We start from the raw sequence: 72,089 nt of genomic DNA, 5'->3' as shown, positions 1-72,089 counted from the left end.
CTGATTTTTATACTAAGTCTTCCTGAAAGATACATATTTAATATTTAGGCTTCAGAATTAGAACATGTTTATCTTTTATTCATGGAGACCAATTTTACTTTGAGAAACACACAAAAGGACCAAATAATGGAAAAGTCCCGCAGGTATTTTATTCAGTAAAGGAAGGTGCATTAATCAAGAATCTCAGCATCACTAAAGATACATCTTCAGTACCTCCTTTGTAACTGCCAGTCTTCATTTTAGACTCCTGAAGCTGTCAGAGGAGTTCAAGAGCTTCCAAAAACTCAAAAAGTCTGGTGGAAAGAACTTGGTTCCTTACATACCCATAAAAAAGGATTGATAGAGAAAATGGCCACGGACATGTGAGATGTAGCATTTCCCTCTCCTTACTTTCGACAAAGTAAACTCTGCTGTTCTTCATAGGTGCATAGACCCGAGGCCCCAGTGGGGACCATTCTCGTCAGGGGGAGGAGCCAGATTTCACTGCATGGATTTAGGATTAGCATGATCCATTGCAAATACAGAAATTGATAGGACATATGACGTAAAATGACACCTTTCCCTGAGACCCAGATAGAAGAAATGTCTCATCAGAGGGCTCTGGCCATAAGACATTGTAATGAAGGAAATATGGGCTGTCACTTCTCTTTGCTAACATTGGCTAAGTTGCGGTCAGAAGTTAATGTATTTGGTACCATTGCCCCTGTGGTAAGTAGGCAATGATTTCTGCCCTATGCCTAGCTGTTAGAGTATTCAGTTCTGCATGAAAGCAATAATGTGCAGTAGCTACTGTCAGAGACCTTAAGAAAACACCAGACATCCATCCACTTATTGATAGTTTAAAGACAGTTATTGATTGCTTTTCTTGAAGGCAACTAGAATTCTTAGCTCTTCTAGCACTGGGAAGACCATAATTATATGACTCCCGTCTTGAGTCACTTCCCTGGACCTTCTTTGATGTGATGAACCCTACATGATTTATACCTAATGAACTGACCTTGACCTTCTGCATCGGCAGCATAGCTCAGACCTACCATTTTCCTAACGAAACTTCTATTTGTTTCACTGCAGATCCTGATAAGCAGTTCTTTACTCTACAACTCAAGTTTCTGTCATTGCTCTGTATTTATATAATAATATAGTTTAAGTAACAAGGATTTGAGAATAAACACAACCTTGATACGTTTTCTTTTTACTTAGTTCTGTTAGGTGAGACAAGTATAAATTTTATTTAATTAGTCTGCTATAATATCAAGACATCCAATTCCATTTTAGATATGAAACATTTGGGAAAATTAAAATAAATCTTCTACCTATCTACTTCTTTACTGGAAAAAGAACAAATATAATTGGATTTTCCTCTCTTATCCATAGGTAAGTTTCCTAAACTTTGCAGTTTACCTCATTCGCTGGGGCTTAGGACATTGAAGGAAAGAGTAAAATTCAGTAAAAATTGAGTTTAAGAAGAAATATATATGCCAGCTGTCTGGATATAGAAGTACCTAGTGTTGAGAATTACAAAGCCCTTTGTTAGCACGTCTTTATAATCATAGCCATAATCACACTTTGTAATTGTTTACTGGTTTAGAGTTTACCAAGAGTTCTTATATTCTATACTCCTCTACTCCATTCAGAAAAGGAATGGATGCAGTCCTGTGTGTTTTTTTTTTTCTGTTTTTGGTCATAATATAAAATGGTTAAAAATAGCAATACAGAGTAAAAATATATTAACATATGGAAAATGGGTAGGTTTGTTTGTTTTGTTTCCTTAAATTACAGTTTACAAGCATTTCAGATTCATCACACATACACTCACATTTGTTAGCTGTTATTACTGTAGCTATTATGCTAATGGATAAACAGATGGGAACATAACACAGGGCTTCCTAAAACCTGCTATCTTTGGTTGTTCCTTCTGTGGTTCTAGCTGTGCTGAGTTGAAGCAGTTAGAATCTTAGACAACTATTTATTTCACTGCTATTGGAAGAGGTAACTAATATTTATAGAGTGTCTATTTTGTAGCAAACATTCTGGGAAAATTTTTCATTTGCTCTCTGATTAAATCTTCACAGCGATATTGAGAGGTAAGACATTATCTCTATGTTATCCCCAAGGAAACTGAGTCACAGCTGGCTTAGCAAAGGCTGCCCAGCTATTCTTAGTGATACCAGGCCCCATGCTCTTTCTACTGCTTGCTCAACATTATTATTTTTTTTAATAACATATCCCTAAAGGCAGAGGAGAATGAATATACACCCCCTAGGGAGTCTGGGGGTGTAGTTCAAAGGGAATCACAGCAAGTGTGAAATTTCTTTGAAGTTTCATCTTTTATCTTTAACATGCATACAGTCTACTCCGTAATATATCTATATTTGTTTTAATAAAAAATGTTTGTTTTCCCAAATCTTCAAGTGAAACCCAAGCACCAGAAATATGTATTGTGTTTATTCTGTGGCTTCTGGATCCCCCATGGGTATCCTGGTATAAGAAGCACGGCCGTTTACAATGCGGCCTCTAAAAAACGAAGCATACAATTCTAGCCCTATTGATTTTAATGTGAAATCTCAATTTCCCACAGTTGTTCTACAGAGGAAGCCACCTTTTTTTTTTTTAAAGCACCTCTTCTGTGCTTCCACGGCACCCTGTACATTCTCTTTGTAGCATTCACTGCATTTATAATTTCTTGTTCAGTATCAGTCTGTTCCTTGAGACTGCAAATTCCAGGAAGGAGGAATTCTGTGTGTTGGCTAGCTTTGTGTCCCTAGCACCTGCCCCAGAACTAGGAAACAGTAACACCACATGCAGTTTTATTGAATAAATAATTGATGTATTTCATTTGCAAAATATTTTCATATGGTCAGAGTAAGAGAAGAGAAGGTGAGACTTACCTATCATTATAGAGCTTATGTAGATTTAATATTAAGGTATGTTAATGTTTGAGGTTTGAGTTGTAACTTCTAAGGGCTCCACAGAACTGACTTTATCAGTGATTCTAGATAGAGGAAATAGTGAAAAATAATAACAGAACATGGTTTTCACATCCTCATCTGGAATGTATATATGACCAGATGTCAGGGTTTCAGAAGCACAGGTGCTCACCCCTTGGTGTGCCAGAAGGCCCATGTTTGGATAGGTAGGTGCTGGCTTACCACAAAACACACTTTCAAGAAGTTAAAACTGGCATATACCATACTGGTTTAGCAAACAACTTGTAGACTCAGGAAATAATAGTCAGATGAGATTATTTTGATTTTGCTTTTCTGCAGTGGCAAGCAGAATACCTGTGTGGCGATTTTGGAGCAGTTGAGGGTGGACCTTGTTAATAAGAAGTTTCCTGAGAGTCCAGAAGCATGTGACCTTGATATTGTACCATATTATCGGGTGGGAAATTTTCTCTGGGAAATCTTCCTACCTTTTCCTGGTGAATTAGGAACACCTTTCTCTATGCTCCATTAGGAATTTGTACAGAACTGTGTATTCATTTATTTTTAATTCTCTAAGACTCTGTTTATCCCCCTTATAATTATTTTAGTGAATATCTCTTTCAAAACAAGTACTTAATCTTAGTTACTTGTTTCTGTAGCCTAGAGACTGGCACATGGAAATTGTTCAATTAATGTTTTTTAACTACATGAATATATGAGGTGTGTCACCACTTTCTAGGACTTTCTCGTTCTCAGATAGTTTGTGGAGACTGGATATAAATGTTCAGTTGTATTAATTAATTACACAATGAATAAACTGACTAAACAATAATATCCCAGGTGGTTCCAGCCACCAGAAAGAGCTCAATGCTTTCTTTAATAACAGGAATATCAGAGCTTATGAGTTCTGTGGGATTGGTAGCACTTTACAGTTTTATTGAACATAGATTTTTTTTCCTTCTTACAAAAAAAGTCATCTCTCTGCTAAAACTCAGAGATAAAACTCTGCTAAAACTCAGAGATTGGACCCAAGATTATGTAGAGAAAATGAAATGAAAATGGTGAGCTAGCTTGAGCTTCTGCTGAATCTTCCTAAAAGCGAGCTCTGAAATTTGCTTGAGTTGGTGTTTTCTGATGATCTAGATTGAAGAGGAAGGACATTGATTGGGGTAGAGAAGGAGAAGGCTGTTGTGGGCTGTAGGCAGACCTCTTGTTGGATGATCTGCTCTTGCTTCTTGGCATCTGGTACATGGTTCTTGGAACAGTTATTAATTATCCCATAACCTTAGATACACATGGGCCATTCTGCTACTGATGGTGTCCATGTGGTAACATGCAGGCAACTAAAGCACTTCTGAGACAAGGAGTTGATAAAACAATTGCAGAATAAACAACTTCTCCAAGCATTCCCACCTCCACTCCCTCACTCCATACCTCTCAGACCGATGAGTTATAACCTAGTGCCATTTCATCTTCCCATGCTGCTTTTCCTACAGTGTTCAGGGATAAAGTTGGGACCAGAGGATTTCCCTGGGGAGCAGGTCTGCAGTGCTAGAGGGTCTCTGCAGTTGGGCTTCACCCTTACTTATCTCTCTAAACCCACTGCCGCCATCACAGACAAAGGCCTGCCATAAGTCCCTTCCCAAAACATAGGATCCAAAAACAAAACTAAATATGAGGTCATAAGACAAAATAAATTGAGTCTTGAGGAATGATATTATTATAAAAGAAGGGCAAAAACTGAGCAACATATAATATTTATACTATTTAGAGTAGAACTGGCATACATTCTGAAGCAGAGCCATTAGAACAGATGGACCCAAAATTAAAAATAGTTATGACAAATATATTAAAGAATATATGGGATAATATTAACAGTACCCAACAAATGCAAAAAATAAGTGAATAAAAAAGAAGCAAGGGTGAATATTAGGCATGAGTACTGTGGTAGTTTGAAACAGAGAAACTCATAGATGAGATTTTTAAATGGAGCTAACTTGAGAAGGACATGGTAAGTTGGAAGATCAGATCAGAGAAGGGTCCTCAGGAAAGTATAGATGAAAATTAATAGATATGTAGGGTAGGAGTAATAGGATTTTAAGGAGAGAAAAAAAATATGACAAGGAAATATTTGGAGAAATGCTGGAGGTAAATCCAGAATTAATGACTTAAAACATGGGGCTGAAAGTTCCTGGAGTGCTGAGTAAGAAGGAAAAAAAAAAAAAAAAGTCTATGTCCAAACACAAGAGAGTGACAGTGAAGGTCAAAGTGCCAAAGAAAAACCTAACAGTTTTCAGAGAGGAAAAGCACATTATCTATGGAAAGATAAAAATTAGATTCAGTCTTACTTATCAGCAGAAACAATGAAACATAAACAATAATGGAGCAACAAGTTTTACTTTTTTTTTTTTTTGGTTTTTGTTTTGTTTTTTTAAGTTTTAAGTTTGAAGGAAAAGAAGTCATGAACCAAATTTGTAACCAACACAATGGACATTCCAAAGTAAAGGCAGGATAGAAATATTCTGAGGCATAGATCTCATAGGATTTGCCAAAGACACAAATTGAAACACTTTTTAGGAACATTCTCATAATGAAAACAGTCCAGATGTTGCCATAGAAGCATGCAAGGTTGAGGTAGTGCAGTTTAATTCTAGATTATATCTATATAATACTCTCCAAATTCTAGATAATGTAATAGTAAACAAGAGCCCTAAATGAGATAATAGGATGCTGAAATACTTGCCTTGTTAAAGGCAAAATGTAGACAGTAGCAAGTTTAAGAGATAAATAGGGTTAAACAATTATAAGATTTAAAAAAAAGTGTATAATTTTTAAGCAAGCAGAAGGGTACTAAAGCTATTCAATCAAAAACCAGAAGTGGGGGGAGGGGAGAGAAACAGAAAATACCAAACATGAATAATACAGGGACACCTGGGTGGCTCAGTTGGTTAAGTGTCCACCTTTGGCTCAGATCATGATCTCAGGGTACCTGGATCAAATCCCGCATCACGCTCTCAGCTCAGCATGGAGTCTGCTTCTTCCTCAATGCTCTCCCTCCTTCTCTCTCTCTCTCTCGCAAATAAATAAGTAAAATCTTTTAAAAAATGAATAATACAAAATATAGTAGAAATAATTTGATATAACTATAGATATAAATTTAAATTTGTGGAAATTACTTCTTAATGACAGAGACTACCAAATTGGGTCTAAAAAACAGCCAGGAATGTGCATATAAAAAAATACAAACTCTTAACAAAAATCACAGAGAGCTCTATATATTCATTTTCCTTGGCATCATAACAAATTACCTCAAACTTAGTGGCTTAAAACATCACAGCATCTATTATCTCAGAGTTTCTGTTGGTCAGGAGTCTGGGCGTGGTGTCACTGGGTCTACTGACCAGAGTTTCACAAGCCTGTCTGGAAGCATACCAGGGAAGAATCCACTTACAAGCTCATTTAAAGTGGCAGGATTCATTTCCTTGTGGCCATGTGGCTGAGGGTGCTGGCTTCTTATTGGCTGTGGCTGGGGGCTACCCTTAGGTTTTAGGGGTCATCCATAATTCCATGCCATGTGGACCTCTCCATAGGCACTTCACAACATGTCTGCTGTTTTTTTCAAGGCCAGCAGGAGTCTGCACCAAATAACATGACTTAATCACAGGAGTGACATTCTGTCACCTTTGCTATCTTCATGGATAGAAGCAATCACAAATCTCATCTGCACCCAAGGGGAGAGGTTCACACCAGTGTGTGGATCATTGGGAGCCACTCCGGCATGTCTCTGCCACACTTGGAAATAAAATAAAAATGCATGATGTCACAAGAAGTACATGCAGATCCAAGGAGGCCATACTCAGGGAAATTCATAACTTATCAGAGAGCATACAGATGGAAAACAAACCCGAGGACTATACCTGATGAAGGTGTAGTATTTAGTTAAACCTTTGTACAATATGCAAAGTGATAAGAATTATCCAAAGCCAGTGAAAGAAAAAAGCAGACAAATAGAGAAAAGAAAGTAACTATTATAAAAAGTGAGCATTCTAATTCATAAGGTAAGGGGAATAAATACAAAAAACAAAGAGTATGTAGTGCCTCCAAATATATAGAATACAGATTTTAATAGAGCCAGAGCAAAAATACTTCCTTACCTTAAATGGCTAGGGAGTCAAAATATGATTTTATTCTATAAGAGGGATTGAAATTCAAAACCAAACCCCAAAATATGTCATTTTCTGTCAGCCAAATAGATAATCAAGCTTCAGAGGGTTTAGTAAACTGTACATCATTTATGTTTCAAAATATGGGCTTGTTCGGTTGTTTTCAGTTAACCTTTTTGTTTTTATTACAGTCAGACACATCCCAAGTGGTGTTGGACATAAATGTAAATTGACACTTGCAGGGCAGAGTGTGGATTTTAGAGCAGGCCTGTGCTTTGGGGGCCTATTTCTATCTGGAACTGCCTCCATATCATATAGCTCACCCTTGTGTTTCTTCATAGCAAAGTTCGCTGAAGGCTTACCTACATGCTCTCTCTCCACAGCTTATCCTCTTCTTTTTTGAACCCACTTCAACCCCACAGGCACCTCTACTCTACAGCTGTAGGCAAACTGCTCTGGGCGAGTTTGCTAATAATAACCTCTACTTTGCTAAGTTAATGTCAGTCCTCAGTGTGCATCTTACTAGACCTACTGATAGGATAGCATTTAATACCCTTGACCACTCCCTTCTCCTGGAAACTTAGACTTCACTTGGTATCCAGGACACATCCTCTGGTGGATTTCCTGTCCCCTAAATCACTGGTCACTCCTTCACAGTGTCCTTGGCTAGACCTTTCACTTCTCAGACAACTTGACCTGCTGATGTGCCATCTAGGGCTTAATCATTAGATCTTTCCTTTATCTATACTCACTACTTTTGTGATCTCATTTAATCTAACATTCTGGTGACTATTGAATTTAGATCTCCAGACTCCAGTAGTGGCCTCACTTTCTGATTCACATTTCATACACCACCAATACTCATTATTCAGTTTCCTGCTCCTAAATGTACTTACACCTTCTGCTCTCCCTGGAAGGTCCTAACCATTTTCCTAATGTATAGGACTGCTCCCCAGCTGCTGTTTCTCTGTGACATCTGTCAACCTTTCTCTGACTTAGATGCCTTGTTATGGACTGAGTTGTGTGGCTCCAAAATTCATCTGTTGAAACCCTAACCCCAATGTTATCATATGTGGAGATAAGAGATAAGGAGGTTATAAAGTTAACTAAGATCATAAGGGTGGGGCCCTAATATGATAAGAGTGGCATTTTTATTTTAAATTCAGTTAACAACTTATAGTACATCATTAGTTTCAGATGTACTATTCAATAATTTATTTGAACAAATAAATTTGAACAAATAAATTATTTGTTCAATAATTTAATTTATTTTGTATAACACCCAATGGTCTTCACATCATGTGTCCTCCTTAATGCCCATAACCCAGTTACCCCATTCCCCCCACCACCCCTCCAGCATCCCTCAGTTTGTTTCCTATAGTTAAGAGTCTCTCATGGTTTTTCTCCCTTTTTGATGACTTCCCATTCTATTTTCCCTCCCTTCCCCATGGTCTTCTCCCCTGTTTCTTATATTCCACATATGAATGAAACCACATGATAACTGTCTTCGTCTGATTGACTTATCCCTCAGCATAATGCCCTCCAGTTCCATCCACGTCTATGTAAATGGTAAGTATTCATCCTTTCTTGATGGCTGAGTAATATTCCATGTATATATACAACACATCTTCTTTATTCATTCATCTGTTGATAAACATCTTGGCTCCTGCCACAGTTTGGCTATTGTGGACATTACTGCTATGAACATTGGGTATAGATGCCCCTTCAGATCACTACATTTGTATCTTTGGGGTAAATCACTAGTAGTACAGTTGTTGGGCCATAGGGTAGCTCAATTTTTAACTTCTTAAGGACCTCCATACCATTTTCCAGAGTGGCTGTACCTACTCTGTACCTAGTTTGCATTCCCACCAACAGTGTAAGAGAGCTCCCCTTTCTCCACATCCTCGCCAACATTTTTTGTTTCCTGTCTTGTTAATTTTAGTCATTCTGACCAGTATGATGTGGTATCTCATTGTGGTTTTGATTTGTATTTCCCTGATGGCAAGTGATGGTGGGGCATTTTTTCATGTGTCTGTTGGCCATTTGTATTTCTTCTTTGGAGAAATGTCTGTTCATGTCTTCTGCCCATTTCTTGACTGGATTATTTGTTTTTGGGGTGTTGAGTTTCAAAAGTTCTTTAGAGATCTTGGAGTAGCATCCTTACAAGGACACTCTGAGAGACCAGGGCTTGTTCTCACTGCCACATGAGGACACAGTCAGGAAGAGAGCCTCATCAGACACTAACCTCTACCAGAACCTTGAACTTAGATTTTCCAGCCTCCAAATCTGCGAGAAAATAAGTTTCTGTTGTTGAATCCATCAGTCTATGGTATTTTGTCGTGGCAACTCAAGCTGACTAATGCATGCCTCTCCAGGGCTTTGATGGCATTCTTTGTTTTACTCTATTATAGTCCTTAGTATGGTACATTATAATTATTTGTTTATTTCTCTTTCTCCCCAACTAAATTGTGAAATATTTGAGTGCAGGCCTCATTTTATTCATTTTGTTTTCCAATAAACAGAGTAATCAGTGCATAGTAGAGATAAAGAAATAACTTTAAAATTGAATGGTATTAAATCCTAGGTTTTTTGTTTTGTTTTGTTTTTGTGAAAGCTTAGATCTGACTTCATTCTTTTCCTAACAGAAAGTGAGGTAATTCTACAAAGAAGTGAAACCAATGAGCAGGACATTTCCCTCACGTGTCTGTGTGTGTGTGTGTGTGTGTGTGTGAGAAAGAGAGAGAGAGAGAGAGTTGATCAATTCAGTGAACTCTTAATCAAGACCCTAGGGATCTTGGGCTGAAAAGAATGGAAAGGCAGTTTTATCTGGAAAAGGCAAAGGGCAACTCTTACCAATTAATTAGTCCCTATGAACAATCTTTATTTTGAATATATATGTATCCTGATGGGCCCTTCCAGAGTAAGGGTTTTAAAATCTACTCTCACATAGCACAATTCAGGCATTAATTTATTCTGCCATTCATTAATTTAACAGATGGGTACCATGTCCTAGACAATGAACTAAATTTTGAGAATATAATATTGAATAAAATGGACATGGCACCTGCTCTCATGGAACTCAAGATATTTGATCTAAGTATCTTCTCATCTTTTATTTTCTTCATATAAATGTTGGAGAATACTCAACAAGTATGATTCTTATTTGTTAGCACAAATGCTGTAAAAATTACTTTGTTAGCACAATTGCTGTAGAAATTCCATTCTGACAATAGTTAGCCAGCAGGTTTAGCTTTTCCTTAAAACCTGTTTAAGATAATAAACCATCACAAGTCCCAGGATGAAGGCACATCTGCTGCATTCCTTCGTCAAGTCATGTCTTTTGATCTTTGTATTGCCACTGCATATCACAGTGGCTGGCATGTAGGCAATGTTAAATATGTTTGTTGAAATGAACTGTCATCCTATTATAGGTAGAGAATACACATTCAATTTATGGAACAGTGTTGGCAATTTATTTATATATAAATTGGAAAGAAACAAGTTTCAGACACAACAGATTTTAAATCTCGGAAAAAGCACCGATGAAAACATGTTTTAGATTTCAGTTAAAACTTTCTCAGAGAAGTCAGTGACTTCATGTGACTCCTTCACAACCATTTTAACTGGAGTTCATAAGGGCTATCATGGTCTTGTTCAGACTTGACAGTCATCAACAATGATAACTATTTGTGGATTGATGAGTGATTTTAGCAAGGTGACTTTTCAGTCTCATAGCTATTTAACAAAAGTCTTTGGCACTCAGCAGTTTTCATGCTCTTTCTGATATATCAAGACTGAAAGTGTCTTGACTATTTCTTGAATTCATTCTCTTTTTCAAAGCACCTCTAACCTGCTCTAAAGCACCACCTCTCTGCCACAGATGAATGAGGTAACCTCTTCTCTTTCCATCCTAACCGTCTTCAACAGTGTGGCCGAAGTGAGATTCTAAACAAGCAAATATAATCTGGATATCCATCTAGGTAAAATCTTCATGAATTTCCATTGAATAAAAGACAAAATCCTAAATTCCTAATGTTGTCTATGAGATACTCGGGGTTGACCTCAATCTGCTCTACAACCTCATGTGTACTCCTCTTTTCCCCACTTTTTACCCTATACCATTTTTTCCCCTTTCCTTTAAGTTTGCAATCTTTTTATTTCTCCAGAACTTTGCAAATTTTTTGTGGAAACACTGTATCTCTCAGTGTTTGCCCAGCCAACCTAGGTTAGGCCTTTATTTTAAGCTCAAATATCATTTCATCCAAGGTGCCTTTTCTCACTGTTTGCCACGTCTAATCTAAATTGGTTCTTCTTACCATACATAAGATTATGTATTTCACAGCACCTTTATATTACCTTCATAAACTTACCTCAGATTGTAATTATACAAATGTTAACGTATTTAATTTACCTGCCCTTCTGAATAGCTAGTTTCTAGTATAAAATTATCTTATAGAGAAATTCAGGTATATTTGGTGCATAAATGGAACAGCAAGAATTGTTCACACAGAAAATAATAGTCACATTCATGAAGTGGAGGAGCACCTCTAGAATATGACAATTGCAAAGACAAATGAGGATGCCAACTTGTGTTTGCTAACCAAAGCAAAAAGCAAATAAAAATTGGCATGAAGAAAAAATGCATTCATTAGCCAGATGAATCTTAGTAGTTCAACTTTAAATTTGTATATGATAAAACCTTTAAAATAACAAGGCTGTCTGAATACAGAAAATGCATAATCACAGAGAGTATTTATCAAGTTCCTGCTGTACTGAGTCCTTGACATTCATTATAGCAGACAGTCCTTTCACTGTGCCTGTGAGATGGGTCCTATCTGACACATGAATGTAATAAAGAGCTGTAAGTGGTAGAGCTGGAAACTGAAAAGCTTGGGGGCTTAAGTCCAAAGTAGGTATAGCCACCATGCCATTGTGCTAATCAAACAGACAGAAAACCACAATTTAAATCCCCCACAATTTATTAATTGAACAAATATGTATAAAGGATCTGTTACATACAAGGCACTTGCTAGATCCTGAAGAGTCAGTAGTGATCAAAGGAGACACATTTACTTCTCTCATGATGGTCATTTTCTGGTAGGGACTATAAATTCACAAATGAATAAGTAAGATATTTTTAAATAGTGATCCTTCTAACTAAAATGTAGCAGAGTTTTTTTGGTGTATGGTGACTGGAGTGGGAAACTGAGTTTATGTTGGAAGATCAAGATAGGGATCTATGAGGAAAGGCCTTGAGCTGAACCCTAAACGATAGGAAGGGTTCAAGTAAAGGTCTGAGGAGAGGTGGGCCTTGCAAGAGGAGCTCTGGTGAAGGCAGAAAGGGAAGTTCAGAGTCATGAAGAATTCCAGGATAGCTAGATTAGAACATCCAAGAAGATGCATAAGACACCTGGTCATCGAGCTAGGCGAGGATGAACCTACAGAGGGTCTTAAAGATTCTGGGAATAAGTACAGCTCATACCTTGCATTTGATAGGAACATAATCCAGTTTAAGACAGAGAGGTCACAGGATTGGATTTCAGTTTTAACTTCACTATCTAGTGATATAGTCTCCACTGATAAAATTGTATTGTGTTATAACTTAAAAAATATTGAATACAATTTTATCAGTCTTCTCGAAGAGAGTAAAATTGGCTATGGGTTAGTAGTTTCTAGAGTTGTCAGTCATTCATGCCTGGAGTTATTTTTCCTGGAAGAAACATGTTCATGGAAACCTGAAGATATCTTGAGGAATGGGTCAAAAAATGGTAATAATAAACAATGTTGCAAATAGTGTGGAAAATACATGAGCACTAAAATCTAAGTAAATAATAAAATGATAAACTCCATTTTAAACAAAATCATTTCCATTCTACGTGTGATAATTCTGTGTTGGTAAAAGTCTGGTGACTGTCCCAGGCACTCAGCTATATTTTCTGCTGAGTTTTTATACTAAACTATATTTGCTCTCCTGTTAAAGAAACTGCCATTATTAGAGACATTATGGTAGACTTCATAATGAAAGATAAATGTTCTACCAGGGAAGGAAAATACTCTTTAATTTAGAAATATAGAAAAAAAGTATTCTCTAGATTTCTTATTTTACATTTTCTTTCAGTTAATGAAAAAAAAAATGACAAATGCCCCCATGAAGTTATGAAACAGCTAAAAGTAGAAAGCAACATTAGCTAATGCAATAAAATATAATCTGTGATTAATTATTGAGCACACATTCCTGAATTAGGCCCTACTAGAGGTTAGGGACATGAGCAAATTCACTGAGGGAGAAAATTGAATTTACCAGGCATAAGCTCCTTCCGGTGTCATGACTCTAACTTGACTATAATAATAATATAATAGCCATCATTTATTAAGTGCATACTATGTGTCTAGCACTGTGAAGTGATTTACATATATTATAACATTTGCTCTTGGTAAGACGCTTTGAAGGAGATACCATTACCTTCATTTTGTAAATGACAAAACTGGAGCTCACCCAGGGCAGGTCACTTGCTCATGTCCTCAGCCCTGGTGAGTAGCCAAGTTGATTTCAAACCACTGTGTGGGTTACTTACGTGATCATTGCACCAATTACTTCCTTTCTGTCATCATTGAGTTTCTCTCTCTTCCTAATGCAACTTTTCCCTCGTCCCTAGCCATTACTGATTCTACATATTCCTGAATTTCTGTATTTTTACCTGTTTCTAGAAGAAATTCAAGCAAGCTTGGCCCTTTACAGAATGATTTTTAATTATCAGTATGTCATTTATTTCAAAACTGAACTTCTTGGTTTCGAATACCAGTTTTACTGATCATTTTTTCTATAACCTTAGGCAAATTAGTTTGCTCACCCCTCTCATCTTCAAAAGTGGAGAGAATATGGGATCTATATTGTAGGGTTGTTGTGAAATAAAAGAATATATTTCATTGAAAGCCCTTATAGTCATTCCTGATACACAGTAAACTTCTATAAATGTTAGCTATTTAACTTTATTAATGATCTAAAATCTAGATACTAATAAAATATTTCAAAAATTTTATATGAAAATACTAGTGCTTCAGTAGATAGATCACTAAGGAATAAAAAACCCCTTCATTTGTACTACTGTATGCTTTAGGTTTTTTAAAAATGTTTATTTTTTCTATTTTTAAATTCTTTCTACTTTCTCCATTGTATTCCTCTGAATTTAGCCTCTAGATGTTTCAACAGGCTGACTTGAAAAAAAAATTAAATGGAATAGGTATAATATTAAAGTCTTGCCCTTAAGACAAGGCATTCTCTCTCTAGTTCCTGAGTTGCAAATGTGAAAAATAATTAAGGATTGTATATGTCCACCTGCTCAAAACAAGTTACCAGACTGATCCTCTTGTCATAAAGATAATCTATTTTTGTCTGTGTTAATAGGATGATATTCAGCAACTCAAGGTGATAACCTTTGTCTGCTTTCTGCTGGTCAATATTATCTTGTAAGATATTATATCAAAAACATGGGCAAACTGGAGTGCCTCAGAGGAGAATTATCTGCTTATGCCTGCGAGAGGGAGACTTGAAATCATGTCGTATGAGAAACAGAGAATCTTGGAGGTTTAGTATTAAAAAATATTTTGAATGTTTGTAGAGCTGTCACATGGAGTAAGGATCAATTAGAACTTCTGAGGTGGCTTTGCAGGGCAAACTGAGGACAAAGGCGTGAAGGGTGCAAGGAAAGCTTATGTCATACCAACATAGCACACATTTTCTAGCATGAAGTGAGCTTTACTATACATGGAATGGACTGTTTTGTGAGCAAGTGACTTTATGGAAATATTCAGGGAAGCACTGCATCTCTCTGTGGACTCTTACCAGTATATCTTAAACTCTAATTTGGGACTAATGCCACGTGCACAGAAAATGGGAACTAGAGGAGCAACACATTTAATTTTATATAAGTAATTTTTTAAAAGAATATTCTATACTCATTCTAAGGTTATGTTCTTCTTTCTTTTTTAATAGTAGAGTATTACTGTCACATGGTGATGAAATTTGTGATATAAATGTGCCCTGGTCAAATCCTGGCCAGTGTCCTAGCACCTATGAAATCTTGGGCAATAATATGTCTTTCTGAACCTCAGTTTTTCCAGCTGTAAAATGAGGATAATAGTCTTAACCATACAAGTTGTTTTAAGGATCGAAAGAGATGATGCCCAGAAGGTGCTCTGTGGCTGTTTGGTATGTAGTACATGCTCATTAAATGCCTGCTTCTCCAGTAAAAATATTTACTCTAGGAAATGATAATGTTAGTAAAAAGAACTTTACACAGTTTATTTATTCATTTAACTACTGAATAGTTTATACATCCATATGGCCCATGATTCAGAAAGCTCCAAGAGTCCTATCTCTGACACCAGCTGTCACCAATTTCTTTTCCCTGGAAGCACCTATTGTTATGTTTTTCTCATATCGTTTCAGATGTATTTCATGCAAGTGTAAGCTAATACATATAGGTAGATATATATTCTGCATTGCTTTCTGCACGACTGACTGCATTCAATGTCCACTGTTCTGTAATTTCTTTTTAAAATAATATATCTTGTTTATAATTTTATTAACAGTATGTGAAGAGGTTCATCATTGTGTTTATGTATTCTGTTATATTCTATGTCTTGCAGTCTATTGATATCAAATTATATTAACTGATTAGTCCTTTGGGCCTTTAGGTTATTACTTTCATTATTTTACTACAAAAATCTACCATAACCTTCTTGTATATAGATCATTTCATATGCATGTGTTATCTGTAGGAAATATTTCTAGAAGTAGAATTTTTACATAAACATCTACTGATGTTTATAATTTTGATGGATTTTGCCATGTTACTTTTATAGATGTTCTAACAGTTAAAACTCATCCTAGCAATATATCCAAGTTCCTGTTACCTCTCTCTTTCATCAATATGGTTTGACACCCTTTGATCTTTTTCTATGTAGTAGTGAAAAATGGTATCTCAATGTATGCTTAATTTATATTTCCCTTATGAGTGAAATTGAGTGAGTTTTTTTTTTTCATGTCTATGTGGTAGGCAGAATTCGAAGGATGTCCCCCTAAAATTCTCATTCCTGCCATAAAAATAATCTAATCAAATACTGATTTAGGCATTGCTGCGAAAGGGCTTGGCAGATGTAATTAAAGTTAATTATCAGGTGACCTTAAAAAAAGGAGATTATCCTAGATTATCTTAGTGGGCCCAATTTAGTCACAGAGGTCCTTGAAAAAAGAAGAGGAAAGTGGAAGAGAGATGCAACAAAAGAGGAAGGCAGGACAGACAAGGCAGAAGGGGAGCTCAGGGAGCTTCGAAGCATGAAAAGGACTCCATCCACCATTGCTGGCTTTGAAGATGGAGGAGCAGGGCATTAACCAAAGGATATAGATAGCCTCTAGGATCTGAGAACAACTACCAGCTCACAGCCAGCAAAGAAATGGGGACCTCAGTTCTCTAAACAAATGGAGCTGAATTCTGACAACAACCTGAATGTATTCGGAAGCTTCGGAGCCATACACTAAAGAGGATGAATTTGGTGAATTTTAATGTATGTAAATTTTACCTCAATAAAAACAAAACAGGGACACAACAAAATATATTTTTGAGTTAGTAAGTGATGGAATATTTTTTATAACACTCCAGGAAGGAAATATGAGACATGGATTTTTATATCTTTCAAATTCAAAGCCATTGACAGCCAATCAAATGAAGTTATGAACAAGCTAGCATCTGGGAGTGTCATTCCCATGAGCACTTCCTGAGAAATCTATTAGCAAATGAGCATCTGCCACTACAAAATGACTAGAACTATTTCATCATAAGGTTTGTGGGGGTGTGGAGTGAATATATTTAATTGTAGAACCAAGAGAAGATAAAGATGAATCATGACAGAGTAGTGTGTAAATATAATATGCTCAGTTGGTTGAGCAGCAGCCTCCTGATTTTGGCTCAGGTCATGATCTCAGGGTCCTGGGATCAGCCCTGCACTGAGCTCCATGCTCAGCAGGGAGTCTGCTTGAGGATTTTCTTCCTGCTTGCGTACAAGCTCTCTCTCTCTAAAATAAGTAAATAAATCTTTAAAAAAGAGAGAGAGAGAGAGAAAAGGGAGAGGACTAATGGAAAGTAGAACTAGCTCTCTGATATTTTCATAGATATTAGTAGGTAGTATAATAGCATAACCTGAGAGTCACAATCAAGTATAAATTTGATATGCTTAGGAATAAAAGCATAAAAACTAAAATTATATCCAGTGATTAAAATTGGAAAATGAGAGGAAAGAAGAAAGAGAAGTGAAGAAAGGAGCAGGTATTGCCCAATCTCAACATTATTCGTACTAAAAGCTAAATTTCCAAAAGAAGGGTTGAATTAAGGTTGGGTATAGAATTGAATTATTAACACAAAAGTAATCGGACTCAAGTCAGGATCCCAGGATCTTGAGATCATGCCCCACAGTTGGACTCTGTGCTCAGTGGGGAGTCTGCTTGGGATTTTCTCTCCCTCTCCCTCTTTTCCTCCCCCCACCACATGAGTGTGTGCACGCGCGGGTGCGCACGCCTGTGCTCTCTCAGTCCCCAACATAAATAAATGTCTTTGAAAAAATACACAGAGGTAATCATAGAGCAAAAATATATTCGTTCTAAATATCACATAGAATAACAAAACCATAGAGACATGAAACCACAAAGTAAAAGACATGAAAAAATAACATGAAGCAATACTGTAGAATGAGGACAAAATGTATTAGTCATATCAATAATGTGAGTTTATGGCACATATCAAAAGAAATTTTTTTCAGGTTGGCTAACAGCAAAATCTGACCCATGGCTCCCTGAAGTGACACATTTAAAGAAATGTAGAAGGATAAATGGAAAGGATTAGTAAAGAAATAATAGGCAAATCTAAGTATAATGAAAACATAAGTCCTGATATTAATAACCGATAAAATAGAATTCAGGCCAAAAAAAGCAGTTTTCTTTGGAGCATTATGCCAATTCTATATGTAAAATGAAACCTCTTATTTCAGAATTTTTAACTATTTGAGAAGAATTCAGGTCACTATGAAGAAACCAGAATGACTGAATTGACATGCAGCCATCACTCAGCTTTGGAAATGATCAACAACAAAAATTTGATCACTAACAATCAAAATTCCTTCACTTTTATTTTACCTGCACTTCCACCCACTCTGGAGCTCCTTCCTGATTTTTCATTATTATGGGTTGTCTTTTTTAAAAACCAATATACATACAGTTAAATTCACAAATCTTGACCATATAATTTTGAAAAATTGATACACTTATTGAACCCACATTCCATCAAGATACAGAATATTTCCATCGCTCCAGAAAATTCTCTTTCTCTCTCTTTTTTTTTTCACTTTCCCTTTTCCACTCCCCCAGCGGCAACCTATATTTGAGGTTCATTTTTGTCTTTGTTTTAACATAATTACATTTGTGAACATAAGAATGAACGTCACATAAATCACGAAATATATGGTATTTTACATTTACTTTTTCTTCTCTCAACATATTTCTGTGGTATTTCATTTCTGATACTGGGCATGTGAATAATTGATTCCTTTTGATGGCTCAGTATCTGTCATTCCACAGAATAAGTATTCTTTGTATATCCTTTCTTCTGTTGATGCATTATTTGGGTTGTTTCCAGATTTTGGTTATTATGAATAAAGCCGGCATAAATATTTTTTTATAGAAAACATGAGTTTAATGGATATTTGTTTTCCTTTCTCTTGGATAAACATCGAGAAATAGAATCTCTGTGTCTAAGATACCTATGTTTACCTTTTAAAAAGAAAAACAGAAAAAACTACCAAACCTTTTCCCAAAGTGACCGGCAATGAATGAGACTTAGAATGCTCCCCATCCCCCAATATGTGGACTTGTCAGTCTTTTCATTTTGGCCATCCTACTGTGTGTGTAGTGGTATCTGATAGAAAATTTAACTTTTATTTTCCTGATAACTAATAATACTGAGCACTTTTTCATGTGGAATTAGACATTATTTTTACATATGTGTTCTGCATACAACTATATTTTTTCTGCAGTGCTCCAATCATGTGTATATTGGATCTTCCAGATTCACCTCTATTTCTTTCTTTTTTTTTTTCCTGAAGATCTGCTAACTTCTATTTTACATTTTCCTCTTTTATTGGCATATTCTCCTTAAGCTATTCCCTCTCCTCTTTGCATGACTTTGCAAAGAGAATTACTTCAGGATCTATTTTTTTTTAATTTTATTTATTTATTTATTTATTTGATATAGAGCAAGAGAAAGAGCACAGCAGGGCAGAGGGGCAGAGGGAAAGGGAGAAATAGGCTCCCTGCTAAGTAGGAAGCCCTATGTGGGACTTGATCCCAGGACCCTGGGATCATGACCTGAGTCCAAGGCAGACACTTAAACAACTGAGCCACCCAGGCACTGCGAGGATCTTTTTTTAATGATGAAGAAATACCTGGTCTTAGTATTAATATACTCCATGAAAACAATTTTCTTGTGAGTTTAATCTGTTTAATCTGTTTTTCTGTTACTTTCTTTTGATTCTTATAGCGTATTTTTATCAATCACTTTTGGGTTATATTTTGAGTAAAATTTTGAGGTTGTGTATTTTCTAAGCCATTTGTTTTGGAGGGGTTCATGAGGAGGAATCATAATTGGCCTACATTTCTTGATGCAGGATTTTGGGTGAAAGTTTCTTCACTCCGTATTCTTGTGCCCAAAGGGATGGTAGCTATGGCATTTTTCACACACACACACACACACACACACACACACACACACACATAGAGAGGGAGAAAATAAATATATATCTCTTCTCTTTTGCTTCCAGGAGACAACTACTTATACCTTATAGGGTATCATTCAGCTTCCCTGTACTTTTCAGACTTTTAGTTCAGAAAGTGGCTCTTGAAAAGTACTCTGATATTTTGAGCCCTCTGGCTCCCATGGTCTCTGTCACATTTCTGTTCCATTGCCACTGTTCTTGGAAATCCCTCACTTACTCCAAAATTGGGGGTTCTAGCTGTCTCTTGGTTTTACTGAAAATGTGTTTTGTACTGCTGTTTCCTGATCTCCTTTCTGCTTTCTATGATTTCTAAGAAGATATGAGGGGGATAGAAATCTAAGTTGTCATCTTCAAACTGGCAGTGGTAGTTTAAAACTTTTTTTGTTTTTTAAAAATCCTACATCAATATCTGGCCTCCTTCTCCCTATTTTATTTTTTAAAAAATTCTAGTTACATTTTCATGAAATTCAGGTGTCTGAAAACACTGGGTGAGACTGGAGGAAAATCTAAAAATTCTTCCCAGTTTTAATTTTTATTTTTTTTGGTGTTGGGCACTATCTGTTTTCCCTTCCTACTGGTAGTGAGGATAGATGAATGCAAGCTGCCATTTGTCATAACAAAGATGCTTTCTGGGGGCAGAGCCATGGCTTGGTGAAGAATTCCTTCTGCTTGATTCCTAAAGGCTCAAAGCCCTGGCAGAGTCTATAGTCAAGAGACAGTATTACTATTGTCTGCCTGATACAATCTCTGGCAGGCTTCAGTTGTATTTATTTGAAGTAGCAGAATAGAGCTTCTTCACCAGTGGCCACACAAACTGCTGGAGCTTTCAGTTCACTCATTAGTTAATTATATATGGATTTTGGGGGGAGGGTGAATGAATATGTGTGTGTGTGTGTGTACATGCTGATCATCACTAAGGAGCCCCTCTCCCTTTGATATTAGATTTTATAGATTCACATACAGCATGAGTTATGTCTTTTAGCAAATCCAATGTTTAAAAAGTCAATATTTACAAGCATCATTTGACAAAGGGATTTATTTTTGGTTGGCTTCAAATGACAAAATTCCACAGTGCGTTTCAAATGAGTTGATTTATTACTACTACTACCACCTCAAATTTTACTGGCAAAAATTTCAGCACATACCAACTGTGTATTGTGTGGTCCATGCACACACATGCACACACACACATACATATTTAGGTACTTCAGTACCTAGGAATCCCCTCTAGTATTGTTTACAGCTAACCATTTGATAGAAGCCAGATCACTTCTGACTTGAGCTAAGAACAATCAGAACACTGCACTACAGAGCTAACTTCCTTAGCTTTGGAATGGTCTCATCAATGATGGCAGTGAATAAATAATCTGGGAGTACACATACTTCTTGATAAATGGACAGTGTCTTATTAAAAGCTGTTTAAAGAAGGGTAGTGCCTTTCTGCAACCACAGAAAACAATGGATAATCTTAGTTTTGCTAAGCATGCAGAAACTAGATACTCCTGTTTCATCATATCCCGAGATATTTTGTAAGACTGACCCACGGTAAGCAAATTTTGAAAGGATTTTTCTACAGACTCACCCCCAAATTTACTAGACCACAACAGACAATGTCCCTTTCCAGAGACCAGAATACTAAAATCTGTTCTCCTGGGTACCTCTTTTATAGTACCAGGAGGAAGTCAAGAAAAATGAAATTTTACTCCTGAGAACCTGCTGTGTTCCCAGAATTTTACATGTTATCTCATTGTCATCTCATTGAATTATCAAGCACTTAATACAGTGCAGATCAGAATTCAGCTATTATGTGTTAAAAAGGCCTGTGTTTTCTCTATTCTTCTCTTGTCTCAAGAGAAATAGAACTCGTCATCTGAAGGATTGAGGTGAACATAGGAATAGAGCAAAAAGATCCAGATGATCTTGAGGTAGGATTCCACCAAGATGTCTGTAAAATCCCAGTGCTTTCTCTATTAAGGTGTTGTAATCAATGTAATCATAATTGAACCAGAGCTTTTAATTTATGAAATCCCTGCTTAATACAAAGCCCCTGACATGTCCTGTGCACTTTCCCGCTTTCTTCTGCTACAAACAAGAACTAAGAGTTTTATTTGTTTTCCTCTTTAAACTTTTTCTTTTTACCCTTTACATGCTTTCTCTGCTCAAAAAAGCCTGTAGAGTTAGTTGTGATCAACTTTGCATTTCCCCATTCATTTATAACCCTGAAGATCAGCATACGGATATTTTAATTTTCCCTTTCAGTGAGAAAGGGTTGGGTTGTTCTTTTCTTCCTGGTTTTGCAACCCATCAACCTATGGGTTCACTGAAGTTTCCCAGATAAAATATAGGATTGTTCTGGCTAGATGTATGTATGTTTTCTTCCTTTCTTCCTTTCTTTCTTTCTTTCTTCCTTTCTTTCTTTCTTTCAAGTCAAAACTTCTCCCTTGTAATCTAAGCCATTTTTTCCCATTAAAATTTCTTACATATGCAACCATCCCTGATGCCCAAAGGTAGGTCCACAGTGACCTCCTCCTATCACTACAAGGCTAAGTTCATTCTCCCAAGAATTCGGAATTTGGAATGGAGAGGCAACAACTCATTCATCTAAATGCCAGCTCTCTAGAGAAAAGTTTTACATGCTTCCACTGCTAAAACTCTTGATCTATATTAGTTTATACCTTCCCAGGGATTTCACTCAGTATTTATTTTAATTTCATGAGCTATCCAAGCTTGTTCCTTTTTGTGGCTTAAGTTCGCCGTCATCTATTTTAATTACTTGCACAATAATACATCTAAAATAATGTATTCACTAATATCTTGCTAAGCGGAGCCAAACTCCTTTCCTTTTTTTACTGTCCCCTCTTAAAGCCCCAAGTCTAAAGTTAATCCTAAATCTCCGTTCTGTGATACATTTCCCCCGGCCCCCACTGTGTCTGCAGCATTAGAGTTTGGGTTGTTTAAACAATGTGTGTTTCAAATATCTACAAATAAGGTATTCACTTAAGTAATACAAATACAAATGTACATATGTGTATATACACATGCTTTGTATATATACACACATTTATAGATGCACATATATATATGGATATAGATATAGATGTGTGTGTGTGTGTGTGTGTGTGTAGTCAAAGAAATCAAATTACTGGGTAGAAATGTTTGGTGTTTCCTTTCCATATGAGAAGTACTTGCAAACCATTGCTTGGCTAAATCACCCTCTTAACTCCATCTCTGAACACTTTGTTTACCTGGAGCAAAACAGATTGTTAAGCATCTAGCAGATGTATCTACATGCTCTAGTTAATTTGCTTCACTGCCACTCATTTAGTCACATGTCAAGCAATCCTGAGATATTTTTGGGATCACCACCCACAACAAACTAAATGCTATTTCAGCTTTTGTATCACTTATTCTCAGGAATTTAAAAAAGCACATTTTCCCCAGAGACAAGGAAAGATGGTTTCATTTCTTCCCTCCGCTGCCTGGGAAGAATTATACTTCTCTCTTTTCATAAGGCTATAGAGCTATTGGACTGTACTTTGACCTTCAAAGCCGATATCCCAGTCTCCATTTCTACAGAAAGATTTCTTTGAGGAGTATCTGTAATCCCAGACACAAGTAAACATTACTCACTTCACAGAGGACGCACTTTCAAGCTCTCCGTGAGCTCAGCTGGCTGCCTGGGAGCCAACAGATGAGGAATTTCTTGAGGGTCTAACTTTTCTCCTTCTGGTCAGTACTTATTCCTCAGTCATGAGGTCATGGTGCTCAAGATTCATCAAGAAGAGGTTTGCATGAAGAAAGAGGTGAAACTAACTGGAATTTAAATAAAAACTTGGAAAAAAAGGCAAAAGTGGTGAGGTTTTGTAATTTTACTGCCCTTTACATCTTTTTGAACCTACTGGATTACACCAGGAATTTTTGTTCACTCAGGTTCTCAAAAAAAATTTTTTTTTTCTTTTGGCTAAGGAATAGGACAGTGGCCCATTTCGTGATGCCAAGCCAAGTGCAATACTTTGAAGGTAAAGCATTTTGGAAAACACTATGGCAATTCCTTAAGAAATTAAAAATAGAGCTACCCTATGACCCTACAATTGCACCACTGGGTATTTACCCCAAAGAAACAGATGTAGTGAAAAGAAGGGCCATCTGTACCCCAATGTTCATAGCAGCAATGGCCACAATCACCAAACTGTGGAAAGAACCAAATGCCCTTCAACAGACGAATGGATAAGGAAGATGTGGTCCATATACACTATGGAGTATTATGCCTCCATCAGAAAGGATGAATACCCAACTTTTGTATCAACATGGATGGGACTGGAAGAGATTATGCTGAGTGAAATAAGTCAAGCAGAGAGAATCAGTTATCATATGGTTTCACTTACTTGTGGAGCATAAGGAATAACACAGAGGACATTGGGAGATGGAAAGGAGAAGTGAGTTGGGGGAAATCAGAGGGGGAGACAAACCATGAGACAAACCATGGACTCTGAGAAGTAAACTGAGGGTTTTAGAGGGAACGGGGGGAGGGGGTTGGGTGAGCCTGGTAGTGGGTATTATGGAGGGCACATAGTGCATGGAGCACTGGGTGTGGTGCATAAACAATGAATTTTGGAACACTGAAAAAAAATTAAATTAAATTTAAAAAAAGCATGCGAACTGCATAATTCCCCCCTCTCTGGAACACAGAGATATATCCTTCTCTTTTAGCTTTCCTCACCCAATAAGCCAAGATAGGAAGTATGAGGCAAACTTTTGCTGAGTCCTATGAGGCTCTCTCAGAATTGATTTTAATCCTAATCTTTTACTGGAGATGATTTTTTCTTAATCTGAATATTACTTCAAGTTGCAAGCCTTCATTCCTGGCTTGCTGTGTGTCTGGGCTCTACTGTTAGCCAGGAAAGTCCTATAAAGTCATATTGCTGAAAGAGACCACACGTTTCAGTGAACACCTGCATGCAAGCCATGTGCCCATCTGCTCTGACCCAAGCAGAGTCCGTTTTAACACTTTCCTCATTCAGGCTCTGCAAATCCCCGCAACTGCAAAAGAACAGCAGGAAGCTGTGGGGATTGTTAACCCTCAGTTGTTAAGTCAAATCTTTCCAAAATTAAGAAAAGGAATGAAAAACTATAATAAGCATGATCATTCCAGATTAATGAATAGAAATGACTACAAATGAACAGAAAGGCACCTGGTATTAAATATTTGGCTAACTCCTAAAACTATTTTGGATGCAGTTTCCCTCACGTCTGGTTAGTTTAGATATTTTGGAATAAGGGCAGAGTCAGGGAGAATTGACAGAATTATCTGGATAAGTTAGTTTTACATTTTCTTATCATCACAAAGACAACTCACATTTAATGAAAAATTCGTTAGTCTAAATATGGGAACTGATTCTCAATATTTTATACTTAAAATATTTTTATTCCTTAATTTTAACTGAAGGAAAGAGTCAATATATATGTAATATATACTAATGTTTTTAGACATTTGGGTGTTCATATTTTGTATTTCTCTACAGAAATACTTTAATGTTCAAATTCAACCAATATTAATGATACAGAGAACTTGCTTTCTGTTGAAGCTAGAATATACAGTCTGATGCGGTCTTATTGAAAATGATGAGAAGATATCATGTTAAGAACAACAACATTTATGACTTCTATTATCACTGCTATTTGCATTCGATTTTACAGCATTCATAGATGCATGAACTTAAATTTAGAACAACTCAGAGAAAGAAATAGGATTGGTCCTATTTTTAACTCCATTTTACAGATGTGGAAACTAGAGTGATTTGCCCAAGGCCATGCAGTTAGAAAGTGTTGCGCCAAGATGCAAAAGCATTTTCTGAATGAAAATCCTGTGCTTTTTTCCTGTGACACCACACAGCTGATCAAATAACAATGCAAGGTCAAGGTCGTCAGGTGCTTTAAAAAGATACTTATAGGTGCACTAGCTATTTAGAGGTGAGAAAAAAATTACTCTCCAATGTAATTTTCTACCATTTTGGAAATATTCTACATCTGCACTGGACAGCATGGTAGCCACTAGCCGCACATATCTACTGAACACTTGAAATGTGGCCCATGCAACTGAGGGACTGAATTTTTAATTTTAATGTTAATTAATTTAAATTGAAGTAATCATATGCAACATATGGCTTTCATATTAGACAGCAAAGCTTACAGATAATTCTCAGAGGAGAGGCACTAAATATTTTTCAATTGGGAGTGGTCAAATGAAGACTGTGTATTAGGATATTAAAATAACTGTGCTAGAATTTTCTCTCAGGAGACACATAGAAGAGTTTGGTTGAGAATATTTATATCAATCCTGATTTGAGTGAGCAAAGCCTCAAACAGGAGTGGCAGTCAAAGTGGAAATAGGAGAATTAGGAAGAAACAGTTTCTAGGGCTTGAGTACTCCTTAGACACGAGCCACTCGTTTTCCTTCATCAATGCCTGAGAGACAATGAAATAATTGAAAGAGAAAATAGGTTAATAAGTGCAGGCAGCTGGTTTTGAGGTAAAGACAATTTGATCTTTTTAAAGCATCCTCATAGGATATAAGGGATAATTCATTAAATGTCAATGAAAACAGTCTGTGAGCTCTGGAGTGCTTTACAAATGCAAGAGATATTGAATTTAAAGCATCTGATTGGAACTGACTAGGTAAGAGTTCCCAGTAAGAGTTAGTAAGAAGCAGGACTCATATTAATCCAGACTTTCCTAACTTCAAGTATAGTGCTTATTTAATTGCATCACTGTTGGGGTGCCTGGGTGGCTCAGTGGGTTAATTGCATCACTGTTGTCCATCCTCTGAGACAACATAAAGGGGGTGGGGAAGACAAGGAAAGAAAAGAGACCTTCCAAGGGAAGGAGCTCAGCACACAATCAATGAACTGATGTATGTCAAATCTTGAGGCTGTGGCTTTTATATCATGGTGTTCAGCAATTAGTTTTCAGGTCTGTGACTGAGTGACATTTAGTTTTATTTCCTATGGTCCTAAATTTGGTTACCATTGGTTGAACAATGCCTTTGCATTAGGCACTGTAGGAGGCGTTGGTAGAGCTACAGAGAATAATCATTTGTCCGAAAGAAATCTAGTCTCATTGAGGCTTAAGGCAGGAACACAAATCACTGTACTGCAATAAACAGTATGTTGTGATACGTCATTCAGTTTGAGTTTAAAGGAGGAAGGCAGAGTTGATCATTCATGAAGGATATCAGGAATGAGTTTATGGAAAAATAATCATTGTAAAAAGTGGCATAATGGGTTACTTAGGACCCTTTCAGACCAGACAAGGCAACAAAGATATTCCAAATACTAGGTTAATTGTGAGCCACATTATTGCAGGGGGACTGTGAAGGGGTTTTGAGGAAACTCAGCCTTTTTTTTTTTTTTTTGAAAGTACAAGGTGGTGTATGTTGGAGGTCATACTATGAAGAGCATTGAAGGTTAGATATATTAATTTGATAGATATTTATTGAGCAGCTACTAAATACTGAAGGTGTCTGCAGGAAACCATGATGAATAAGACAGTTCATCATGAAGCTAAAATTTTAGTGAGAAAGAGACCACAAACAAAAAACTACAAATAATTGGTTTTAGTTGTGGCAAGTTCCTTTAGGAAAAAATTTGGTAATGATGTTTAGATATATAACAGAGGAGGAGGAGTCAAGATGGTGGAGAAGTAGCAGGCTGAGACTACTTCGGGTAGCGGGAGATCAGCTAAATAGCTTATCTAAAGATTGCAAACACCTACAAATCCAACGGGAGATTGAAGAGAAGAAGAACAGCAACTCTAGAAACAGAAAATCAACCACTTTCTGCAAGGTAGGACTGGCGGAGAAGTGAATCCAAAGCGACGGGAAGATAGACCGCGGGGGGAGGGGCCAGCTCCCGGCGAGCGGCGGAGCAACGGAGCACAAAATCGGGACTTTTAAAAGTCTGTTCTGCTGAGGGACATCGCTTCAGAGGCTTAACTGGGATGAAGCCCAGGCGGGGTCAGCGCGGCCTCAGGTCCCGCAGGGTCGCAGAAGGATCGGGGGTGTCTGAGTGTCGCAGAGCTTACCGGTATTAGAACGGGGAAGCCGGCTGCAGAGACAGAGCCGAGGAGTGACTCTCAGCTCGGGGTTGCCTTGAACCGGTCGCAGGCTCGGTCAGCTCGGAGCGCAGCCCGAGGCCAGGGTGACGGGAGTCGTTGGGCGCTGTTCTCTGAGGGCGCACTGAGGAGTGGGGCCCCGGGCTCTCGGCTCCTCCGGGCTGGAGACTGGGAGGCCGCCATCTTCATTCCCGCCCTCCAGAATCTACGGAAAGCGCTCAGGGAACAAAAGCTCCCAAAAGCAAACCCGAGCGGATTACTCAGCGCGGCCCCGGGTAAGGGCGGTGCAACTCCGCCTGGGGCAAAGACGCTTGAGAATCACTACAACAGGCCCCTCCCCCAGAAGATCAATGGGAAACCCAGCCAGGACCAAGTTCACCTACCAAGGAATGCAGTTTCAATACCAAGGAGAGTGGCGGAATTCCAGAGGAGAAGAAAGCAAAGCACGGAACTCATGGCTTTCTCCCCATGATTTTTTAGCCTTGCAGTTAATTTAATTTTTTTTTCTTTTTCAATTTTTTTTTCTTTTTCTCTTCTTCTGCTAAATTTTTTTTAACTTTTACGGTTTTCTTTTTTAACGTTTTTTAAATAGTTTATCTAATATATATATATTTTTCCTCTTTTTATATTTTTTCTTTATCGGCTTTCTTTTTTTTAATAGTTTCTTTTTTTTTTTTTCTTTCTGAACCCCTTTTTATCCCCTTTCTACCCCCTCACAATTTGGGATCTCTTCTGATTTGGCTAAAGCATATTTTCCTGGGGTTGTTGCCACCCTTTTAGTATTTTACTTGCTCCTTCATAAACTCTTATCTGGACAAAATGACAAGGCGGAAAAATTCACAACAAAAAAAAAGAACAAGAGGCAGTACCAAAGGCTAGGGACCTAATCAATACAGACATTGGTAATATGTCAGATATAGAGTTCAGAATGACGATTCTCAAGGTTCTAGCCGGGCTTGAAAAAGGCATGGAAGATATTAAAGCAACCCTCTCGGGAGATATAAAAGCCCTTTCTGGAGAAATAAAAGAACTAAAATCTAACCAAGTTGAAATCAAAAAAGCTATTAATGAGGTGCAATCAAAAATGGAGGCTCTCACTGCTAGGATAAATGAGGCAGAAGAAAGAATTAGCGATATAGAAGACCAAATGACAGAGAATAAAGAAGCTGAGTAAAAGAGGGACAAACAGCTACTGGACCACGAGGGGAGAATTCGAGAGATACGTGACACCATAAGACGAAACAACATTAGAATAATTGGGATTCCAGAAGAAGAGGAAACAGAGAGGGGAGCAGAAGGTATATTGGAGAGAATTATGGGAGAAAATTTCCCCAATATGGCAAAGGGAACAAGCATCAAAATCCAGGAGGTTCAGAGAACCCCCCTCAAAATCAATAAGAATAGGTCCACACCCCGTCACCTAATAGTAAAATTTACAAGTCTTAGTGACAAAGAAAAGATCCTGAAAGCAGCCCGGGAAAAGAAGTCTGTAACGTACAATGGTAAAAATATTAGATTGGCAGCAGACTTATCCACAGAGACCTGGCAGGCCAGAAAGAGCTGGCATGATATATTCAGAGTACTAAATGAGAAAAACATGCAGCCAAGAATACTATATCTAGCTAGGCTATCATTGAAAATAGAAGGAGAGATTAAAAGCTTCCAGGACAAACAAAAACTGAAAGAATTTGCAAATACCAAACCAGCTCTACAGGAAATATTGAAAGGGGTCCTCTAAGCAAAGAGAGACCCTAAAAGTAGTAGAACAGAAAGAAACAGAGACAATATACAATAACAGTCACCTTACAGGCAATACAATGGCACTAAATTCATATCTCTCAATACTTACCCTGAATGTTAATGGGCTAAATGCCCCAATCAAAAGACACAGGGTATCAGAATGGATAAAAAAACAAAACCCATCTATATGTTGCCTACAAGAAACTCATCTTAAACCCGAAGACACCTCCAGGTTTAAAGTGAGGGGGTGGAAAAGAATTTACCATGCTAATGGATATCAGAAGAAAGCAGGAGTGGCAATCCTTATATCAGATCAATTAGATTTTAAGGCAAAGACTATAATAAGAGATGAGGAAGGACACTATATCATACTCAAAGGAACTGTCCAACAAGAAGATCTAACAATTTTAAATATCTATGCCCCTAACGTGGGAGCAGCCAACTATATAAACCAATTAATAACAAAATCAAAGAAACACATCAACAAGAATACAATAATAGTAGGGGATTTTAACACTCCCCTCACTGAAATGGACAGATCATCCAAGCAAAAGATCAACAAGGAAATCAAGGCCTTAAATGACACACTGGACCAGATGGACATCACAGATATATTCAGAACATTTCATCCCAAAGCAACAGAATACACATTCTTCTCTAGTGCACATGGAACATTCTCCAGAATAGATCACATTCTTGGTCCTAAATCAAGTCTCAACCGGTATCAAAAGATTGGGATCATTCCCTGCATATTTTCAGACCACAATGCTCTAAAGCTAGAACTCAATAACAAGAGGAAATTTGGAAAGAACCCAAATACATGGAGACTAAACAGCATCCTTCTAAAGAATGAATGGGTCAACCAGGAAATTAAAGAAGAATTGAAAAAATTTATGGAAACAAATGATAATGAAAACACAACGGTTCAGAATCTGTGGGACACAACAAAGGCAGTCCTGAGAGGAAAATATATAGCGGTACAAGCCTTTCTCAAGAAACAAGAAAGGTCTCAGGTACACAACCTAACCCTACACCTAAAGGAGCTGGAGAAAGAACAAGACAGAAACCCTAAACCCAGCAGGAGAAGAGAAATCATAAAGATTAGAGCAGAAATCAATGAAATAGAAACCAAAAAAACAATAGAACAAATCAACGAAACTAGGAGCTGGTTCTTTGACAGAATTAATAAGATTGATAAACCCCTGGCCAGACTTATCAAAAAGAAAAGAGAAAGGACCCAAATAAATAAAATCATGAATGAAAGAGGAGAGATCACAACGAACACCAAAGAAATACAGACAATTATAAGAACATACTATGAGCAACTCTACGCCAACAAATTTGACAATCTGGAAGAAATGGATGCATTCCTAGAGACATATAAACTACCACAACTGAACCAGGAAGAAATAGAAAGCCTGAACAGACCCATAACCAGTAAGGAGATTGAAACAGTCATCAAAAATCTCCAAACAAACAAAAGCCCAGGGCCAGACGGCTTCCCAGGGGAATTCTACCAAACATTTAAAGAAGAACTAATTCCTATTCTCCTGAAACTGTTCCAAAAAATAGAAATAGAAGGAAAACTTCCAAACTCATTTTATGAGGCCAGCATCACCTTGATCCCAAAACCAGACAAGGATCCCAACAAAAAAGAGAACTACAGACCAATATCCTTGATGAACACAGATGCAAAAATTCTCGCCAAAATACTAGCCAATAGCATTCAACAGTACATTAAAAGGATTATTCACCACGACCAAGTGGGATTTATTCCAGGGCTGCAAGGTTGGTTCAACATCCACAAATCAATCAATGTGATACAACACATTAATAAAAGAAAGAACAAGAACCATATGATACTCTCCATAGATGCTGAAAAAGCATTTGACAAAGTACAGCATCCCTTCCTGATCAAAACTCTTCAAAGTGTAGGGATAGAGGGCACATACCTCAATATTATCAAAGCCATCTATGAAAAACCCACTGCAAATATCATTCTCAATGGAGAAAAACTGAAAGCTTTTCCGCTAAGGTCAGGAACACGGCAGGGATGTCCGTTATCACCACTGCTATTCAACATAGTACTAGAAGTCCTAGCCTCAGCAATCAGACAACAAAAGGAAATTAAAGGCATCCAAATCGGCAAAGAAGAAGTCAAACTATCACTCTTCGCAGATGATATGATACTATATGTGGAAAACCCAAAAGACTCCACTCCAAAACTGCTAGAACTTGTACAGGAATTCAGTAAAGTGTCAGGATATAAAATCAATGCACAGAAATCAGTTGCATTTCTCTACACCAACAAGACAGAAGAAAGAGAAATTAAGGAGTCCATCCCATTTACAATTGCACCCAAAACTATAAGATACCTAGGAATAAACCTAACCAAAGAGACTAAGAATCTATACTCAGAAAACAATAAAGTACTCACGAAAGAAATTGAGGAAGACACAAAGAAATGGAAAAATGTTCCATGCTCCTGGATTGGAAGAATAAATATTGTGAAAATGTCTATGCTACCTAAAGCAATCTACATATTTAATGCAATTCCTATCAAAATACCATCCATTTTTTTTTCAAAGAAATGGAACAATAATCCTAAAATTTATATGGAACCAGAAAAGACCTCAAATAGCCAAAGGAATATTGAAAAAGAAAGCCAAAGTTGGTGGCATCACAATTCCGGACTTCAAGCTCTATTACAAAGCTGTCATCATCAAGACAGCATGGTACTGGCACAAAAACAGACACATAGATCAATGGAACAGAATAGAGAGCCCAGAAATGGACCCTCAACTCTATGGTCAACTCATCTTCGACAAAGCAGGAAAGAATGTCCAATGGAAAAAAGACAGCCTCTTCAATAAATGGTGTTGGGAAATTGGACAGCCACATGCAGAAAAAATGAAATTGGATTATTTCCTTACACCACACACGAAAATAGACTCAAAATGGATGAAGGATCTCAATGTGAGAAAGGAATCCATCAAAATCCTCGAGGAGAACACAGGCAGCAACCTCTTTGACCTCAGCCGCAGCAACATCTTCCTAGGAACATCACCAAAGGCAAGGGAAGCAAGGGCAAAAATGAACTATTGGGATTTTATCAAGATCAAAAGCTTTTGCACAGCAAAGGAAACAGTTAAGAAAACCAAAAGACAACTGACAGAATGGGAGAAGATATTTGCAAATGACATATCAGATAAAGGGCTAGTGTCCAAAATCTATAAAGAACTTAGCAAACTCAACACCCAAAGAACAAATAATCCAATCAAGAAATGGGCAGAGGACATGAACAGACATTTCTGCAAAGAAGACATCCAGATGGCCAACAGACACATGAAAAAGTGCTCCATATCACTCGGCATCAGGGAAATACAAATCAAAACCACCATGAGATATCACCTCACACCAGTCAGAATGGCTAAAATTAACAAGTCAGGAAATGACAGATGCTGGCGAGGATGCGGAGAAAGGGGAACCCTCCTACACTGTTGGTGGGAATGCAAGCTGGTGCAACCACTCTGGAAAACAGCATGGAGGTTCCTCAAAATGTTGAAAATAGAACTACCCTATGACCCAGCAATTGCACTGCTGGGTATTTACCCTAAAGATACAAACATAGTGATCCAAAGGGGCACGTGCACCCGAATGTTTATAGCAGCAATGTCTACAATAGCCAAACTATGGAAAGAACCTAGATGTCCATCTACAGACGAATGGATAAAGAAGATGTGGTATATATACACAATGGAATACTATGCAGCCATCAAAAGAAATGAAATCTTGCCTTTTGTGACGACGTGGATGGAACTAGAGGGTATCATGCTTAGCGAAATAAGTCAATCAGAGAAAGACAACTATCATATGATCTCCCTGATATGAGGGAGAGGAGATGCAACATGGGGGGTTGAGGGGGTAGGAGAAGAGTAAATGAAACAAGATGGGATTGGGAGGGAGACAAACCATAAGTGACTCTTAATCTCACAAAACAAACTGAGGGTTGATGGGGGGAGGGGGTTGGGAGAGGGGGGTGGGGTTATGGATATTGGGGAGGGTATGTGCTATGGTGAGTGCTGTGAAGTGTGTAAACCTGGCGATTTGCAGACCTGTACCCCTGGGGATAAAAATATATGTTTATAAAGCTGTAAAAAAAAAAAAAAGAGAAAAAGAAAAAAGAAAGGATGAATACCCAAGTTTTGTAGCAACATGGACGGGACTGGAAGAGATTATGCTGAGTGAAATAAGTCAAGCAGAGAGAGTCAATTATCATATGGTTTCACTTATTTATGGAGCATAACAAATAGCATGGAGGACAAGGGGAGATGGAGAGGAGAAGGGAGTTGAGGGAAATTGGAAGGGGAGGTGAACCATGAGAGTCTATGGTCTCTGAAAAACGATGAGAATTTTGAAGGGTTGGGGGGTGGGAGGTTGGGGGCACCAGGTGGTGGGTATTGTAGAGGGCACGGATTGCATGGAGCACTGGGTGTGGTGCAAAAATAATGAATACTGTTATGCTGAAAAAAAAAATAAATTAGATATATAACAGAGAAGCTTGGAACCTTCTCAGGAGTCAAAGAAGGCTTTTCTGAAGAAGCGTTATTTAAGCTGAGACCTGAAAGAGACACAGGCTTTAATTTATGTTGTGGGCAAGATTTTTTAACCTTGATGCTTCTGGAAGCTTATATTGAGCCAGATTTCAACAGCTATAGCCTGAACAAAGGTTTAAAACTTGGGTCAACGGTATTTTGACTTTGGTGTCTGACTAGAGGGTAACTTTTTCCACAGGCAAATGGGACGACTCTATAGAGGCAGAGACCTAAAAAAGCATGAGGTTTCAACAAAGGCTTTCAGACCACTGCAAAGGTGCTTGGGCCCTGTCAGAAGGGCTCAGGTGGTCAAGGTGCATATGGGAGGCTCAGAAAACATTTGGGTACCTTTTAGATAGTGTCACTGCCTGCTTTTAGGAGTCATGCACTGATGGTGCAAGCACTGTACGCTCTAGCATTGCAGGTTAGACTGAGGTGTGCAGAGAGGATATCCTTAACCCATTTTCTCTCTTTCCAGGTACAACTAGATCTCATTTTCCAGGGGCCCTTGCAGTTAACTATGTCCACGTGACTGAGTTTTAGCCAATAGAATGTAAGTAGAAATGACAGTATATGCTTTTCCAGGTGTGGCTCCTGTAAACCTTCCTCGTGTCATCCTCTCTGTTTTATTCCCTCCATCAGCCTACTCACAGGAACAAGGTGACCTCGGAAGCCACATAAGGGAGATGATGGGACGAAAGAGAAAAATTAAAAGGAAGAGGGAACACATTTGTAGATCCTTCCTCCTCAGAAATAGTAAAGGCATAAGATTTAATCCGGGGTGCCCAGGTGGCTCAGCCGGCTAAGTGTCTGTCTTTGGCTCAGGTCACGATCTCAGGGTCCTGGGATCAAGGTCTGCATCAGGCCAGCATCTGGTTCCCTGCTTAGCAGGGAGCCTATTTCTCCCTCTCTCCCTGCTGCTCCCCCCATGCTTATGTTCTCTCTCTCTCTCTCTGTCAAATAAAGAAATAAAATCTTAAAAAAAAAAAAAATTCAATTTAGCCCCTTGCAGGTATATTTTCTCCAGTTGAGGTTAAGATTTTGTTTTGTTTTGTTTTGTTTTTTTCATTATGGGTGATAGGTTGATTAGACTGGTATTTTTTTTAAAGATTTTATTTATTTATTTGAGAGAGAGAGAGAAAAAGACAAAGATAGCGACAGAGAGCACCAGCCAGGAGGAGAGGGAGAAGCAGATTCCCTGGTGAACAAGGAGCCCCCACTCAGTGCTTGATCCCAGGAGTCTGGGATCACCACCTGAACCAAAGGCAGATGCTTAACCGACTGAGCCACCCAGGTACCCCCAGACTGACTGGCATCTTAATGAAGTTGAAAACAGGCAGAATTTCACCATCTATTCTTTTTTTCATTCAGATACCAAAGAGTTTTGTTTTTACCCAAATATCAAAGCAGTTGTGCATTTTTAAATATTTCTGAGTATAGGATTTATAATTTTGCTTAAGAGCAAAACTGTTCTGAGAGCTGGGGATTGTATTGTGAAGCCAGTGCTATAATAATATTAAATGTCTGGACTCTGTTACTATGAGGCAAAAAAACAATAAAACAGAAAACCCCAGAAATTAAAACTATAGTAGGATACCACTACACACCTAAAAAATGGATCAAATGAACAAGACTGTCACATGTTGTCAGGGATATGGAACAACCAGGACTCTCAAATATTCCCTTGAGAGTGTCAAATGATACATCTTTTTTGAAAATCGTTTGGTAGCTTCCTGTAAAATTATGTATTCTTCTATCCCATGGCTTACATATTCCACTCCAAGGTACTTATCCAAGAAAATGGAAGATTATAGTGACAAAAAATTTTGTACAATAACCTGCCTGAGTGACTTGCTTCATAACATCAAAAACGTTGGAAATCGCTCACGTATCCCTTAACAAGAGAATGGATTTTTTTTTTTTAAACTGTGGCATATTCCTACAGTAGAGTGCCACTTAGCAATAAAGAAGGAATGGGCTATTGATACACGGAGGTAAATTTCAAAAATATCTTGGGTGAGAGAAGCCAGACACTAAAGAGTACATATTTGTGATTCTATGTATGTGTGTTTCTCGATCAGGTAAAACTGATGTATGCTAACATAAATCAGAATGACTGCCTCTTGAGGGATAGGAATTCACTGGGAAGTGTGTATATTTATAAAAATAATTGAACTATTTCATATCGGCACATTTTACTATTTGCAAGTTATGCCTCAATTAAAAAACATAAAAAATAATTTTTAAAAGATTTATTTATTTGAGAGAGAGAGAGCACATACACAAGGGTAGGGGGAGGGCAGAGTGAGAAAATCTTCAAGCAGACTCCCTGCTGAGTGTGGAGCCCAATGAGGGGCTCAACACTGGGCTCAAGGCCATGACCCATGAGGTCATGACCTGAGCTGAAACCAGGAGACGGGCATCCACCTGACTGAGCCACCAGGTGCCCCCAAAAATAAAATTTTAAAACCTACTTTAAAAATAATTAAAATTCTGAGGTTTAAAAGATCTGTAACCATTCTGGCAAATGATAGCTGAGGCTTAGAACTGCTAATTGAGCTTCACCTCTGCCTGGGCATAGAGGACTTCCCTGGCAAAGATGGACAAGATTAGGAAAGGTGGAGAATGAATGTTTGACTCTTCTTTCTGTGAACTTGTAATTCACGTAGAACTTTATTTTGAATTCAGTGCCACTGATTGTTAGAATTTAGTTTGAAAGTTCATTTAATATTTAACTTCTTTCTGACATTTGATAATGCCAAGGAGCTTATATTCACATTTGGGACATCTACATATTGTTATAATTAATTTTTTGTTTTGTTTTATTTTTTAAGCTAGGGCATCTTTATACTTTTTCTTATATGAGTATCCTAATGCTATTTTTTAATTCTATTGCAGAACTGACATGCTGTGTTGGACAATATGGCTGGATACAGTTTGGAATGAAGAAAAAAGAATAGGGGGCAGAATTTCAGCTGTAGGTACAGAGTCTTCTAATCAGACTTTACTCTGCCTGCAAAAGTCCCAGGATGGCACTCCACGTGGGGAAACTTCCATGGTCTACAACTATGGTGAGTGGCATAGGATTATTTTAAACTAAAAAGCACTTGAAAAACAGCAGGTGCAAGAAGGATACTCTCAGTTTTCCTTTTCTTCCTGAAAGCAGGAGATAAAACTCCCATCTGAAAGATTCCCCCTCCCCCACAATCCACAAGGGAAGAAACTTTATTATCACCAGAGATGAGGCATCGAGTTTAACAGAATTCTGTGCAGACCTTGTTAAAATAACTTTTATCTTCCCTTAGTCTTCTTATATATTTTAGTTACTTGTCCACAGTTATCTCTCTTTGATCAACATAGTGTGTAAACATTTAGGTTTTGCCACTTTTTTAGATCTTCATTTTCCTAGGAGTGTTCAGTGTACATGTAAAATCTGTATGCTTTTCTCCTGTTCATCCATCTTATGTCAATTTAATTATCTCAGAGGAGATCCTAAGGAGGGTAGAGGTGAAGTTTTGCCTTCCTATGTGGGCAAGGAACTATGAGGTTCAGTTAGCCAGCCCATTGGGTCCCCATGTAAAGTTGTATCCTCCTTCTTAGCTTTTAGAAATAAAATACTCATTTTTTTTTTCTTCATCTGTAGACTTGTCTAATGTCTCTGCTCAGAATTTAGGTACGGTGGAGAAGCAGATTTTTTTTCAGAGGTGATATTTAGAATCAGTAATACTTAAATTATCCATGGAAAGAATGAACAGAGAAAAATTAAGAGGATGAAGAATGTCCTCTTACAACATGCTATTTTTAAAGGATCTGAAAGAAGGAAAGGAGTCAGTAAATTCAAGGAAGAAGATGTGGTTGAGAGGTAAGAGAAGCTACAGAAGAAAGGTAGAGATAGAAACAGCTCAAGTGAAGCTTCAGGAAGGTCAAGATGACCCGGTTTGTTAATTTAGAAGTCTGGGGATGATGAATGAGAGGGGATTCTGTTTTTAGTATCCATTCAATTACAAAATACAGTGCCCTCTTCTAAAAGGCTTGAAACGCATGGTCATTGTTCATGGCCACAATGTAATCATTATTCGAATGCAAGTTTCTCCAGGGCTCAAAATTCTGTGCTACTCTGTAGGAGTGCTCAGCCCTTAGTTGGTCTTTAACAATGTATTTGTAGAAAAAATGGTTTTATTGTTTCTCATCACAATCTTGAGTAGGTATTTTCACTGTTCTTATTTTATAGCTGAAGAAATAAAAGAGTTGGCCAGGATCACCAAGTGAAGTTAATACCAGAGCCAGACTCCTGATAATTGGTACTATGCTGTATTCAGTAGTAGAGAGACACTCAAATCTCACCTCCCCCACACCCTTCACATCTTTGTTCAAATGTCAGTTTCTCAATAAAGCCAATCCTGACCATTCTATTCAAAACTACACTTCCTCCTCTGACCATTCCACCAAGAGGGTTCTGTTGCTCTTCATAGCACTACCTTCTGGTATAGAATTAATTGTGTTTTTTGCTTACTGTTGATCCAGAATATGAGCTAGAGTTGAGATACACATACTTTTTTTCTGCCTTGTTCATGGATATATTCCCGATGCTTTCAAGAGCAACTGGCATTAAGTAGCAAGTGGCATTAAAAATTATTTAATGAATGAATTAAAAGTTATAGCTCTTTGGAAGCGCAAGAAAATAAAATACTTTTTAGACACAAAAAGTTTGAGTTTTAGAATAAATAATTGTAGCTTTTTTTCTACTTTTCAATATTATAAAATCCCTGAACCCAATCAATGAGTAAAAAAATTAATATTATACTACTACTTTATTGTAAGCTACCTAGTACACTGAGCTTTTTGGGAGAAAATGACTCTGAACATAATATATGTTAACATATGTAAAGTGGATGGTGACTGATTTTCAAAACATTATTCATACATGTGTGACTTTAATTAGGAAGCTATAACAGATACATTATGAATTTTCATGAAGAAAAAGAAGCCAGCATCTGGACTTGCGATTTTACACAAAGAGAAAGCTGAGTTCTTCCTCCTTTTCCAGAACACATGAAACCTAAATGTCCTTAGAAATAGTAAAATAAAACCCTGCACTCTAAGTCAGTAAGCCTTAACCACCAATTTTTACATTGGTAATTCAGAGCTTATGACTCAAGACTGCAATTCCATAGGGGGCTTTTTGTTTTTTTTTAATGTTCTCACATGAAAAATATTTGATTAAATCCCTGAGTTCTTATATTGTACATATATTTGTTAAAATTATGCATTTGTACATGTATATTTTAGATTTTATCTTTTTTAAAGCAAATATTATCAGCTTTAAACTTTTCCGTATTTAAGTTCTGTAACATTGTCCAAAAAACCCTGTGTCCAGAAATATTTTTCTTCCAAAATTCATGGAAATACTTGAAAAGATCATATATTAAACCTTCATAAATTTTTTCTTCTACATATAAACGTTCTTACCATCTTGAAAATGCACGTGAAAATAACAGTTTTTTAATTCAATACAATACCCACTTAGTTCCCAGAGCACTTATACTATATCTTATGTAATATAATAATTACTTAACATCTTATAATTGTTTCTTTAATTTATCATCTTCCCAAGAATGTTGAAATCTCCTGGAAGATAATAAAGTACTGAAAAAATTTATTCTTGCTTCCTCCTATTAGTAAACAAAAAATAAGCATGAAAATGTATTTGACTGGCTCAACAATTGGAAATTAATTTGAATACAACCCATTCAGTGCAAATAATTATATATCTTTATATAAAATATGAGCTAAGTAGATAAATAATTGCTCCAAGAAGTCAAAATTTAGTATATATTAAGTAATTCAGTTTTGCTTCTTTGTAAAATTACTGAATGACTATCTATGACTTTGATCACTCAGTCATACACATGTATCATATATATGTATATCCAGTTATTTGCTGTTCACCCTCAGATCCTTTAGCACGTTTTCTTTCTTATTCTAAAGCATTTCATAAAAGCATCATTGTCTTCACATTACTGTTGAAAAAACTGAGGCTTAGAGAAGTATAATTAATTGTTTAAGGTCTTACTGTTAGGAAAAGAGTTGATATTTAAATATGAATCTTTAGAATGTAAATACAGTTATCTTTCCAGAGTAGCATAGATGGTACATTGTGTGTGTGTGTGTGTGTGTGTGTGTGTGTGTGTGTGTGTGTATTCTCTGTCTATTATTGCTGGTGTATATTAAGCAGGTATGTAACATATGAGTGCACTTATAGAAGATAGATGGTAACTAGATTTATCATAGGGATCATTTCATAATGGATAAGAATTCTGAACCCCTGTGATGTACACCTGAAACCAATGGGATATTGTATGTCAACTATATACTTGTATTTAAAAAAAGACAGAGTAGCCTCTGAACATAGGTCCACACCTCTAAATGGTACACAGTGATGCACGTATAGGTATACAACTGGTTTTCTTGAGTTGACATTATGTATATGTGCCCAGCAAAAGAGAGTTGCATCTTGGCCCTTTCCAAATAGGCTTCTGCTTGAAACAGAAAACTGGTGATTATTTTTGCACCAGGAAGGATCGTATAATATTTTTTTTTAAAGATTTTATTTATTTATTTGACAGACAGAGATCAGAAGTAGGCAGAGAGGCAGGCAGAGATAGAGAGAGGAGGAAGCAGGCTCCCTGCTAAGCAGAGAGCTCGATGCAGGGCTCGATCCTAGGACTCCGGGATCATGACCTGAGCCGAAGGCAGAGGCTTTAACCCACTGAGCCACCCAGGCACCCCGGATCGTATAATCTTAATTCATCATCTGTTCCTTCACACTTACTTTTAATAGTTTTCCTCTCTTGAACTATAGATTAGTAACATTTATATTTAGTGCTTAGCATGTAAAAATATTATATCATAGTCTAAGTTCACTCTATACTATTTAGGTTATTTAATATTTGTCGGGTGTTAGGCATATGATAGGTATTCAAATATTTACTGTACTGAGTAAAGACTGTGTGATTATTTCCTCTGGAAGTAAGACCACTAAGTCCATTGATGGGCTCCATCCCGCCCACTGTGAATTACATTGCTGATTTCAAATGCGTTCCATACAGGCTGTTCCAGCGTGTGTTTGTTTCAGCTCTTTGGCACTTCTGATTTTATTGTATCTTCTGGAATTAGGGAAACCCGCTTGAATGCTCAGTTTAACATACTCACTCCATATGTAGCCTCCACAATAAATACCAGAGCCTAAAAATTCATAAACCCCTCCATACAAAATGGGATTTATGACAGAAATCTCCAGAATTTTTGTCATTTATCACAAATTACAATGGAAAGTTCTCTCTGCTGGGTTTGTCCTTTTCATGACCATGAAGGCTCCTAACACTGGGCTGCATCATTTTGGTTAGGCATGTAATCTTTGATTCACCATCTTCGATTTTGAGAAAGCAAGCCCCAAGTTGTGGGGGAAGGGGTCTGATTTACATCACCGGAATAAGACAATGGCTCTAATCTGCAATCTTCTATTTTGTTACAACTCTTTGAAGATGAATTTCAGTTTTAACTTGCCTATTTTCCCTTCTCTCTCAGTACAAAGCTGGTTTGATTACCAGAGGAGTGGAGGTGATAGTGGTGGAGGTGATTGTGGTGGAGATGCAGTGTGTGTGTGTGCGCGCATGTAGGAGGTAGGGTGGTTACGGGGAATGGAAGGCAGCATACATGGGCTGTATTGTCAATCTGCTTATAAACCTAACAGATTTTTTAGCTGAAATTTCGCCAATGTTAATTGTACATGCAGAATTCACACTGGGAAAATCTCCTTGGGAAAAAAAAAAAGATGAAGTGCACAGCCGGCCTATTATGTAAGATGTTTATTTTCATCCAATTCAACCCACCATAGGCAGAACAGAAAATAGGCCAGCGCTTCTGACCAGTGACATCACCTCATCATCAGGAGAAAGCAGGAAAGGCTGATCACCATATTGTTAGCAAGGAGGATAATTTTCTTCCACATTGTTTCTCTTGTGGAAACCTTTATTTCTGGAGATAGTGATCTCATCTCCCTTTGTTGTTTATTTCTTCAGATTCTGTAATAACAGTGAAGCTACCTGAATTTCAGTTCTTGTACAATGCACATAAACACTTATTTCAGTGGTTTTCCTCCGGATCTCCAAACTTTAAAAGACTGGATCATTTTAGCAGAACATTGGCCATCATAAGGAGATTGTGGGGTGAGGAAGGATAATCATCTTGATACTTAATTTTATGCATTATTTTATATAGCATTGGATAATTTGCTTTGCAGGAGTCCTCCTTTCCTTAAGCTGCTTTACTTGTATATTTAAGTAGATAAGCATCGTATTCATTTCATGAATACTAAGTACTAAATGCACATTTTTTTAAAAAAGTGTTTTTAGCCGCTCATCATCTCTTTTAGAATATAAATATTATTGCAATTTATAAAGAGTGAAGTAGGTGAAATTGTGTGTGTGTGCATAGTTATTTTCTCTTCAAAATTAAAGGGAAACTAAAAACATGATCCTTTTTATTTTAGAGGTTGAGTCAACTGTACTTAGAAAATATATCATAATAATACTACCCACTCTGGTTTTGCTTATGACAGTTTCGGCAAAATGTCTTTTCTCTGTTAAGGGGCAATCTTCAAGATCATTGTACTTTATCCACCTTTTAACGCTCTATTTGCCTATTCTTGTTTCATTCTCCCTCTAGGGGCAATTAGTGGGTATTACAACTCAAACTTAAACACGGAGTATACCAGCAGGTCTAATTGAAATATAATCATGAGAATAATTCCTTGATTTTATTTATATTCAACTTAACTTGGTCCTATGGTCTGGAAGCCATTATTTTAAGTAACTATAATTTTTTTAAGATTTTATTTATTAATTTGACAGGGACAGATCACAAGTAGGCAGAGAGGCAGGCAGAGAGAGGGGGGAAGCAGGCTCTCCGCTGAGCAGAAAGCCCCATGTGGGGCTCGATCCCAGGACCCTGGGATCATGACCTGAGCAGAAGGCAGCGGCTTAACCCACTGAGCCACCCAGGTGCCCCAGTAACTATAATTTTTCATCATCTTTTTCTCTAAGCTGGCATGTCAGTATCTTAAGGGTCATTATTGTTGTTGTTGTTATTATTATTATTATTTATTTTTGAATAGCAAAACCAGAATCTTCTGGTGGAGACTAGTTTTATTAGAAAACTTGGATGTACCGAAAAGGTTAGGATTTCATTGTCTAATGCAATGAGTCATGTGCACTTGTGATTCCAGTAGTCAGTCTGTTTCTTATGTTCTGGAATTAACATTGTACCTGTTATGTGGTCTTGGGGAATCTGGACGCCATGTAATGTGGTATATAGTGATAAAAAATGGCCATCTAACCTGCAGATATGACTATTAAATATTAGGATTAAGACAAAAGTACCCATAAACATTTAACCTGAAGATGAATGTAGAAAGGGGTTCTCTTCTTCGCTGTCAATAGACATGAATGGCTTCATTTGGGGAAGCCTGTTTTCTCTGTCTATAAAATGGGAATGATTCTATCTAACTCCCGTAGTGTGAGATCAAAAAATACGTATACACATGCATACAGTACCTAGTATGTGACTGACTCAGAGTAAATTTTTTCTTTTTCTATGTCTTTGTAATGAAAATTCTCCAGCTCAGGCTGAAAAGTAAAAACACAAAAAAATCACAAAACTTTTCAGCAGATTCTCCTCATTTTTTGATATACCCTCCTCTATGTTCTTACTTTAAATTTCAGAGTCAAGGCATGATTTTGTCTTCAAAATGTTGCTGCTATGGTCTTACAGAAATGCCAGTTGTGGGAGGGCAGTCTGGAAAGCCAGAAATCTGTGATGTCTGTGTCTCAGTATGGGACTGTGTTTGTGGTGGGCTGTAGAAGGAAAAGGAGGAACAGGTACTTCTTTATGTTTTGACCTAGAAAGAAGGTCAGCGTATAATGTTTAAAAAAGCAAGATATAGTAGAGTATGATCATGTACATTCTATTTGCATTTCAAAAGCCTAGAAACTTTTTTTATGAATTCATTTGCAGGAAGGTGGGATTATACAAAACTTTGGGAAACTTCCTTTCTCTGTAATGTTTGCATGAAAATATGTCAATAGATGATACACATGGTAAAATTTCATAAGGGGAAAAGAAAGTCTTTCTCTCACTTCTGAACTCCATCTGGTATAGTTTTCCTCCTCCAAACAACCACTGTAAACGGTTTATCACCTTAAGATTTCTCTATACATGGTACTTACAAGACCACATATACCCACATACATATGTATATAATTGATTCTTATAATTCACAGTACTTGTGATCCAGAGTCTCTGTGAACATTGAACTAGCAACTCCTGCATCATTACTCCTAGATGGAATACAGAGTTAAGTTCCTGTGACCTCTGGTCACAACATTGTCACCAACTGATCAATATGTAACTTTCTCTTTTATGTGTTTCTGTTTAAAGATATCTTATTTATGAGTCATTAACATTGATCTAACACCCAATAGCACTATAACTCATGCCCGAACAAAGCTTATCTAACGCGTTATTTTCTCTGAGGAACATCACAGCCTTCTTGGGGTTAGGAACACCAGACGGCACTTCTGTACTATGCTTGGGACCATTTTAAACAGCAAAGTCACCAACTAAAAACACAAAAATGAGAAAAAAAAAACGGGCACTAAGTACACTATAAAATGGACACTTTATTCACAGTATAGGAATAAGAACAAGAAGGCCAAGTGCCACCTCATTTGACCTAGGAAGTTTGGTGAATATTGATTTTGAGGTTTTAAGTACATTTTAGCAAGTAGATGAATCCATGAATATTGAAAATTGTGTGTGCGTGTTTGTGCACATGCATAAGTGTGTGTGTGTGTGTGTGTGTGTTTCTTTGTTATACATTAGCAGTATATTATGTACATTATTCTAAACATTGCTTTATAGTATTTCTCAGTGTTTAATACTGCAAACTCTGAAGTTAGATAGATACTCTGGGGTCAAATCCTGGCATTAACCTTAACTAGCTCTGTGACCTTGAGCAGGTTACCTAATCTTTATGTGCCCCATATCTCATCTATAATACAGGAATTATAAGAGTACCAACACAAGGGGATTATTGTGAGCTTGAAATGAGTTAATATATGACAAGCACTTAGGACATATCTGTTTGCTGTCTTGTCATTTAAGAGTATACTTTGGGGATTATTCCTTATTGGCCCATATAGCACGTCCTCATTCTTTTTAAAAACAAAATGTATTACATTGTATGACTACATCATCACTTTTAACCTCCTGCCCACAGAATACATTTAGATAACTTCGTATCTTTTGCTTTAATAAGAATCTTGGAATGCACGCATTTTCATTTGCACATGTGGAGCTCTATCTCTAGGCAAAAGAGTTGTGCATTTTTAATTTTGATGTATATTATCACATTTCTCTCTAGGATTTGTGGCAATATTCATGTATAATCAGAAAAAAAAAAGCTGTTTCCTTTCACTAAAGAGAAAAAAAAGAACGACACTTAGTTTTACCTTTTGCTCAAATTCAAAAATTTTTTCCTATGTTAGTTGAATAACTGATTCCTTAGTTACTTACAACACCAGAGTTAAGTATAGACAGTAACGTTTTGATGTGGCCCCGTGTTTTAGGTTTACAAAGCACCAGAAGGTTTGCACATATTTTGCAGATTTTACTTGAATTCTCTCTAAGCCCACTGCTATCAAATATTATACCAGCCCAGGAAGACTTTACCCTTTCAGTTAAAGTAGGAGTAAAACGATCACGTCCTTACTTGGTGACCCTTTTTACATTCATCAGCCTCCAGTGAAGTCACTTGGATTTTTACATTATTTAAGAAATTAAATAGGAAGAATAGACTAATGGATACACATTGTACTTTATGGACACCAGTGTTAGTAGCCGAAACTTAGTGGGGAAAAAAAATCTTGTTTATAAGGATCTTTTTGTAAAAGCAGAGAGCATTTCAAAAAGAGCTTTTACAAAATAAGCATAAGAGCTTCCCCCCAAATAATTCTAACATAAAGCAGTCTCCTGGCTTCTTTTCACCTTACTGCTGCCTGCCTCCTAAATTACTGTAAGACAGACGTGATTGAGTTTTTGCTTCCTTTTACAACTTTTTTTTTTTTAGAGCCGATTATGTTTCACTTCTTTTATTATTATTATTATTTTTTTTAAGGAACATTCTTTAATCTCTTTACAAGCAATCACAAAGATATCTGGAATTCTGATTATGGGCTGTGGAGACAATAACCACAAAGAACTGAACTGAGACACATTTTCAACAAGGGGAGGATGTCATTGGAAGCTCTCTATGGGAGTGGGAAAAGGTTCTAAAAAATAGTGTGAGTCACTCTTATTAGGAGAGTCGGGGAGGAGAGCAGCTGGGTAGAATTAGTACCAGTATCTTCCTAGCCTTCATTTTAAACTTTTCAAAAGATCTTTTCCTGGTCAGTTCTTCCTGAGAAGGGCAACCTAATCAGACATAATGTTTGCTTTTAGAAGTTACCATGGTGACTGGTCAAGGCACACTGTCTTCTCTCAGCATCACACACTTTGTATGGTGCTAAATAAGTCTTGTATACCATCAGAGTTTTTCTTTGAGTGATAAAACAAATAGGGAGCGTTGAAATGTTTCACAGCAATCAGAAATGATATTTCCCCATATTGATTTTCTCCTTTCTTTTTGCCCTTTCTTATCTGGGCCATATCTCTTTGAAGTATACATCAAGGCACAATACTTATTGCAGGAAGCAAAATTACAGTGAATCTTAAAAAAAAAAAATATATATATATATATATATATATATATATATATACCAGGAGAGTGAAAGATTTACCTACCACTTACGTCCTGTTAAAGTGAAAGATAATTTCACTCTGCAAGGCTGACAAACAGCAGAGACTAGTACAGACACTCCGAAAGCACTACTGTGGTTAAAAGAATATAAGAACAGTCCCTCATTCGTGGTGGAGGGGGTGGGGAGTAGAAGAAACAATGCATACTAACTTGAAAAAATTTTTTTAAGTAGACTTTATTTTTTAGAGCAGTTTTAGGTTCACAGCAAAAATTAGAAAGTACAGAGATTTCCTATATACCCCCTCACCCTATACATTCAGAAACTCTCCTACTGTCAAGGTCTCCCACCAGAATGGTACATTTGTTACAAATGATGACCCTACATTGACACATCATTACCACCCAAAGTCCATAGCTTACATTCTGGTTCACTCTAGGTGTTGTACATTCTATGGATTTTGACAAATGTATAATGGCATATACCCACACTTATGGTATCTTCACTGCTCTAAAAAAAAAATCCTTTGTGTTCTGCTTATTCATCTCTCCCGACCCCTAGCCCCTAAACCCCTAGCAAACCCTGATCTTTTGACTGTCTCCATAATTTTGCCTTTTCCAGTTTTGTCATATTGTTGGAATCATATAGTAGGTAGCCTTTCCAGATTGGCTCTTTTCACTTAATAATATGCTTTTAAGGGTTTAGCTTTTTTTTTTTTTTAAAGACAAAGAAATCCCATTTTCTTCTTCTGCTTTATTGACCATGTCATTTTCCCAAAGCTTCTGATTCTTTGAGGCTTATGAACAAAGTTTAGCTAGTCGGAAAATGCCAAGCACAAAGGGGTTCGGAATTTGAAGTCAGTCTGTGAGGTAGAAAAAGGACAGCTAAAGGAAACATTAAAAAAGACAGAGAACCAAACAAACCCCCCACTCCCCCCAACCACCACCATGAAAAAATCAAGCAGGCAAGAGAATGACTGACCTGAAGGCGGAAGCTTTAGAAAAGTAGATAATGGCAGAGAGAAATGGCTCACTCTAACAGTGGGCAGGGATGTATGGAGAGAGTTCTTAGCACAGAAACTACCTCTAAGTTCTGGACCCTCCAAGGCACACACCTGAGCTTGTCCAGGGGTTGAAGAAGCAGTGAGCTCTTCTCTGTTTCCCACCCCTCCCCGTCCCCCGCCCCAGCAGATGCCCAGAGAGTTGTTAATGTTCTGTTTACCGGTAGGCTGTGTGAGTCAGCGCTAGGTCTAAAGTTTTCTCCAATCCCCTGATTAAAATTAATCGCCTTCTCAGTGCTCCCAAAGCTCTTTGTTTATGACTCATGTGGGCAGATTAATCATTTTAGGTTTTACATTACTGTTATTTATGTTCGAGTTTTCCTTCTTCACTAGACTGCAAATTCCTCCAGGACAGAAATCTTGTTTTTCTTCAACTTTGTGTTATGCACCGTATTCTGCAAACAGCACATGTTCAGTAAACATTGGTTAAATAAAACCAAGTCTGAGCCTATAGGTGTATGGAACGATTTTTTTTTTTGCCTCCCCTAACAAAAGGATGTATATGGATGGCCAAGTCTGTGTTTGCCAGTTTTACTGTTGCCTAACAGAAAGGATGGCTATGATATATAAAAACACAGTGGGTAAACATTTGGAGATATTATCTTTTTCTTTTCCTATACCTCCCCACAAGTCTTTCTGGGTTGTAGTTTGTAAAATGTCTAAACATTTGGAAGGAGGAATTTGAAGGGATGGACAGATTATCTTGAAATAAACTAGCACACACTCAAAAAAACAATCCCTTATTATATATCCTTATAAAAAGTCCTCTGAGTTGGAGTGGGGGAGTAATGGCGAGCTAAATAGAGAGGTCTGTGTGTCCCAAAAGCAGAGGAAAACTGTATTCCACAGTGCTGCTGGGAAGGCCACAAGACCCAAGAAAGAAATAGCTGTGGGGCACATAAGGCAGATGGCCCCATATGCAGTCTGGTTTAAAAAAAAAAAAAAAAAAAAAAAAATCCATGCCAGAATCATGGCTCAGAACAGCAGAGAATCCCTGGATCTGATGGGAACCAGGCAGATGGGGATAATGGATGTTCCATTGAAAATCAATGTGGACAAGTGACCAAGAAGCAGATTGCTTCCCTCTCCCCCACCTGCATTCTCTACCTTTCCACCTACCTTACCTATGTAATATCCTGGAACAAAAGCTGGAGTATGACCACAAGATAGGAATCCTAAAAGTTTCAGAGGTGAAGGTTCTCGTCGGTGTCATGGGGCTTCTGTGTAAGAGGTTAAGTTGAGTTAGAGGAAAAAGAAGCAAATTTTGTTTCTCAGACAATTGTCTTTATGGATTAGGATTCAGACTTGTTTCAGAAGCTTGAGAGCAGGGAAGAGCCCCCACTCTTGAATCTCAGTACCTATAAACAAACAGAAGAAATGAGCAGGGAGTTGTGTCGACTGTTTACTTTGAAATGAAAAGGGGAAAATAATTCAACAGGATTTCCTAGTGTCCTGATTTCTCAGTTTGAAGCTCTCAAGTCAAAAGAATTTAGCCCTAAATTATTTACTTAGATTCTCAATCTCCAAATATGTCTGTATTTGGAAATAGGTGAAATTTTATAAGAGAAACAAAAATGGATTCTGAATACTACTATCTGTGCATTCATGCTCACTCATGAAAGTTAGTATTTTGAAGGAAATAATCTCCAGTCATTGAGAGGGTTGGAGCCAGTCGTCATAAAACCTGAGGCTTACAGAGGCAGCCATGACATCGTTCTGTCCAGCAGTTGCAGTCACTCCCTTCATGACCAGACAGCAGGATATGAATATGAGCAACTCCTTTTGAGTTTGAGTTTGAGACTCAAAAGACTCATAAAATAAATATAGTAATTATAAATTCTCTTCGTTCTCTCACACCCTAGCTATCTTCACATTTATTTATGGATGGGGGACCTACCTCCTATCTCCTATTTCACTGTTTCATAGAGAGTGTGACCAGCAATCATGGTCCCTACACACACGAATATATCAATACATATATTCAATCAGAGAAAGAAATACTCTTTTGCCTCCGAGAGCCTTACTTCTATGCTTTTTCTGATCTTCTTAACTCCAATCCAAATGTTTTATCCTGGTAAATGAAGCTATTCTTTATCCCGTTTCCTGCCTCATTTCTGAAACCAACCATCTTTGTTTACAGGGCAGCGATTGTGCTGAGTAACTTCCATTCCTTGATCATGCCATGGGATTCCCAGCTTTTCATGCATGCCTTGCTTTGCCTGGAGTTCCCTTTATCTGTTCCTTAGCAGTTACTATGAACACCTACAACTCTAAAAGGCTAACTAAAGCCCCTCCCCCACCTCTCTCTCTCTCTCTCCTTTCCTGCTCCACGGATAGAATTGTTCACTTTCTATGTGTGCTTTACGGTTCCACACACATCATTCATTCACCCCCCAAACACTTATTAAATAATATCAGCTATGTGCCAGACAATGTGTTAGGTGCTGTCCAACTGAGGGAGGAGGTTCATGCTTTCAATGATCATGCATACTAATTATAACTGTAATTTAGGCAGGAACTCAGTTACTTTCTGTCCATCTCACTCTATTGTATTAAGGATCATCAAGACTGATACTGTTTTATTTATTTATTGTTGTGTCCTCAGCACCACACATAGGGGCCGAGACCTAGTAGGCATTAAACAGATGTGCTGATTCTAATATTCCTCTTGCCATAAACTATGAAGTGGATTCCCTTCCCTTTCTTTCTTTCTTTTTTTATTTTTAGTTACATTTTTAAATTTTAAAAACAGTGGGTGTGCCTGTGTGTCTCAGCTGGTTAAGTCCAACTCTTGATTGTGACTCAGGTCATGATCTCAGGGGCCTGGGATCAAGCTCTGCTTTGGGTTCCACACTCAGCAGTGAGTCTGCTTAAGATTCTTTCCCTCCCTCTGCCCCTCCCCTCTTTCTTTTTCTCTCTTTCTCTATCTCAAATAAATAAATTTAAAAATTAAAATTAATGTATGCTTATAAAATTTAAGTAATGCAGATTTTTTTAAAAACTCAATGAGTTCCTCATTATCTTTAATTTCCCCAAGTTAGCCAAAGTTAAAAATATGGTTCTGCTATTTCCTCTGTCCCTCATACAAAGCTTATATAAACATATATATGGATTTTACTTGCATATTTTATAAAAATGCAACATATGCTTTCATGAGGGATCTCTATCTACAGTTTTCTTGTAATGTCTTTGGGAAAGTTTTTAACTGAATATTCAGTTTCTGTAATGGATACAGGTTATCTGTTCTTTTCTTGAATGAATGTTAGTATTTGTCTCAACTTTGACCATTTCACTCCTGTGTTCAATTTATTAGCATAAAATTGTTCTTTACATTTTCAGGTAGCCCCATATCCATTGTAAAATTTAATTCTGTTCCTCAAAAAAAAAAAAATAAATAAAACAAAGAATTGACATATGATCTAGCAATTCCACTTCTGGGCATATACCCAAAAGAACTGAAAGTAGGATCTTAAAGAGATATTTGTACACGCATGTTTATAATATCATTATTTGTCAGAGCTAAAATATGAAAACATCCCATGTGTCCATCAATGAATTAATGGAGAAGCAAAATTTGGCATATACAAACAACAGTATATTGTTCAATTTTAATTAGCAATAATCGCGCCTCGGATAAACCTCATTGGCTACGATACTGCCACTGCGCAAAGCTATATTGTTCAATTTTAAAGAGGAAGGAAATCTCATAGTATGCTACAACATGAATGAAACTTGAGCAGATTATTTTAAGTAAAATAAGCCGGTCACTGAAGAATAAATACTGTATAATTCCACTTATAGGAGGTGCTCAGACAAGTCAAAATCATAAAGGCAGAAAGTAGAACGGTAGTTACCAGGGGCCAAGGGGGAGAGGGGAATCGGGAATTGTTTAATAAGGACAGAATTTAGTTTTAAATGGAAAGTTTTTGAGGGGTGCCTGGATGGCTCAGTTGGTTGAGCATCTGACTCTTGATTTTGCCTCAGGTCAGGATCTCAAGATCATGGTGTTGAGCCCCGCACCGGGCATAAAGTCTGCTTAAGATTCTCTCTCTCCCTCTCCCACTATCCGACCCCCACCTCTCTCTAAAAGACTTTAAGAAGGAAGGGAGAGGGGCACCTGGGTGGCTCAGTGGGTTAAAGCCTCTGCCTTCGGCTCGGTTCATGATCCCAGGGTCCTGGGATGGAGCCCCACATCGGGCCCTCTGCTGAGAGCCTGCTTCCTCCTCTCTCTCTCTGCCTGCCTCTCTGCCTACTTGTGATCTGTCTGTCAAATAAATAAATTAAAAAAATCTTTAAAAAAAAAAAAAGGAAGGGACAGAGGGAGAGAAAGGAAAAGAAAAGAAAAGAAAAAAGAAAAGAGGGAGGAAGGGAAAGGAAGGAAGGAAAAGCATTATGGGTATGGATGGTGGTGATAGTTGCACAACAGTGTGGATGTACTTAATATCCCTGAACTGTATACTTAAAAATAGTTAAGGTGGGGACGCCTGGGTGGCTCAGTTGGTTGGACAACTGCCTTCGGCTCAGGTCATGATCCTGGAGTCTCGGGATCGAGTCCCGCATCGGGCTCCCAGCTCCATGGGGAGTCTGCTTCTCTCTCTGACCTTCTCCTCGCTCATGCTCTCTCTCACTGTCTCTCTCAAATAAATAAATAAAATCTTTAAAAAAAATAGTTAAGGTGGCAAATTTTGTGTTATGTGTATTTTACTACCATAAAAACTTTAAAAAAATTGATTGTTAACACATAGGAGCCAGGAACTGTCTTTATTTTTAAGCTTTATATCCACAGACCTAGAAAAATGTCTAAAACCATAGATTATCTTGAAAAGCATCACTAGAAACCAATAGTCAACTTCAATAATACAATAGTTACTTTCTCTGTCAAAGCCATATTAAAGCCCTAAATCAGAAAAGGTGGGAGTGGGGAGGCATCAGTAGAAATGAGCTGGACAGGAGATGCTCATAGTAATGGTGACCTGTACTCTTGCTGGTGACAGGTTTAACTTTTTAATTTTATTCTCGTTGGTGTGGGAGTTCCTATATATTAACCAGAGTTAAATTCTATTCTTCCTAGTAAAATAATCCAACACTGACACCAGCAAATATATCTCACATCAAAGACTGAAATACCAGGAAGTATCTGGTGCTTGGAGACACCAAGCAGCACCCACATTGTGATAGGAACATTCTCACAGTAGCAGGTGGCTCATGAGGGCAAGTGTGGAGAATGTGTCTTCTCTATTTACGGGCAAAAATCAGAACTGGATGGGCTTCTTTTAAGGAGGAGTAGACAGAAAGAATGGAAGTCTGCAACATAAAAAAAGACTTAAAACTATGATACTCAGTGCAAAAAAGGGTATATGTGTACATGCACATATACACATAGGTACATAAATATATGTGTATTGTGTGCATATGTGTCGATACAAATATGGTATACATGACATGGATATAAATATTTTCTGTGGAGAAAAGAGCCATTTAAAAAATGACAGTTATGTTTTGAGAGCTATTTTTCAATAGCACTTTAAATATTTAATGCATATCCCCTCTTATAATTAACATGAGGAATTCTAAGATTATTCCCACTTTACATAGGAAGAAACAAACAAGACATAAGTAATATGCTCATGCCATATAGCTTTGTAAATGGCAAAGCCAAGGTTCAAACTCAGGGAGCCTAACTCCAGTGTCTGAGCTCTTGGCAGAGTTGAAAACAACTGCCATAGCTTTTAATAAAATACTGAGATGATAGATTATAATAAAAGAGTTCAAATGAGATAATAGAAAAAGAGTCAATTTTAAAAAGGGGTTGGTTGGAAAAAAACTGGCAGACTCCAATAAAAAACTTAAAATTTTGTAAAGATAAGGAAATGTTATAAGGACATTTTATTTATTTTTAAAAAATATTTTATTTATTTATTTGACACAGAGAGGGAGATCACAAGTAGGCGGCGGGGTGGGGGGAAGCAGGCTCCCCGCTGAGCAGAGAGCCCAATGTGGGGCTCTATCCCAGGACGCTGAGATCATGACCTGAGCTGAAGGCAGAGGCTAAACCCACTGAGCCATAAGGACATTTTAAAGCAGCCACATTAAAGCCATCCTTAGAAACCATAGAACCAAATTCTCAAAAATATCGAATCAATGATATAGAGGGAAAAATACAAAATTTGAAAGTTCTCTCTGAGTCTGGAAACAAAGGAAAAGAGGAAAGCTATAGGAGAGAATTCATTCGCTGTGAAGGCTAGAGAATGAAGAACACAGACACAGCACACTCACGCATGATGCTCACATCCAGACCCGCAGAATTTAGTGAACACCACCAGAGCTGGCACCTAGGCCTTGAAATTTCAACTCTCAGGTATAACATTTCTGAGATCCTTACAAAAGAATTTTCTAGTAAATACTGATTTTGCAACAAAGGAATTTAAAGTTAGGGCCAAAGTTCAAATTGGGAGTCCAACCATAGGTATAATTCATGTCTGCATATTTGCAGGAATCATTTTTATGTAGATTTCTATATATGAAATTTCCATAAACAAAGTTATGTGCCAGTCACTATTTTAAAACACTTTAAATGTATTATCTTACTAAGTGGTACAATACCTCCCATTTATGGAGGAAGACACCAAGAGTTCTATAACATGTCAAAGGTTATAGTTCGTTAAGTATTAGAGTGAGGATTCAAAATGACCAGGAAGTGTGACTCTACAGTCTGCCTTCCGAACACTAGAGTAAGATCAATACCTTTATTCTAGCTCTATTTAACAAATAGTAACAATACCATGTTTGGGGGGAATTGTTGATGTCACTACTTTATAAATAAGGAAGCTGAGGCCCAGAGAAGTTTAAATGACTTTCCTGAAGTTCAGTCTCTACTGAAGGTAGAGGAGTCAAACCTAGTCTTCTGAGGTCCTAAATACCACCCTGCCCTTTATACCACCAGTGTCGTTTGTCATGATTCACCCAGAGCTTCCTTTAGCAGCCTCAATGAGATCAGCAGACCATGTTAGAAAGAATATTCAGACTGATGCCAGGAGAGCATTGAGTTGATGATGATCCAGTTGTTAGAGTTGCCCTGCCATGATTTCAGCTCATCACACAGCCACAAGATGGTTTTAGAAATTCAGTCTTGGGCCCATGATCAGGAAATTCTGCCTCGGGAACCGTTTAAGAGTTGTTTTTCGTGTTAAGTCCCTTCATCTGAACCACCTGGGGAGAATTTAGTTTCCACCATGATCCAGACTGACACCAATGTATAAGTCATTGAGAACTTATGTCCATTATGTCCAATAGGACAGGGAGAGGTACTGCTTTTTGACGTGCTGCCTCCAGTCAAGGGAGTTCAAGGGAGTTATTTATAAGCCTCAGAGGTATGTGGAAGGAAGGGAAAAAAAGGAAAGGAAGGAAGGGAGGGAGGAAGGGACGGGAAAGGAAAGAAGGGAAGAAGGAAGAGAGGGAGGAAGGGAGGAAGGAAAGAAAAGGAAGAGAATCATTTCCTACCCTGGCGTGACTACTGGCAAACTGGAGGGTTTAGAGCATTTCTGCATGCCCTTCCTCTGAAGGGAAAGCACACATACCCAAGGGAGATTTTAAATAGAAGCAGCTGACTATTCCCTTTAGTCCATCCCTGTAGGAACTCCCCTCTTATTCCAAAAGAACTCTCATATTTTTCAACATTTCAACATTTCAACATTTTTTTTTTCCAATTCTATTTGGGAATTTGAAATATTAGGCTTGTATCTCAGTAAACTATTTTATAGGCATAATAACCCCATCTGGGGTGTGTGTGGATCAGCCAGCACTGGCACACCTTCTGTCTACTGAGGCTCTCTTGTGCACTCCTGTCCTCAGTTTGCTCCCAGCCTGCTTTGTGTTGGCCACTGAACATACAGAGTTGTATGTTATTCATTCCACAGCTTATTTTGAAATTTGCCCCTGAGACCATCTCTTCAACTGCCCTTCAGTCTGAGACACAAAGCTTTTAGTCTCTAATATTTCTCTATCAAATGGTTTATATTATCATTATTTTTCCACTTTCTTTCCAGAATAATATAATCTATTTGAGTTTTTATTAGACTTGTGTGGCCAAAGCATTCTGGGCCAGAGTAATTAAATGAGCAAGTGAAACATTTATTGATGGCAATATGTGATTGAGTGAAGGGGAGCATTTTAGAAGTAAAAATTCTTTCCCCCCCAACAAGGAACACATTGCCATCTGTTCCTGTTTCACCCAAATCAGCACTGAGAGAGCAACATGAAAGAAAAAATTGGGTCAACATTTACATTTCAAGTCAGGTTGGATTTTGCTTTGTCAGTTTCTTTGGACTGGAAATTTAAAGGTTAAGGGATTATTTAAGGCATGGGGTAAGCAAGGCAAGAAACAGATCCTTCTGGGTAGCCCCATGAAACTCTGAGAGCCAAATAAAGGCAAAGAAAATTACAGGGAAGAAGTAGTGTTTTGTGTGATCTGAGTCTGCCCTTAAATGTACAAGACCAAGAGGATCAGAAGACTCCTTTTGACTTGTCCTTGTTAAATCTGTGCTTAGCCCTTATTACCTAACTAACTGTTCTTGGTCTAAACATTACACAGTGACCTACAAGCTTATTCATCTGACCGGTGGCCTAGAAATATCCAGTACTTAAAAAGATTAATCCCAAAGCACATTTAGTGAATAAAAACCATTATCCCTACATTCCCTTACTAGAGAAATGACTAAAATTTTGCGGAATCAGAGACAGAGAATTGTGGGATTTGTGGTCTAAGGAGACCAACAAAATTGGGAAACTTTATCCTACAAGAATATCTTGGAAGAGTCTCTGCTTCTCTCTCTCACTCTCTTTCTGTGCTCTCTCTCTCTCTCTCTCTCTCTCAAATAAATAAATAAAATCTTTATAAAAAGGTGGGGGTGCACTGGGTGGCTCAGTTGGTTAAGCTCCTGCCTTCATCTGAGGTCATGATCTCAGGATCCTGGGATCATGTCCCACATCAGGCTCCCTCTGCCTGCCACACTCTCTCTCTGACAAATAAATAAATAAAATCTTAAAATATATATATATATCTTGGAAGATTCTGAGCCAGGACATGATCTTCCTGTTTGCAGACATGTATGTGTGTGTGTGTCCCATGCCTGTGTATCTGTGTTTTGATGGTGGCACTAAGATAGAATCTCTTTCCTTATTGCTCATTCATAGTTGGCCTAATAGATACCTAAGCATTATCAAAAATCGCCTTTCTTGGGGCGCCTGGGTGGCTCAGTGGGTTAGGCCTCTACCTTCGGCTCAGGTCATGGTCTCAGGGTCTTGGGATCGAGCCCCACATTGGGCTTTCTGCTCAGTGGGGAGACTGCTTCCCCCTCTCTCTCTGCCTGCTTCTCTGCCTACTTGTGATCTCTCTCTCTGTCAAATAAATAAAATCTTAAAAAAAAATCACCTTTCTTAATTCTTTAAATTTTATTTTTACATGTTAAAAAAAGAATTTGGTATTGATAATCTACTTTTTTTGTTCTGTTTTGATTTAGAACTTCCTCTTCAAGGTCCAAACCCATTTAAATGTTTGGCTTAATGCATGATGATATTTGGAGTGGATTTTGGTAAATAGACACTATATAATTGATTTATATCATTTACATCCCTGCTAAAATTCTTTACTATCTTCTCATTACCCTTTATATTAAATGTAAAGTGTTTCTTAATGTAAAAGATCTACATGGTCAGTTTCTCAAAAAAAAACAAAAAGGATTGATTGATTGATTGATTGATTGATTGATTTTACTGGGGCAGAGGGAGAGGAAGAGAGAGAATCCTCAAGCAAACTCCCCATGAAGCACACAGCCTGATGTGGGACTCCATCCCAGAACCCTGAGATCATGACCTGAGCAGAAGTCAAGAGTCAGCCACTTAACCAACTTAGGCACCCAGGCGCCCTGAATGGTCAGTCTTCTAAGACTTTCACTATTTGCAGATTTTCATCTTAATTCAAGCCTTCAGTTGTTGAGCATTATATTCTAAAAATGTCATTTAGATCAATTTTCTAATAAGGTTGTATTTTCACTGATATGCTGGTCTACCTTTTCTAAATATTACTTATAGAGAGTACTTAAAATCTCCAGCTATAACTAGATTTTTAAACTCCTCAGTTACTTCTGTCAATTTGTGCTTCATATATTTTGAAGCTCTTTTTTTAAATATTTTATTTATTTGACAGAGAGAGAGAGATCACAAGGAGGCAGGGAGGCAGGCAGAGAGAGAGGAGGAAGCAGCTTCCCACTGAGCAGACAGCCCAATGCAGAGATTGATCCCACGACCCTGGGATCATGACCTGAGCCAAAGGCAGGGGCTTTAACCCACTAAGCCACCCAGGAGCCCCTATTTTGAAGCTCTTTTTATTAAACCATGCACATTTAAGATTTTTGTGGCTTCTTGACTAATTGACCCCTTCATTGTTATAAAATATCTTTTTTTATCTTTGGCAATACTCCTTATCATACTTTTTGTCTGATACTAGTTTAGCTACACTAGCTTTCTTGTGCTTATGGTTACATCATCTTAATTTCAGCTTATTTACATGTCATAGTTAAAATGTGTTTCAAGTAAGCAGCCTATAGTTGGGTTTGGCTCTTTTATCCAGTTTAGATAAAAACATGGAGTATTAATCCAGTTACTTTATTTTGTTCAATTTATTTATTTATTTTTTATTTGGTCTTTTTAGATTTGTAACAAAAGTTACAATAGCACTACAGAGAATTCACATGTACCTCATAGTCTTATTCCCCTGATGATAAATGACACCGATACTGAGCAATTATCAAAGCCAGGAAACTACCATTGGTAGAAGATCATCTGTTAAACTTGAACCTTCCTTAACTTGCACCATTCCTCCCCCCCCCCCACAATGTTTCTTTTACTCTCCTAGGATCCTTTTCAGGATCTCATACTGCATTTATTTATTTTGTCTCTATTGTCTCTTCTAATCTGTGACAATTCAGATATTTTTCCTTATCGTTCATCACGTTGATGCTTGCGATGAGCACTGGTCATTTGTTTTCTAAAATATTTGAATTGGTCTGATGTCTCCTCATGATCGGGTTGAGGTTGTTCATTTTGTGGGAAGCAGGCCACAGAAATGTTGTGTCCTTCTCAGTGCATGATGTCAGAGAGAGCGAGATTTCAGTATGTCTTAATATTAGTGTATTAATCTTGATCACTTGGTGAAAGTGGTGTTTGCTGAATTCCTCCACTCTAAAGTTACTATATTTCTTTCAATCAATAAATATCCTGGAAAAGATACTTTGTGATTATGCTAACATCCGTTTCTCCTAAAACTTTTGCTCATTGATATTGATATCCATTGGTAGACAGCATACTTCAAGTATAAATACTGCTCTGACATAATTATTGCATTATAGGTAAGACTATATTGCATTACATGTAAGACTGTTTATTCCAAGTGGGGACAGAGCAAGAAGGGCCAGTATAAACCCTTCTTGTCCTTATGGTTGCATCATCTTAGGCTGAAACCTAAGCAGCTGTACCACTTGAGGCATGACCCGGTACCATGTTATTAGGTGTATCTGTGAAAAGATGCCAAACGGAGCCCCTGGCAAGACCTGTAGTAGAATCATAGCCCAGAACTCTAACATTATGGAACTAGGCCATGCCATCTGCATCAGAGAACTTATACATCATTTGAAAAACAGCTCCTGACATGCTACAGGGCCATAGCGGAAGCTGAGTGGCTAACTGTGGAAAATCAAGTAACCTTTATGGGCTGGTTATTATGAGACCTTCCAGACTATCAGGTAAGGTAGACTGATCAGCAATTTATCATAAGATGGATATTGTATGTCAGAGATTGGAATTGAGCAGGCCAGAAATTATATAAAGAGGTGGCCCAGAAATTCATGTCACCAATTATTGCATGATGCCACTCCCTCAGCTCATAACTATGGCTTCATGAGCTATGACGAGCTGACAAAGGAAGAAAAGGTCCAAACTGAGATCATGAATGGGCCAATTTGATAAATGGGTGCAAGGTAGAAATCGGTTGTTTTTGAAACAAAGTTCCAGTCAGGGATGGTTCTGGAATATAGTGGTAAAGGGAAAACCTACCAGTTGGGAAGTGCATCTGGCCATCCACTTTATGTGGAGTAGAAGTGGCTTTATTGAAGGGAATGCATATATTAATGTGCAGTAATGAATGACTTCGCTGATTGGTCAAGGGCCTCTAGTGAATGAGGTTAAACGTGCAGGGAGTAGGAGGTTTGAGGAAGAGACAAGTGTATAGCTTTATGGCAATGGACACAAAATGTGAACATCATTGGCAACTGCCATTGTACAAGAAACACTAAATCACCAACAAGAGGTATTCAATCACCTAGTGGAGAGAATGATCAACGGGCTGATGTCAGAGAGCTGTCCTGAGACATCTCAGTGCCAGCAAAATGGGTTTACGAATGTTATAACCATGGTGGTAGAGATAGAGGTTATGCATTGATTCAACATCTTGAGCTCCCTTTTACCAAGGCTGTCCTAATGGTTGCTGCAGCTGGATGTCTGATCGGATAGGAACAAAGACGAAAGCTGGTTCTCAAATGGGGTAACATGCTTTAAGGAAACCAGGCAGCCATATTTGGCAAGTAGATTACATCAGACTCCTTCTACCATAGAAATTACAAATGCCTATTCCTGTACCAAAATGTCAAAATTCTGGGGCCTTAAAACAGCGCAAATTTATTTTTTTACCCTCTGGAGTTCAGAAGTTGGGAATGGATCTAATAGGCTAAAATCACATAGGATGACATAGGGCTATGTTCCTTCTAGAGACTTAAGGGAGAATCCATTTTCTTTGTTATTTAGCTTCTAGAGATTTGTTCTTGTTAGCTTCCAAATACTGCTTCATTCCTTGTTTCATGGCCCTTTCATCTCTAAAATGAGGAATCACTCTGATAACTGTTTTTATCATCATATCTCCTTCCCTGCTTCTCACTCTTCTGCCTTCCTCTTTCATCTTATAGGGAGCCCCATATTGCACTGTACCCATCTGGATAGTCCAGGGTAATTTCCTTATTTTAAGATCATTGATTTAATCACAACTACAAACTCCCTTTGGCTATATAAGGTAATATTCACAGGTGTATTAGTCAGGGTTCCTTGAGAAACAAACAAGTAGGATATAATAATAATAGTAATAATAATAAATTTAATTATTAAATAACGAAATATGAAATCAGCTCATAGTTTTATGGAGACTGAGAAGTCCCATAGTCTATGTCTGCAAGCTGAAGATCCAGGAAAGCCAGTGGGATAATACAGTCTGAGTCCCAAGGCTAAGAACCTGGGGGGATGATGGTGTGACTTTAGTTTGAGAACAAGAGAAGAGGAGATGTTCTAACTCAAGCAGTGAGACAGGAAAAAGGAGTAAATGCCTCCTTTTTCTGACTTTTGTTGTATTCATGCCTTCAACAGCTTGAATGTTGCTCACCAACAATGAGGAGGGCAATCTAACTTACTAAATCTACCAATTCAAATCCCAATCTTACCCAGAAACACACAGACACACACAGAAATGTTTGATCTGGGCACCCTGTCGCTAGTCATGTTGACACAGAAGATTAACCATCACAAACCCACCCTTCATCAGCTTGGCACCTTTACACATCTCCTTAAACCATGCTTAATTTCCAAGTAAAGACAATAGCAAGGTCATAATTCCATGAAACATGATACAACTGTGTGTGTAAAGCTGAAATAACACTAACCTGTTCCTCATAAAAAAGATAAAAATACTTAAATGAGATATCTCCTTGATATCCTGGAGCTTAAAAACTATGATGTAAAATTAACAATACTTAAAATCTATGACACTATGTTGGTGACCCACCCAAATCCCCCCTGACAGCCAGTACACCCATTCTCTACTGTTGTGTTGACTGATGACAACTCACAGAAATTTGCCAGAAATTTGACTTTAGCCAAATGGGAGTTACTTTACCCAGGAGGCACTGCTGCCCATCCCTACATATCCAGAGCCAGACTGTGGCCCAAGACGGGCTGGTATGGGATACAAATGTGTCCCCTCAGAGTGGGAACGATTCTTCGGTGTAATCGTCTTCCAAAATGTGCCCATATGATCAGACAGAAACTAATCTCTATCTAAAACTATGCACTTATTTTCTTTTCCTTTGCTCTGTCCTGTTTCCATTACCTTCTTTCTGAAAGAGGTCCCCAATAAGTTCAATTTGAATAAAAATCCCTATATTAGCTTCTGCTTCTAAGGAACTTGAACTAAGACATTTGCCACCAGATGATCTATTTAATCAGATGTAAATGTTTATATTTAACATACATATGTATTAACAAGATATGTTCTATGTCTTGGATTCCCCACTTACAACCCTTACAGGCAAGATATGTTCTTCCTTATCTCTGTAGTCTCTTTGTAGTCCCTTGCATAGTATTATGGACTTAATAGGCTTTCAGTAAACGCTTCTGGATGTAAAGGCAGGAGCAGGCTAACTATGTGATGATCTTTTTCTCAGCAAAGCATCCACTTCATAACATTTCTGAGCTATAGTCTCCATAAATGAATTTTTAATGTATTTTACAGCAGAAAGTTGGCTAATAAAAGGCAAGCTCAAAGATATAACACTAAACTCTCATGGTCTCAATTCCTTCCCAAACAGCATCATTTTTATTGTTGTTTCCAAAATGAGATCATCTTTCTCTTCTGCTTTCACATTAACTAGATTTGTTCAAAGATCTGACATTAATGTCATCAGTCTAGGCTATTGCATGAGTTCCGCTAACTGTGTTTTAAAATATAGCCATTAGCATGCCATGGAGGAAGATTTGATCTCATCACGCTATAAATCACTTGTTTTTCTGAGAAGATTGGAAATATGACAGACAGCTGTGCTTTATCAATGTTTTCATTTATACATATATCTTTCCCACTTCAAAGTTTGCAGAAGAGAAGTGAGATAATGTGATTAGGTAGCCAAGCATATTCAATGTTCTGAAAAGTAGGTCATTGTTGAGATTAACTGATGGATTAAAAGGATTTAGAAAGGTGGTAAATTTTTGATTTGCATATTTCTCTAAAGAGTCTTGACTCTTGTCAAGTCCCCCTCCCACGTTTTATAGAGCAGCAAGCCAAAGCACTACATCTAGCAATTTAGTAGTTGCAAATTACTCTTGCCTGGTTTTTTTTTTTTGACCTTGAGCAAATTATCAGTATTTCCACACTAGATTTATTTTCCATAATCCATCAACTGCATTGCTTTGGGGGCACTGAAAATGAGACAGGAGAGTGCTAATGTGACAGATGAGGACTGAAATAATTAAATAGTGCTCAGCATAAGTCTACTATACATCTCTTTGACCAAGCATCCTTTGAAAATGCCTTAAATGCCAATTAAATAAAGACTGCTTAGTGGTGAGCATTGTTTAGTGCCACTCTTCCTTTTGGTAATTTTGGTCCCATCAATGGCATTTTCAAAAAGATAAATTAATAGCCTTCTACTAGGCTACTAGAACAGAATTTATTCTGTTTGGTTCTTTAGTTCACCAGCTAACCCTTTATTAACAGTATATATTATATGCATATGAAGATTTGAGAAATGATTCTTCTTAAGACCTTGAAATAGGCGAAAAGTTGAAATAAATATTCTTCTACTCATTTACTCATTCATTCATTCATTCAGTAAGTCAGCTCATTTTTAGTGAGGAGAGAGGTACATAAATAAATGGTTATCAATTAAACAAATACTTAACAATAACAGATCTACATTCATGATGGACATACGGGAGCACAAAGAAAGGACACCTAACCCAAAAGGATGATATCAGGAAAGTCTTCCTGGCAGAGGTGGTGCCAGCAGCTATGTCTTGCTGAACCGACTGAAGCCAGCCAGGTGAATGGTAAGGTGAAGAATAACCTTGGTCGGGCGAGGTATCCTGAGATGGATCCAGGAGATGGATTTCAAGAAGGAAGAAACACACATCTGAAATCAGTGGGGCAGGGCTAGATGAGGACTTAGAAGAAAATTCAAAATTAAGTAATATTTTAAAATTTTATGTATTTATTTATTTAATACTTTATCTATTTATTTGAGAGAGCGAGAGCCCAAGTGGAGGGAGGGTCAAAGGGAGAGGAACAAGCAAACTCCCTGTGGGACTGGATCCCAGGACCCTGCGATCATGATGAGTTGAAGTCAGATGCTTAACTGGCAGAGTCACTCAGATGCCCCTCCCCTAAGTAACATTCTTTTGTTGTTTAAATGTTTTTAATGTTATTTAAGCACAGATATACATGCATGCTAAAATTGAAAAGACTTCTTTCTAGGTTTTCTGATGATAAAATTCTGGGTATGTTCATCCGAACTAATCTATTATCATTTGGAGGATGTGGAGTGGGCTGGGCTCAGGTTTTATTTTTGTTTTTGTTTTCTTGACATGGCAAGGGGTTTTACATTTATTGATAACAATGGGAAGTCATTGAAAATTTAAGAATGACAAGCAGAAAAGAAACACGAGAAACTATTGTTTTAAACTCCTGGTGTACGACTTACTGCTTACTTAGCTCCAGTTCATAGTTATGAGGGATATGGTTAAATGAGGACAGAATAAAGTGTCTAAGTCATTATTTTATGTTCTTTATCCAAACACAGGCAGAGGTTTTTTTATTTTTATTATTTTGAACATTATGCTCTTTCTTTCTCAAATGAAGTAGTTTTTTTCATGAATACAAAGAGTGTATGAATACAAAAGGCAGTGTCCTATTGATGGTCACTAAAAATGCATAAATTAGGAAATATTTATTCAGTGTCTACAATATTCCTGGCGTTGTGTTTCTTCTGGGTAAATGCCAGTGAATATCTTATGAAACACATGTTATAATAGATTTTATGCAAATATTTTGTAAGATAAAACTAAAGCCTAAACCCATAGGGTTTATTTCACTAAATAATTGCTTGATCTTACTAAAGGACAATTTCATTATGTTTTTTAAAAACATCCCACCGAAATAATTGTAACTGTGCTAATATTCAAAAGTACTGTTTGTACTTAGACTTAAAATTTTTGGACAAACTATAGCAATATGAAAATAGACAAACTATACATATTGCTTATTTGAATCTTCTGACTGATTTTTGAGGAATATTAATCAATAAAGCAACCACTTTATTTGAAAAAAAAAATTACATATTGGGCCAGTCAGATTAGTTTTTCACATAAACCGTAGCTGAGGAAGATTAGTAAAGCATCTTAGCTACATTACTGATGTTGAAATATAGGTTCTCAATCATGAAGCCAGATGAACTCAATCAAATGACGCTATGAAATCAACCCAATGACACTATGAAATCTATAAAGTTCACTATTTACAGTTAGAAGTTATATTTAGAAACTATAGATTATTTTAAAAGTCACAAATGGCACACTCTATTTGTAAAAAGTTAAGTAGTATAGAGGTGTATCCAAAAAAAAGTGGAAGTTTTCATGTTCCTTTTTCTCCTTTCCCAACCCACATCAGAGATGATCAGTTTCCTGCTTAATACGGTCCTCGCTGCTCTTATTCTCTACGTTTGCAAATAAATAACGGCTGTAATATTTTAAACAAATGGGGATCATTTTGTCCATTCTTTTCCATGTCTTGCCTTTATTCATTCAACATGCACTGGAAAAACTTTTCATGTCAGTACCAATAGGTATACCTTTTCCCATGACTGCAAAGTTTTTAAGTCTTTCTTCGTGATTGCAAAGCATTTACCTGTATAGATACAGAATGCCTTTTTAAATACTTGTTCTTTTGAGAAAACCTTTCAGCTTTTTCCTAGTTACAAACAGTGCGACAGTGACCTTCCTTATATGTATTATATATAAATGCACAAGTGCATATATTTCTCTAGGATTAAATTGTTGGGGTAAAACCCATACAACAGTTCAATGTTTTAAATGTTGTGAAGCTGAAAACGATTTTTTTTAAAGATTTTATTTATTTCTTTCACAGAGAGAGATCACAAGTAGGCAGAGAGGCAGGCAGAGAGAGAGAGGAGGAAGCAGGTTCTCCGCTGAGCAGAGAGCCCGATGCGGGACTCGATCCCAGGACCCTGAGATCATGACCTGAGCCAAAGGCAGAGGCTTAACCCACTGAGCCACCCAGGTGCCCCTGAAAACTATTTCTGCTAACAATGTATGAATATGTCACTATACATTTCCCTGCATCATTGCCAAGACTAAGTCTTATAAATCTTTACGCTTTTATCTAATCTTACAGAAATATGGTATTTCTTTGAAAGAACTGTCCATATGCTACTTTCTTAACTTTCTAGTTGACATTTCTATGTTATTCATTGAAATTCAGTGAATAAAGGCAGGACAACTGGCAGTTGAAAATATTTTGCCAAAACTTCTGCCTCAAATGTTAGATACGATTACAGACAAAAGGTTCTACTATTATATAGAGATCTAGGTCTTTTTCCAAATTACAACACTTGGAATATACTGAAAAATAGTTGTTTATCTACATATCACATATTTCAGTTTGTACTTACAATTCAATTTGAAAGGGATCTTTTATTAATAAAATTCCTTATGCTTTGTGTTGCATAGAAAGCCATCACCATACTGTAAACTTATGCAGAGCTGTTTGAATAATCAAGTTTGCAGATTCAGACAGAAATAGGAAAAGAAACGGGAATTTACCTCCCTTGAGTTGTCGCCTAACTTGTGAAGTCCAATACTTCTGATGGTTGTCATATTCAGCTGTTCAGTGTCATCCAAACTGCCATAGTATTAACTTACTGTAGTCCATGTATTAACTTACTGTAGGAATGGGGAGCATGTACCATTCATTCACACACTTATCTGATATCATTCAAAAAGCTTATTGACTTCTTTTAATATATTGAAAGTTATTTTAAGTAACTTGCTCCAGGATCAAACTGTTCAAAATTTCCAAATCTCAAATTTCCTTCTCACTACCTTCCTGGGTTTAGCTGCTTTTGTAGCCTTTTCACTAGGACCTTACTTTAATAAACATTTTACCTGGTAAGAGCATCCTTACTTTCTGCATCCTCATGAATCTCTCCTTTTATTCTTCTTTGGGGACCTCCCCAAAGAGGTCCCAAGTGCAATTTGGCTCTTTAATAGAAATCACACAGACTGTTCCCATTCCCTTGGCATAATATCCAGCTGCCACAGAGACTAATTGTTGTGTCCCTTGCTTGGGGATTGCTCTGATCCTGTTTAAAGGAGCAATTCTCCTATGTTGATTACTGTAGAAAGGGAGAGGGTTTTTTTGTTTGTTTGTTATAAGATCTAAAATATATGCACTTTGTGAGTTAGTAACTATAAAACAAACCCAAAATATTATTGAAAAAGGAAACATATGATACAAATGGACAATGAGGGGTGATGGAGAAGCTTAAAATGTTTTCACTGAAACAGAACGATGGCTGTCATATTGAGATAGATGAGCTGATTTTTATTTTTTCTTCTGCTTTACACCTTTACATCTTCTATTGAATGAGTTAGCTAGGAGGATTTAAAGACTCCTATGTTCAAATAATTTTCACTCTGTCATTTATTACTTTGGGCAAATTGCCAAATGTTTCTGATCTCCGTTTTCCACCTGTTACATCAGAATGATACTTTTGTGGCTTTTGGGAGGGAAGCTTTGAGCAGTCTCTTGGCCATAATAACAGTCAGTGGCCGCTGTCATTATAGTACCTGGACTGAGTACTGGGTATCAACAACCCCAGGCCATTGAGCAGCTTCCTGTGAGTTCAAGGAAGGAAATAACTCAATTTCTGATGCCAAGGAGAAAATGTTTTTAAATCCAGGAAACTATTCATAAACATTGTTTGCTACACTGCAAGTGCCTAACAATCTGTAAAATAAAAATCCTTGCTTTAGCAACTCTTCACAAACACCCCCTAAGAAATCTAAGAGGATGTATAATGAAGAGTATTTTGTTTCATTTTTGTAGTGGCATTTGCCTGTAGTGATGTCTGTGTTATTTTAGTCAAATGAAGAATTTCAGTTTGATATCATGACATACTAACTCAAATGAACTTGGAAATAGGATGGAGCGTTCAGAATATTCACATAGAAAGTCAGCTTTGTAAAGGATGAAATACCTTCTCATTAAATTGTGAAAATGAAACAAGGACACATGTAGTTGGTGGGACAATTTTTATTAAATCAAAATAGAAATTTACGTACAGGCATTTTTAATTTGTCTGGAAATTATTTTCTTATCCTTTCAAATGAATGTTATGGTGCTTGAGCAAAGTGTTCTTGTATCTTTACTAACGTGATTGCACTTATCACATATTGCTTTCTTTTTCAAATGTATTATTTCGAACTCCCAGCTACTTCTGGCTATTTACTCTTTTCCAGCACATTTAGCATTGAGTCAAGATGGTGTCATTCCACACACAAGCTCCTACACCATTTCAGGGTCTCAGACCCTTCTTCAAATAGCTAATTCCCTGGAGTGCAGAGGTGCTGGCAGGGTGACAGCAGATGAATGACAAGGTGCTGAAAATTCTATTGCATTCATTAGCTACTTAGCTGTCAAGGTCTGTATTTCTATATGCGACTGTTGAAGCTAGTGTGATTTAAATAGATTAAAACATTTACAAGAAAATAAATTTAAAACTTGATTCCTGAGAACCATTGTGGAACATCTGTAAATATTTTTATGACTTTGATTTCTATTCTTGTTACATTAAAAACTAAAACTAAAACTTTTTTTATTAAATAGCTAAGTAAATTTCCACTTTATCCATAGTGCTTTAATTACTTTAAGTAATCACTTCGGCATTGCTTAAAAAAACTAGTTAAATGGGGAAATTTTCAGTGGGCTTGTCTAATTTATGCCCTGTCCCCAGTGGTAGGTAAATTCTAAGATGACTTCCAATGACCCTCAGTCTTCAGTGTGGGTGGAATCTGGATTATTAGCAGATATCGTTCCCATAATTATGTCACATCATATGGCAAGTGGGATTTTGCAGATGTAATTAAGTCCCTAAATTAGTTGATCTTAAAATAGGGAGATTATCCAGGTGGACCTTATCTGATCACATTGGCCTTTTAAATCTGGGTCTCAAGGGCAGAGATGGACGAAGTGAGAGATTCAAAGCATAAGAAGGGTTCAACATGCCTTTGCTGACTTAAACATAGAAGGGAACACAAAGCAAAGAATAAATGTTTGAAGCCACTATAGCCAAAGTGGCCTTTGAATGACAGTCAGTGAAGAAACATGGTACTGAGTCTTACAAATGGAAGGAACTGAAGTTTGTGAAACAATGAGAATGAACTCAGAGGCAGCTTTCCCCAGAACCTCTAGATAATAAGTCAGCCTGTAACATCATGAGTTCATCTTTGTGGTACCTGCAAAGAGAATCAGCTATGTCATACTTTTGAATTATAGAACTGTGGGCGAATAAACAGGTGTTATTTTAATCTGCTAAATTTTCAGGGCTTTGTTATACGTAGAAAATTAATACGCTCCCTTCCTCCAAAACAGTTTGATATAATGTTAAAAATACATTTTATTTTTTCAGGTATCATCCGTTTGAGAAGTACCTTTTATTTTAATATCAGCTTTAAATATTTTAGCCCTTAGCTAATGTGGGAATCTTTTCTGAATGTTCACACACTATTCTGTTGTATATATTCAAGCCGGATTTGAAATGTTCATTGCAAGGATGAAGGTGAAAAGAAATATAGGCTATTAAAATTTCTCTCTGTTAAAAAAAAATCCAGGTTAGAAAAGTTTTAAAACTACATGGCTTGCTGGGACACATCATATTAATGCTAAATTTAATTCAGAAGATGAGAAGAAAAGCAAACAGGAATGTAATTAAAAGCAATTTAGCCAAGGAGAAATCACAGGGAAGATTGTCCAGATTGGAAGAGGAATTTCATGGAGGGTGATGCTTTTGAAGATACTATCATCTTCTAAACAGGGGAGTTTCCAGAGAGCGGCTTCAGGGGGAAATACTGCTTAATTTACAATAGAAGTTCTCATATTTATTTGATGTAAGAAAAGAATGGTAATCTAGGGAACTGGACTGCTTTTTTTTAGTTTCAGAGGAAGCTAAATTAAAGATGAATTCTCCTTTGCCACTAAATAGCTAAGGCAAGCCCCGGCAAACTGCCAGGCGAAAGTGGAAGAGATTGACCTCAGTCTGGTTGGTTGGTTAGTCTTTTCCTACTTCAACAGTGTATACTGCTATTTTGTAGAAACAGGGGCAGTGAAAGCATTATTCTTTAGAGTTTAGTTTAAATTTATAACAAGAGCTATGAAGAACAATTTTAAAATTGTACCTTCTTTCATCTAAGAAGTTGTAAGCTAAAATATATAGTGATTGACTAAATTTGGGCAAGTTTACTTTCTGCAGATCTTACCTTTGGGAAAAATTACAGCATCGTGCAGGGTAGCAAAAAGACCTAAAAGGATCACCTTGATATATAACAGAAAGAAGTTGTTCAATGTACCCTACTCATCATCTTGAAGTATTAGAAGACTTGTTCAAGACGACTTTCAAAAGAAGGGTTCTTGCTTGAAAACAAATCATTCCAGTGCTTAGATCTATTTCTCTGAGTACCAATATTGCATTTATTTAGAAAATTATAATGTTATATCTTATTGAGAAAATTATTACTTAATCTACTTCTCGCAGAGAGCAAAAGCCATTGGGATTAAAACTAATGAATATAATGACTGAGTAATCTTTAGTAATAAGAAAAGCCACATTATACATATCCTGGGTGTCAGCTAGGATTTAACACAGAGAGAATTCAGCATATAAGTTTTACAAAGTGCTAACACATTGCACTGTCTTTCCCTGAGAGAGTTGTAGCTGTACAAGGAGTCAATTCTCCTCTTGTTTTACTACCTTCCGTTATTCCCAGACCTACAACTCAAAATTTCAATCATTATTTCATTCACTAAATATTCATTAAATGCCACCTTCATGCAGCAATGAATAAGACAGACAAAAGCCCCATTTTTATGTGAATTTTATTTTATTTGTAGGTAAATATCAACATGACCTAAAAGAAAAATTATAAATTTAGACACAGAAGGAAGGAATAAATATAAAACTTCCAGAGTTTGCTAAATTTTATTGGTAAAATTTTCAGTAATGACTGTGGGAAAGTCCAGGTTTCTCAACTAAAGGTCTGGATGAACTTATTGATAGCTGACAAATTTATTAGAGAATCTGCATGCAATGCCATGGTTCTAACTGATAGGAAATGTGATTCAATGGTGGCCCACCTTAAATGAAGTTAAAATGAGAGAAACTACTCTGGTATAATATACCAGATAAAATACAAGGATGTTGAGAGATAGACATGTTAGAATAGATTTATCATGCTTGAATAATCATGTGCCCACCACTTACATGCTGTTGGAGGATCCAGATGGCTTCCTTCACCATGACCTTGAGGTCTACGTTGTTAAAGGAAGCATCACCATGCAACTGGGAGGTAGAAATGGTACAAGTGAAATAGGGTCCCTAATTCTTTTGGAGATAGGAGGTTTCTGAGAGGGCTTAGACCACGGCATGGTGTTTAAGCTAAGACAAGTTGGACATGATTTTGGCAATAGTTAACAGAGCCTATGTGGTAGTCTGAATATGGTCCTCAGAGACATTTACTGATGATTAATTATTATGACCTTCCCCAGAGCCAAATATGTGGACAGCCTACTAAGGTCCTATTTGCATGTAAAATGGACAAAGAGAGGTGTGACTTAAGTCACTCTTTAGAGAATCATGACTCTTCCCCAAATCTAAGGTGTG

The 72,089-nt window shown here is 37.3% G+C and overlaps 1 pseudogene; it reads right to left on the bottom strand.

Moving 5' to 3' along the window:
• Window positions 1-51,814: 51,814 nt before the first annotated feature.
• Window positions 51,815-51,943, bottom strand: LOC125108021 (uncharacterized; annotated as a pseudogene).
• Window positions 51,944-72,089: the final 20,146 nt, after the last annotated feature.

This window comes from Lutra lutra, chromosome 8, assembly GCF_902655055.1.
Source record: "Lutra lutra chromosome 8, mLutLut1.2, whole genome shotgun sequence".
NCBI classification, from domain to species: Eukaryota; Metazoa; Chordata; class Mammalia; order Carnivora; family Mustelidae; genus Lutra; species Lutra lutra.
Note: the sequence above shows the minus strand (reverse complement) of the source record. Positions and strands in the feature narration are given on the sequence as shown.